Raw genomic sequence first — 72,089 nt, 5'->3', positions numbered from 1 at the left:
TGTTATCAGCACTATACTGTCTGATTCCTATCAATGCAAGTGAAGTGAAGTGAAGTGAATTATATTTATATAGTGCTTTTCTCTAGTGACTCAAAGCGCTTTACATAGTGAAACCCAATATCTAAGTTACATTCAAACCAGTGTGGGTGGCACTGGGAGCAGGTGGGTAAAGTGTCTTGCCCAAGGACACAACGGCAGTGACTAGGATGGTGGAAGCGGGAATCGAACCTGCAATCCTCAAGTTGCTGGCACGGCCACTCTACCAACCGAGCTATACCGCCCATCAGAATCAGGTAATACACCAACTTATATTCTTGTCTTCATTAAAGATAGGAATCTATGTGTTAAACATGCATGTATATTCATTAAAACACCTTTAACATGTCAACAAAAACGGCAAAATAAATAAATATAAATTATATACTGTATATATAAAGGTATGTGTATGTATATATATGTATATATATATGATATGTGTGTATGTATATATGAGGTAGATCACCTCGACTTGGTCATTTATTAAGTAATTGATTAACGTTGAAAAACTTATTGGGGTGTTACCATTTAGTGGTCAATTGTACGGAATATGTACTGTACTGTGCAATCTACTAATAAAAGTTTCAATCAATGAATGCCTACTGAGCCTATGGTGCTGTTAAGTTATTGTGGCTCAATTTGCCTTAATTTTTTATTTATTTTAATGTATTAGTATTTAATATATACTATTGTTTTAGTTGCTTAACAGATATTCCTGACTCTGAATTTGCTCATTGCTATTTTTATGTTTTTGTGCATTAGTTGTTGCTGGAATCATTAAACGAACAGGTTATTCATCAGTTACTCAGTACTTGAGTAGTTTTTTCACAACATACTTTTTACTTTTACTCAAGTTAATATTTGGGTGACTACTCCTTACTTTTACTTGAGTAATAAATCTCTAAAGTAACAGTACTCTTACTTGAGTACAATTTCTGGCTACTCTACCCACCTCTGATTTTATATGAATGGCGCTTGACAGAGTTGTGTTATTCGGCTCCAAAATGGCTCTTTCAACGTTTTGGGTTGCCTACCCTTGCGTTAGTGGAAAAGCGGCGAATGAGTGGAAGCGACAGATATGTCGCCATAGAGACGAGGGTTTTCTTACATGCCTGGCTGCAGTCACACTGCAACACCTCTCCCGTCCAAAGGCGAAACCCAGTAACTTAATTTTGGTCAAAACTGAGCTGATAACAATTTTTGGAGTTCCTAGGTGATATGCTTTACATTAGTATATGCGATATTGTAATTTGGTAAGCTGTTACGTGCATGGCAGGACCTAGCACCTACCACATAACCACGTAGATACAACAGAAAAACCTAGTATCTCAAGTGACCAATCGGAGCTTCTTTTTCAGTCGTCTTATTGCAGGGGTGCCCATTACGTCGATCGCGAGCTACCAGTCGACCGCGGGGGGTGTGTCAGTCGATCTCCAGCCAGGCTTTTAAAAAAAATAGACCTAAAAATTAGTGATCATCAATCTTCACCAAGACGTCACTTAAATGACATTCACGGTACCGGAGGGTCTTGTGAGATGACGCTGGCTGCTGCAAGATCATTATTATTAAAATATGACCGAGAGGAAGGCGAGAAACACTTTTTATTTCAACAGACTCTCGCGCCGTACCTTCCGTCAAAACTCTAAAGGCCGACTGCACATTTCCTATCTTCACAATAAAAGCCCTGCTTCATGCTGCCTGCGCTAACTAAATACAGAGTCTCGGAAAACTGGCGTGCACAAGCGATCCCTCAGAAAGCTGGCGTGCACATCACTTGTGCACGCCAGCTTTCCGAGACTCTTATTTTGTTAGCGCAGGCACCATGAAGCAGGGCTTTTATTGTGAAGATAGGAAATGTGCAGTCGGCCTTTAGAGTTTTGACGGAAGGGACGGCGCGAAAGTCTGTTGAAATAAAAAGTGTTTCTCGCCTTCCTCTCTGTCATTTTTTCATAATAATGAACTGGCAGCAGCCAGCGTCATCTCACAAGACCCTCGGGTGCCGTGAATGTCAATCAAGCAAGCTACGGAATTTGCCGCCAATGTTTTTCTTGTAAAGTGTATGGAAGCTGGATGAATTAGATGCCAAAAACCAACCACTTTTATGTGGTATTGTACAGAAAGGACAACTTTTTTTCTCCTCCATTTGCAAATGTTGGTGTTATCATCATTACTGTCTGATTCCAATCATTGCAAGTCATCAGAATCAGGTAATACACCAACTTATATTCTTGTCTTCGTGAAAGAAAGACATCTATATGTGTTACACATGCTTGTATTATCATTAAACACATTTAACTTGTTTACAAAAATCTCTCTTTCATAAATAGATAAATATAAATGATATATATAAATGAGGTAGATCCCCTCGAGTTAGTCAATTGAAAAGTAGCTCGCCTGCAGAAAAAGTGTGGGCACCCCTGTCTTATTGTCTTTAATGAGACATTTGCACGAATGGGGGCCGACGGTCAACCTGATTATGTGATATTATGGCACGAGACAGATATTTGGAAGATTGGCCCGGGACGTTGCAAGCACCTTCATTAAATGTATTGTTCTTGATTCTTCCCCTTGCATACTCTTTTGGGCAGATAACTGTGGAGGTCCAAATAAAAACCGGACGCTGTACACTGCTCTTGCCCAATATGCAAACGCAGAATGGGGCCCACCCGAGATTGTGATAAAATATCTGGAGAAAGGGCACACGTTCATGAGAGCAGATTCAATCCATGGCTCCATCGGCAAGAAAATGAAAGCTCAAGAAAACATCTATACGTTTGATGACTTTGTAGATCTTTGTAAGACAGCATCAAGATAGATTGGTTTCCGTTGTTTTCTCAAAATCAGCTAGAAGTGAGTTACTAGGTTTTGCCTTCGGACGGGAGACCTGTCCGTCAGTAATAACAGTCCCCGATAACCTGGACCAATTCAAACCGTTATTTGTAGAGATGTCCGATAATGTCAGACTGCCGATATTATGGGCCGATAAATGCTGTAAAATGTAATATCGGAAATTATCGGTTTCAAAAACTAAAAAGTATGACTTTTCAAAACGCCGCTACAAACGTAGAGAGAAGTACAGAGCGCCAATAAACCTTATAGGCCTACTGAAATGAGATTTTCTTATTTAAACGGGGATAGCAGGTCCATTCTATGTATCATACTTGATCATTTCGCGATATTGCCATATTTTTGCTGAAAGGATTTAGTAGAGAACATCGACGATAAAGTTCGCAACTTTTGGTCGCTAATAAAAAAGCCCTGCCTTTACCGGAAGTAGCAGACGATGACGTCACCGGTGGGAGGGCTCTTCACATCCTCACATTGTTTATAATGTGAGCCTCCAGCATAAAGAGCTATTCGGACCGAGAAAGCGACAATTTCCCCTTTAATTTGAGCGAGGATGAAAGATTTGTGGATGAGGATATTGATAGTGAAGGACTAGAAAAAAACAAGGCGGTTGCATTGGGAGTGATTCAGATGTTTTTAGACACATTTACTTGGATAATTCTGGGAAATTCCTTATATTTCTATTGTGTTGCTAGTGTTTTAGTCAGTTAAATAGTACCTGATAGTCGGAGGGGTGGTTCCACGGGTGTGTTGACACCAGTCTCTGAGGGAAGTCACGGCAGCTGCATGGACGGCGATAGCTCCGCTGATCTCCGGTAAGAGGCGACTTATTACCACAATTTTTTCCACCGAAAACCGCCGGTTGACAAGTAGTCAGGAACTATGTTTGCTTGACCGCTCTGATCCATAGTAAAGCTTCACCTCTGGGAATTTTAAACAAGGAAACACTGTGTGTTTGTGTGGCTAAAGGCTAAAGCTTCCCACCTCCATCTTTCTACTTTGACTTCTCCATTATTAATTGAACAAATTGTAAAATATTCAGCGACACAGATGTCAAGAATACTGTGTAATTATGCGATTAATGCAGACTACTTATAGCTTGGATTGGGCTGGAAATGATGTCCGCTACAACCCAAGACGTCAAACGCACGCGTAATCATGCGAGTCATCTTACCGCGATGTTTTCAACTGGATACCTCGCGGTAAATTTAAAATTGCAATTTAGCAAACTAAAAAGGCCATATTGGCATGTGTTCCAATGTTAATATTTCATCATTTATATATAAACTATCAGACTGCATGGTCGGTAGTAGTGGCTTTCAGTAGGCCTTTAAATAAGAGACACCTTTTTTCTTTTAAATATCTCGATATTTTTAGGCCATATCGCAATACACGATATATAGCTCGATATTTTGCCTTGGCCTTGAATGAACACTTGATACATATAATCACAGCAGTATGATGATTCTATGTCTACATTAAAACATTTTTGTTCATACTGCATTAATACATGCTCATTGTATTTCATGCAGAGAAGGAAATCACAACTAAGTCAGTTGACCAAAACTGTTTTTATTTTACAGTTATTAAGCAATGGCATAAACGTTCATGTCATTTCCAAAACAGAAAGTGCAAGATTGTCGGAGACATTTTAAGTGTCAAATAAAAATGAGCTGCATTATAGGAAATCAAATAGTGTTCGTCTTTCGCTATGTGGTATGTTACTACGGACGTTATTAAATTCTGTTGACAATTTTTTTCATACGGTATTGATCTGGAAATGTTTGCCTCAGCATTTTGATGATGTGGTCGTGTGGCACCAAACGGAGATGCTGACATGCGGAGTAAGCACTCTTCATTCTCTAGGTGACTTTTCAAATGATGCTACCTATTAGCAGTAATGCTACTTTTGATAGCAATGCTTCTGGCCCACACTTGACAAATTACGGTTGTCTCTTCGACATATTCCCACTTGAAGCCAAACCACCGCCTGACGATGGACCCCCTGCTATTTTTCTTGGGAATTAATTCTTCCTTCATTCGCACCTTCTTTCTCTCGTATTACCTCTCGCACGGCTCTGCTAGCATCACAGCTAACGTTACCCATGCTGCTACCTCTCTGCTGGGTGAGCTCGTATACGTATGTGACGTATGTGACGTATGTGACGTATTTAAGAAGGTGCGCTTGCTGTCTGTCAGAAAGCGAGACAGGAAAGATTTAGAAGAGCCTGTAGTGTAATGCCAGCAGCTAAAAGCAACTGCGTGAGAACGTATACTCCAATATCACAATATGGTCATTTTCTATATCGCACAGAGACAAATCTGTGATATATCGAGTATATCGATCTATCGCCCAGCCCTATGCTGACCCCTCTGTCCGTTTACATGGCCTACTACTTGGTAGCTGAGTTGCTGTTGTTCCCAAACTCTTCCATTTCCTTATAATAAAGCCGACCGTTGACTTTGGAATATTCAGGAGCGAGGAAATTTTACGACTGTATTTGTTGCTTAGGTGGCATGCTATGACAGTTTTGCGCTGGAAATCACTGAGCCCCTGAGAGCGGCCCATTCTTTCACAAATGTTTGTAGAAACAGTCTTAATGCCTAAGTGCTTGATTTTTAATACACCAAGTGATTATGACCCCTGATTCTGATCATTTGGATAGGTGGCCAAATACTTTTGGCAATATAGTGTATTTTGTTAGTATTTGACTACAGGTAGAATTTAATTTGACCCACATATTTTGGATTAATATGAATACATGGGAAACAGACTATTTTGTACAAAATAGCTAAATTAACAGGAAAACAATTATTGTCCTAAAAACACATTTTTTGCTTAACTTAACATAATTAAAATTAACGTATTTCTTTAACAGAAATATATCCTGCTTACTTTAAAATAGTATACATTCAGTGTGCAGCTTTATGACAGATCACACTTAACACAACAAGAGAGGTGTGATTTGTGTTTGAGTAATATGACTGGCAACATTTCATTCTTTATTTATGAAGGAGATCTCCACTCAAACAGTGTGGTTTTGGTATTATGCTACATTGTGATACTTTTTCAATAAAAAGAAGCATAATGTGAACATTGAACACTTAAAAAAATACCAAGAGTTGAAACAAATATAATTTGACCCTTTGATGTACTGTAGTCCAGCTACTCCTGTAGTGTCACTATCATAAAATGTAGCGTTTTTATCATAAAACTGGACACATTATGATTATGTCCAACAACTTGGATTCACAACTAGTCTTTTGAAAAAAATACATTATTTTCACTAACGAGAGCAAAGTTGTTTTGAATGACACTTAATACTATTATGTTCATGCACATGGTGTATATACCCCCCTCACCATTTTTTTTATAGATCCATCCATTTTCTACCGCTTGTCCCTTTTGTGGGGGTGCTGGAGCATATCTCATCTACAATCAGGCGGAAGGCGGGTTACACCCTGGACAAGTCGCCATCTTATCACAGTTGTTTTTCAAATCACCTGACGTATATATTGTGTATATGTACGTAATTTATCAATTTTTTTAACGTAAGTTTTATATACATGTTACAGGTTTTATATATTTTATTTTTGAATGTATCAAATGTGAGGACTATTAAATGAACCACAATGGAAACAAGCCTTTTGGCTATTTGTGGCATCCGTTTGCTTCTTTAAAGCATGACATGGATTCAATTCTTTAAGATGTCAAACTTTTCAATCAATCAATCAATCAATGTTAGCATGTAGCTCATTGACATGATAGTCACATGTAGCGTCTCCACTGGACAAAAACGATCTCCGATGTTCCCCAATTGTTCTTTTAAAAAAAAAAAAGTAAACAAAATTGGCTTAGTCTGTAGCAGACCGTTGTGAAGCTGTTGTCGTTCGAAAGAATCTTGATATTTTCCAGACCATTTTTTATTTGCACAGCTCAATATGAAACACATTATTTTTTAAATATTGGAAGATTCAGTTTTTCAAAGGACGATTGGCAACCCTAGCTATATCTGATGCAGAAGTGATAGATCTATTGTCTCTGTTGTCTACTTAACTAATTCACTTACAGGTAAGGCGTGTTCGTTTGGTTCATACAAGTGGATCAGGCCAACAGCAGGAGGCCCTGGCAATTGATGCAGAACCTCAACCCTTCTCAGTCTTCAGAACAAATGAGAATGATCCTGTAAGTAAAGATGCTCCTTCGAGTGTGGTGCAAGAGTAAAAACTGGTGTTAAGTTTGACAGCAGTATTCAATTTAGTTTTAGCCGTTAGTCATAGTCTTTTGATGACAATGTATTTTAGTTTTAGGAATATTTTAGTCATCTAATTGGATCTAGATTTAAGGTAAGGCAAGTTTATTTATAGAACACAATATGTACACAAGGCAATTCAAAGTGTTTTACAGATAATTACAAGAAGGCAACAAACTACTTAGAGATAATCATAATTCAAATTAAAATCATAAAATATAATCATAAAACAATTAGAATCAAAATGTCTGGATAAGATCATTTCAGTTGTCATATGTACTATGAAATAAAAGTGTTTTCAGCCTATATGCGGTATAGCTCTGTTGGTAGAGCGGCCATGCCAGCAACTTGAGGGTTGCAGGTTCGATCCCTGCTTCCGCCATCCTAGTCACTGCCGTTGTGTCCTTGGGCAAGACACTTTACCCACCTGCTCCCAGTGCCACCCACACTGGTTTAAATGTAACTTGGATATTGGGTTTCACTATGTAAAGCGCTTTGAGCCACTAGAGAAAAAGCGCTATATAAATATAATTCGCTTCACATTTGAACGTTGCCAAAGTTGATGCCTTCTCACATCTTCTGGAAGACTCTTTATGATTTTAGGAACATAAAACGGAAACATAGCCTCACCATGTTTGGTCCTGACTCTGGGCACCAGCAGGAGACCACACCTTGAGGTTTTCAGGGGCCCATATGGTTCTAAGATGTTAGACATGTATTTTGGCACGAGACCATCAAAATACTTGTACACAAGGAGAGCTGTTTTAAAGTCTATTCTCTTGATAACTTTATTGTTATTATATTAGCTAAAAGTAAGAATTAAAAAAAAAAGTTGAATAATATATGACTAAAATGATCATGTGATGAAACAAACTAGATTAAAAGGGACAAGGGGTAGAAAATGGATGAAATGGATTGTGTATAACCATACTGAGTTTGCACGATTGGCATCTTGGCGACTGTCCCGTTTAACTAGCAACTACTGTTATAAATCTAGAAGGTACATACATCTCACATACTGTATCTGTTTTTTTGTTTGTTAACCTAAAACATGACAAATCTGGTCTTTTAGGGTGTCAAGTTGTGCAACTAGTAGCTGAACACTGCCGAGTAAATCGATTAACGTGCATTGTACAGGCATCTTGGCCTGGGTGGGCAAGCTCGCCCTTGGAGTATAACCAAAGTAGTGGTAGAGTAAGCCCTCTTGCTCCTGATTTACCATCTTTAATAGTAACAATAATTCAGTACAGTATGAGTAATTTTTAAATATTAGCTTCGGCCTACTTACTGTTGCATCGATGTCTAAACATTTAGTCAGCAAGCGCCGTTGGTTGTATTGTTACCAGGTGTACAATGTGTCTTGTTCTCCATCCGTATGTCTTCTCTTCTCTTTATCCCAGGTGTAGAAGACATATTGTATTGAAGTGTGAAACAAAAGTCGTGTCTCCCAGTGAAAAATCAGAATACCGTGCCTTTCAAAGACAGTAGTTCTGATTGGATCCCCTCTCTGATTTACGCCCCCCGTTCCTCTCCCACATGCAACTGATAACTTGTCCCACCCGCCTAAAAACTCAGAATTATTGTCTCGTTTTTATTCGTTAAATAAATTGTTGTTTTAGTCAACAAACATTTGTTTTGATTAGTTATCGTCCAATTTTTGTTGGGGAAAAAAGGTTGTTAATAATAACTTAAACATTTTTCTCAATAATTTTAACACTGGAAACAACACTGGTTGTGTTCAATGAATATCTATGATTTTTGCTCCTCTTTTGTCTTTTAGGCTCGTCATTCCCAGCAACATATTGGCCAGTATTACACGATGTCACCCGAACTTATCCGCACCGCCTTCCCTAATGGCCTTCCCCGCCGATATAAGCTACAGGTTGGTTTGTGCACATTTATTAATTGTATTATATCTAAAAGACCCAGAGAACATTTTGTATGGAAGTTAATTTGTCTCTTTATTCAAAAAATGTTTTGAATTTTTTGCATTTGAATTTAGTGAACATAATTTTTTTTATATGAAATTATGAAGACAATTTCTTAGAAAATGTGTGTAAAAATTCAGTGTAAAAAATATTCAGTGCAGAAAGATTTGGTAAATTAGGACTGAGGCATGTCATTGGCTAGTTCTGAGACATGATCGATTGCTTCAGTCTTAATTTACCAGAAATTAGTCTTGAGTAAAATTTTCTGCACTGAATTTTTTTGAACCACATTTTTTATACACTGATTTCTTTTTTACACTGACTTTTAAAACACTAAATTTTAACAAACTGAGTTTTTAAATACAAAATTTGCTCTCAATTTTTTGTCAGCGTAATTTGATGTTAAAAAAAAAATCAGATCACAAAATTCAAAGGCAAATGAAATCAGTAGATACATTCACTGTCACAAAAGCTATTTTAATAAGCACACAAATTAACCTCCAGTTGTAATGCAATCAGTTATTTCCAAGCATTTTTTAATACTTTTTTTCATTTACTGAGGATACTCCTACTGAAAGTTTGTCTGCTATGTGTAGATGAAGACGTTTAATGAAGCATGTGTGATGGTAAGGCAGCCTGCTCTGGAGGTCATTTCACACCTGAAGGAAACAGACGACAGCAGACCTGTGCAGCGATATATGTTCTGTATCCTTCACGGACGACGACATCACACAGTCATCAAGAAAGACAAATAGTCTCGATCTTTAAAATATACTTAACGAGCTGTTCAGACGGATTAAAGGGTGGCGGTAAGACAATGTCCCTTTGTCACGTGGTGCACTTTTGCTACACACAGGGATGGCTGGTGCTGCACGTACCTGATGGTGAGGAAATTGAAGATTTGTATTTGTACTGCATCTATGTATTTGTAGTGCACTTTGTGGCTGCAACCACCACAGGCGCTTTTGATTCAGTTCGACTGGTTAACTTTCTACCAGATTCGTCCCAGGTGTCACCACCCGCAAGTCATTTTCTTTAACATATTCCACAGATAACATTAAATATCACATTAAAACATTAAATGTCACAAATCCCAAAAACACAACACCTGCAATCTAAAATAACAATACTGCATTGTTACTTAGTTCCGTATTAAAATCACGTTCAGTTCCTTAGTAAGTGTACAAAAGACTATGCCTAATACTGCTGATGATTTATAAAATTAAATAATCCTCAATTTGCTGACTGGTAATTCTTAAATGTTGTAGAACCATTTTATATTTTTGATGAATGACTGAGTTTGGTAAGGAAGTTTTGGAGTATCGTATTTTCCGGACTATAAATCACACTTAAAATCATTTTTTCCCTCAAAACTCGACAGTGCGCCTTATAACCCGGTGCGCCTATTGTACAGAATAATTCTGGTTTTGCTTACCGATCTCAAACAATTTTTTGTTTGGTACATGGTGTAATGACAAGTGTGACCAGTAGATGGGAGTCAAACATACGAGATACGCGTTGACTGCAATATGATGACAATATGACTCAAGTAAACAACACCAACATTTTATATGTTCCATTGAAAATATGGAACATTACACAGCGCTCAAAAATCTATCAAAATGCTTTAGTACGACTTTGGTAAGCTATGAAGCCGCACCGCTTGATGGATTATTGTACTTCAACATACGAGTATTATTATGGTGTGTGTATAAGGTAAGACATATTATCTGGCGTTTTATTTTGTAATATTATGCAAAAGTACTTTTCTTACCAACCTGCTGATCTGTATTTGTGATCTGCAAAAATCCTGAAAAATTGCGCAGTTCCGCCTTTGTAGTCCGTAAAGACGCCGTAGTCGATAAGCTTCTTCTTTTTCTCCATGTTCTAGTTTTTGGACATTCATCCTCCGCTGTTGCCATTTGTAATAAAAAGTAGTGTAAAGTTCTTACTTAATCTGTCAATAAACTCGCCATAAAAGCGCTAAAACATACCTGTGTAGTGAGTTTACATTATTCACCCAAGGAACTTTAGAGCGTTCTGATCGGACAGTTATTCATGGGACACATTTCCGGCGGATGAGGAGATGCTCAGTTATTGATTGAAGTAAATTCTAAATGTCATTAAAACAGTTCGCTCCACTTTTTGACATTTCTTCCACTCCCGTCCTTGCACCCTCCACCACAACAACAAAGATGCCAAATGAAACATCAACCATTTGGTGTTGCTTGCTCATGGGTACTTTCTATTATTTATTAAACGGGCTTAAACCTGCAGTCCACATATATTGCTTATTTTTGACTGCCATCTCCTGGTCACAATTATCAAAGTCACCTCAGTAGGCACAACCAGAATAAATTGATACATTTGGCACACCGAGTTATAAGACAAACTGTCGATTTTAGAAAAACATTTAAGGAAATTGATTGTCAGAAAAATAAGGTAATACAACATCAATCATAAAAGAAACCCATTTGGAGAATAATCCATCCCATCCATTTTCTACCGCTTGTCCCTTTTGGGATCACGGGTGGTGCTGGAGCCTATCTCAGCTGCATTTGGGCGGAAGGCTGTGTAGACCCTGGACAAGTCACAACTAGGGATGTCCCGATACAACTTTTTCACTTCCGATACGATACCGATATTGTAGCCTTGAGTATTTGCCGATACCGATATCAATACGATACGATATAGGCACGAATCATACATATATTTATTCCTTATTTTGTTTTGTAGAATGTTAGAAAAGGCTTGATAAAGTGATGTTACTGTTACTGATGTTGTAGTGTTAAAACAGAAAACAATAGTCAGCAAGAGTAGGTATAGGAAAAACTGACCCATTTATTATTAACCAATTGGTAACATAAATTTTAACCTTCAACATAAGAGTATTACCTCAACAAATCCAATAAAAACAAAATGTTATATTTAAAGTGCAAAATAACCACTAATACCAACATAATTATACAATTGAAAAGAATAAATTAAAAATAAATTAGAAGACCCTGAAAAATAACCTAAATAAATCCAATAATAAAAAAAAAAAAACGTTTTAAAGTGCAAACAATTCAAGTTCACTTCAGTTATTTTTTTTACTGTCAGCATATGTTGGAAACAACTGTGGGCAGGGACAAAAACCACAAAAACAACACAATATTGTCCACTGTCCAACTGCTCTAAATTAAGAGTTCACAGCTCCAGTTTCACTGACTGACTATGCCCAAAACAATGTAGTAATTACTTTTAGTCTTCACTGAAGAATAGTGTAAACACAATAAACATATCACTCTAATAACAAGAGCATAAAACAAATAATAATCAGTCAGTGCTGACTACCCTTACTACTCGCTCCTCCTCCTTCTCCACTTTCTGCTGTCCGAGCATAATGTGGAGATTTTTTTTAAGAAGATAAGCATTTCGGCATGCTGTGAGTTAAAATACTTCCACACAGCCGACATCGCTACACTTTGCTGAGCACACGCGTTGTTGTTGTTGTGATCACGTGGGCTGTGCATGCTGGATCAGAGACGCTCATCTTCCGCGGCCGCCAACTACTGTGTCGGAGTGTGATCACACCACTCACCTATTATAGAAGTGCTGCAGCGGCAAATGGACAGTTTATATCGGAGCGCTTATATCAGAGTTTTTAGATTCAGTCCGATAAAATCCGATATTCACTTTTTTGGCCAATATCGGACCGATTTCCGATATCAATATCGGATCGGGACATCCCTAGTCACAACCTCATCGCAGGGCCAACACAGATAGACAACATTCACACTCACGTTTACACACTAGGGCCAATTTAGTGTACATTTTGACCAAAAAGAAAATACAGTATAAATTGGTGATCAACCAACTTCACAGCAGTTTTTGTCCCAGGCTTCCAGAAGGTGGGTGTCAGGGTGTAAGGAAAAACAGGCAGAGACATCACCCATGTACTTCAGGAATATAGAAGGGATATGACAGTGTCTTATCGTTGACAAAACCCAGACTAATGCAGTTAAGACGTAACAACAAATCTAACACTTAGACTGAAATTGTTGGACAAGAAATGACTTAAATATTTTTTCCGTAACAGGTCAAATTATAATTTTTTTTGTTTGTCGTGACAAATTACACTCATCCGCTACAACCCCCTATCTTCTAGGGTAGGGGTCGGGAACCTTTTTGGCTGAGAGAGCCAAGAAAGCCAAATATTTTCAAATGTATTTCCGTGAGAGCCATATCATACTTTTTAACACCGAATACAACCAAATGCGTGCATTTTTAAGTAAGACCAACATTTTTAGAGTAAAATAAGTCTCTTATTCTTTTCAATAACATTGTTATTCTGAAGCCAACCATCCATCCATCCATTTTCTACCGCTTATTCGCTTTAGGGTCGCTGGTGCCTATCTCAGCTACAATCGCAGGGCCTGAAGCTAACCAATAATTTAAAAAAAAAACTTTTTTACCATTAATGCGACTTCTTGAACGGGTGCGGTAGAAAATGGACGGCTGGATTAAAATGCATGGGAATGTTTTATATTTTGAACATTCATCATCATCATCATCATTTATTTTTATTCCTTTCATGAAAATGCATATTTACAAGCCACGCGCAATTGACACTTTCATTGTTTTGTTTTTGGTTTGTTTCTTATACATTTTCATGATCAGAAAGGAGCAGATGGAAGAATAATATTCTTATATTTATCTGCCCCTTTTTTTTTTAACAGAAATTACAGTAATTTAGATGGCTTTATAACTGTTCCCTCCACCAACACCCAAACTCCAACATACTTTTCCATTTTCCTTTAAGCATTTTCACAATGACACCTCCAATCTAAATCAAAACTCAGTTTGATATAATTCCAGTTTTCTCTTTTTATAAGTCTTTAAATACAAATATATTCTTACAGCTTTTTAAGTCTTTGTTTAGAGAATTCCATGCTTTCACACCAACAACAGACAAGCACATTTGTTTCAAATTTGTTCGCGCTCTTGGATGTTTAAAGTCATATGGCCTTCATTATTTTCAACACTGTGATTACCAGTGAAACTATTAATTTCCGTACTTATTATGTTAAGCAATGTCAGCTAAGATTTATCTGAGAGCCAGATGCAGTCAACAAAAGAGCCATATCTGGCTCTAGAGCCATAGGTTCCCTACCCCTGTTCTAGGGGGTTGTTGCGGATGAGTGTAGTGTTTTTGTGAAGTTATAGTCAAGCTGTCTTCACAAAAGCACTATTTTAATTAATTAAAATGTTAATGAATATTCTAGTGCACCCGCTCCATATCCTAAGTTTTAGTTTATACACCAGGGTAGAATTTACCATCTGACAGATTTACATGTGTTTTCCACAGCCCACATCTGGGTGAAAAACTGCAAGGAGCTGCTGCCTTCATCCTTTAACACGTCTCGCTTCGACACGCCTTTGCAAGGCAACGCGTGGTTGCATAACTTTAAAACCACCAACGAGCCCTTCCTCTCCAAGGTGAGCAAACGCGCTATTCTCGATATGAGTCTTGATCAACGGGAAAGACGGCGTTCGCATTGATAGACCGTTGTTGCGTGTCTGCGCGAAGCAGCTGAGGTCACACGCTGATGATGCACATAAAGCAGCAGGCGCTCCATAACAGCTGCATAACAAGATAGCCTCTATTATTTAATCACCTTTTAATGTGAGGCATTTCCTCTTGGCAGTTTATCGTGTATTTGAGTCAACAGAAATGTAATCACTGAAGTCCTCACCATAAATCTTTCTGGGTTTGATATAAAATGTGCAATTCATTAGGTACTCCTGCACAATTTAATGAGATACATTTGTATCATTTCGTTCCCTCATGCAGTAGTACATTTCTAATACTTCAATTATGGTTTTAACTGGAGGTGAAGCAAAAGTATCCTTTCAAAAGTTGTTTTAAATTCACCAAAACATTTTTTTGCACCTTTCTAAATTTCCTTGACTTCTAATAAACTGCACTGCCAATTTATTATGATAATGTTTAAATATTACAAATAAAATATGATTCATTTTTACAACTTTGCAGAATAAGAAATCTTATGAAAATAAATTTGTTGTAATTTCAATTCAAAGTTCAAAGAATTGTTGTATTACAAAATATATTCTAAAATCTAATATTTTGAGAACGTATGTATATATACAATTTGTGTGTATGTATATCATATTTGTGACATATCTATGATACTTGATCAACTAAATATTGGAAAGTACATTTATAGGGCAGGGCTCTGCAACCCAAAATGTTAAGAGCCATATTGGACCAAAAGGTCTCGCACACAAAGAACTATCAGATATGCAACCAATATTACAAACAGATAATGTGTCACAAGACATGCAAATATATATAAAATACACAGAGGACATAAGTAAATTCAATGAGATCAAATATACCTACAAAGGAGGCATAATGATGCTATCTGTACATACAGCTAGCCTAAATAGCATGTTAACATTGATTAGCTTGCAGTCATGCACTTAAAAATATGCCTGATTAGCACTCCAACAAGTCAATAACATCAACAAAGCTCACCTTTTGTGGCTTCACGCGCAGCATAAAACATTTGGTGGAAAAAATGAGACACAGGAGGAGTGGCATAAAACACGTCTTAGTTACTGTGGCAGCGTTGAGAAAGTTGTACATTTAAACAAACTACAATTAGTTCAAGGACTGCAAAATTAGTAGGACAAAACGGCGCTCGCCAGAGACTGATCAGTGAAGCATTTTTAATATTAACAGCGGGACTTCTAACATTTAGGAAGGTTTGTGTCATGTTTGTTTTCCTACAGAAACTATAATAAAACAAAAAATATATTTTCTCATCTTTTGCCATTTCCATACATTTTCCATACCCTTTTGGGACGGCGTGGCGCAGAGGGAGAGTGGCCGTGCGCAACCCGAGGGTCACTGGTTCAAATCCCACCTAGAACCAACCTCGTCACGTCCGTTGTGTCCTGAGCAAGACACTTCACCCTTGCTCCTGATGGGTGCTGGTTAGCGCCTTGCATGGCAGCTCCCTCCATCAGTGTGTGAATGTGTGTGTGAATGGGTAAATGTGGAAGTAGTGTCAAAGCGCTTTGAGTACCTTGAAGGTAGAAAAGCGCTATACAAGTACAACCCATTTATCATTTAAAAAGCTCCATAGAGCCACTCGGGCGGCGGTACAGAACCATGGTTTGCCGACCCCCGTTAAAAGGGTCAAACACTATTTTGATAACGAGGTAATTTTACAAAAATGTTTTTTTACTCAACTAATAATTTCGTCAAGTGATAAACTCTTACTATTCAAGGAAACATTTTAATTTGCTAACAAAAAGGTAATTATAAAATTGCCACAGAAAGAAATTTCGATTGGCTCGCTATCTATGTGTTAAACCGGTGGTTCTCAAACGGGGGTACGCGTACCCCTGGAGGTACTTGAAGGTATGCCAAAGTGTACGTGAGATTTTTTAAAAATATTCTAAAAATAGCAACAATTTAAAAATCCTTTATAAATATTTTTATTGAAAAAATACTTCAACAAAATATGAATGTAAGTTCATAAACTGTGAAAAGAAATGCAACAATGCAATATTCAGTGTTGACAGCTAGATTTTTTGTGGACATGTTCCATAAATATTGATGTTAAAGATTTCTTTTTTGTGAAGAAATGTTTAGAATTAAGTTGATGAATCCAGATGGATCTCTATTACAATCCCCAAAGAGGGCACTTTAAGTTGATGATTACTTCTATGTGTAGAAATCTTTATTTATAATTGAATCACTTGTTTATTTTTCAACAAGTTTTAATTATTTTTATATCTTTTTTTACAAATAGTTCAAGTAAGACCCCTACAAAAGAGCAATATTTTGCACTGTTATACAATTTAATAAATCAGAAACTGATGACATAGTGTTGTATTTTACTTCTTTATCTCTTTTTTCAACCAAAAATGCTTTGCACTGATTAGGGGGTACTTGAATTAAAAAAATGTTCACAGTGGGTACATCACTGAAAAAAGGTTAAAAACCACTGCTTTAAACCTCTGGAAGCTAAAAGCTAAAACGCTAGCAAAAAATGTCAGCATATTAACGTTAGTTTGTTATAATGGGAACAGTTACTATACGTCCAAATGGCAACAAGTCTTAAAGTCCATAATTTTTTTTTATTTGATTGATCAAAATATGTTAAAATGCTAGCATAAACATTAGCATGTTAATGTTAGCATGAAAACATAGAAACAGTCAGCATACTTCTTAAATGGTGCCAAACATAAAAAGCCTTGCTTTTTAGGTATGAACCAATAAAATTGACAAACATACCAGCGTAAAAATATTAGCATGCTATTGCTAACATGACAACATCGGAGAAGTTAGCATACTTAAGATGCGGACAAGTTCCAAAATCCATGATTTTTTGTTTCAAATCATTAACAGTAGGTAAAATACTAACATTAAACGTTAGCATACTTGTCAAATGGCGGCAGATGTTAAAGACATGAGTTTTAAGTTCAAGCAAATAACATTTGCAAAAGTAAATTTTAACATAACAAAGGAAAAGTTAGTATGCTTCCAGAATAGCTGTAAATATTTAAAGCCATGATTTTTAAGTTCAAACAAATACAATTATCTAAAATTCTCGTATAAAACCTTAGCGTGATAACATAGGAAAGGTTTGCCTACTTCTAAGATGGTGACAAGCATCAAAAGCTTTGATTTTTAGTTTTAAACAAAGTTATATAAATTCTTGTATAAAAGTTTAGCATGATAACAAGAAAAGTTAGCCTGCTTCTAAGATGGTGGCAAGTATCTAAAGCCGTGATTTTTAGTTTTAATCAAATAAAATTGGCTAAAAAGCTAACATGCTAATATAGGACGAGTTAGCATACTTCTAAGGGTAAGGATAATTTTGGACATGAAAGAACCCATTTGACAAATGTAAGAAAAAAAAAAGTACTGTTCTGAATGTTGCTTGTTTACTGTAATTATGCACAAAAGATTTTTTGTTTTATGAGCCTATTTTTTTTTTTTTTTGACGTGGTCTTGTACAGGAATTCACATTCAAACACAATTGAACCTTTTCCCTTCCTCTCAGATAAAGACAACGCAGCGCTACGTGTGGTCCAAGAGAGAATTCACAGAGGAGGGAAGACCTCTTGGAGAGCTGGTGGATCAGGTTAATTTTCACCATCATAAACATTTATTTCCCAACATTAGCATTCATAAGTCATGTACAGTAAAACCCTGATTAAAGGCCTACTGAAATTAGATTGTCTTATTTCAACGGGGATAGCAGGTCCATTCTTTGTGTCATACTTGATCATTTTGCGATATTGCCATATTTTTTCTGAAAGGATTTAGTAGAGAACATCGACAATAAAGTTTGCAACTTTTGGTCGCTAATAAAGAAAAGCCTTGCCTTTACCGGAAGTAGCAGACGATGACGTCACCGGTGTGAGGGCTCCTCACATCCTCACATTGTTTATAATGGGAGCCTCCAGCAGCAAGAGCTATTCGGACCGAGAAAGCGACAAATTCCCCATTAATTTGAGCAAGGGTGAAAGATTCATGGATGAAGAAATTGAGAGGGCCTAGAAAAAAAAAGAAAAAAAAGCAAAGGCAATTGAGAGCGATTCAGATGTTTTTAGACACATTTACTAGGATAATTCTGGGAAACCCTTATCTGCCTATTGTGTTGCTAGTGTTTTAGTGAGTTAAAGAGTACTTTAAAGTCGTAGGGTTGTGGCCACATGTGTTTTGATGCCAGAGTCTCTGAGAGAAGTCATGGCAGCAGGAAAACGCTGGCTCCGCTGATCTCCGTTAAGAGGCGACTTATTTCCACAATTTTCTCACCGAAAACTCCCGGTTGACATGTACTGTAGTCGTGGTCGTTGCTCGCTTAACCGCTCTGATCCATAGTAAAGCGTCACCTCTGGGAATTTTAAACAAGGAAACACTGTGTGTTTGTGTGGCTAAAGGCTAAAAGTTTCCCACCTACATCGTTCTACTTTGACTCCTGCATTATTAATTGAACAAATTGCAAAAGATTCAGCAACACAGATGTCCAAAATACTGTGTAATTGCGCGATGAAAAGAGACGACTTTTAGCCCTAAGTGGTGCTGAGCTAATATGTCACCTCCAACCAATAACGTCACAAACACGCATCATCATTCCGCAACGTTTTCAACAGGAAACTACGCGGGAAATTTAAAACTGTAATTTAGTAAACTAAACCGGCCGTATTGGCATGTGTTGCAATGTTAATATTTCATCATTGATATATAAACTATCAGACTGTGTGGTCGCTAGTAGTGGCTTTCAGTAGGCCTTTAAATCACACTGCTCTAGGACTAGCATAAAAGTAGCATCACTTATTAATTGTGGCTGCAGGGCATCTTACGCGTGAAGAGCAGCTGCGACGTAGTTGGGGCGGTGATGAAGGAGCTGAGGCTGCAAAGCGGACAGCCGGACAGCGTCTTCCGACTGGCCGTAGCTGTGGACGGCGTCAACGCCCTGTGGGGACAGTCCACCAACAAGAAAGCAAACAAGAAACCCGTAAGGACAAAATTTACTTGTGACGTCCTCAGCTTCACATGACGTGCTCTCATGCTCCTCACCAGGTGAATACCGACGATCTGACTTTGATTCATAACCTGAGGAAGCTGATGAGGAATGACTGGGTGAGAAGAACACATGATCTTTTAATGTTGCTTCGGTCCTTTTCTAACATGCACTTTGTTGTTGTAGACGGGAGGCGCCATCATCACCACTCTGTCTTATACTGGGGCTATTTACCCTCCCAAAAATGCCTACCTGCCTCAAGAGCTGCTGGGAGAGGTCAGTGTTGTGTTGTTGTAGTTCCGAATGGGTACTGACTCCTGTACTTTTTTGGCACCGACCAAATCCCGCCGTTGCTACCAGGCACCGATCCTTGTAAATCAAGATGGCATGTTATGATACCTGGGTTGCGCGTGACGCATACTTGCCAACCTTGAGACCTCCGATTTCGGGACGTGGGGGGCGTGGTTAAGAGGGGAGGAGTATATTTACAGCTGTTGTGTGCGCAGTTGTGCACTGCACTTTCTAAAGTAGATGTTATTGTCACATAAGCATGATTGATTAATTGATAGAAAACTTTTATTAGTAGATTGCACAGTACAGTACATATTCCGTACAACTGACCACTAAATGGTAACACTGCAATAAGTTTTTCAACTTGTTTAAGTCGGGGTCCACGTTATGGTACAAATATATACTATCAGCATAATACAGTCATCACACAAGTTAATCATCATGGTATAGACATTGAATTATTTACATTATTTACAATCCGGGGTGTGGGATGAGGAGCTTTGGTTGATATCAGTACTTCAATCATCAACAATTGCATCAACAGAGAAATGGACATTGAAACAGTGTAGGTCTGACTTAGTAGGATATGTACAGCCAGCAGAGAACATAGTGAGTTCAGATAGCATAAGAACAAGTATATGCATTAGAAATACATTAGATTATTTACATTAGGTTATTTACAATCAGGGGTGATGGGATGTGAATGTAGGAGGATTAGTAAAGGGTTGAAGTTGACTGGATGTGTTATGATGCATGTACAGTAGATGGCAGTATTGTCCTGTTTAAGAGTGTCACATGCTGTTTACGTCAGACAAACTGCCTTACGGTGGTAGACATAAACGTGACTGCTGTTGTTGTGTGTTGTTACCGCACTGAGAAGACGTTAATGAAACTGCCTAACAATCAACCTATATAAGAAACCAAGAACTCACCCTCGATCATTCTACAGTTATAACGTCATTGGACAGACACGCTCTCAGACACGTCCCTCAGGTCCTCATAGGGCTGGAGGGGGCGTGGCCTTCAGCTCCGCCTCAATTTTCGGAGATTTTCGGGAGAGGCGCTGAATTTCGGGAGTCTCCCGGAAAATCCGGGAGTGTTTGCAAGTATGGCGTGACGTCATGCCTGTTTGCCGACTCTTTGCTCTTCAGCACTTGGTGGTCACTCCAGCAGTTCTGAGAGCGGACTGAGTCAAACTGCCTCTAGGTGGTGTTGCAATTTTCAATGCCATCAAAGAAATTGATTTCAAAAATGCTCCAACGTAAGTAAAGCAAGGCTCGACTTTTCAAAAAATGCGCTTGATTGATGCTCATATACATTGGCTCTTCTATTAACATGCTACTGATTAGCATTAGAAATTTTACATGGCAATTTCACCATTTCCTAATTTTGTTACTAAAAAATACAACTTAGAGCAGTGTTTTTCAACCACTGTGCTGCGGCCCACTAGTGTACCGTGAGATATTGTCTGGTGTGCCGTGGGAGATTACGTAATTTCACCTAATTGGGTTAAAAACATTTTTTGCAAACCAGTAATTATAATCCACAAATGTGTTGTTCTTGAGTGTCCACTGTCTAGAGCTCGGCATATCAGTAGGTGGCAGCAGGTAGCTAATTGCTTTGTAGATGTCGGGAACATGGTTTGTCGTGATCACAATATGCTGGTAAAAAGGTATCCAATGCTTAAACCAAAAAAAAAACAAAGGGCATGTGCTACTAAGAAAAGGCATTGACGCTTAAAAAAATGGCTATGCTTAACAAAGCTAAAACTGAACTGGCTGCAAAGTAAATAAAAACAAAATGCTGGACGACGGCAAAGACTTACGTGTGGAGCAGACTGCGTCCACAAAGTACATCCGTACATGACAATCAACAGCAAAATAGGAGCGCAAGAGAAGAACTAAAACGCGACACACAGGAAAACACCCAAAAAATCTAAATAAGTCACAACGTGATGTGACTAGGGTTGGGTATCGATTGGAGCCGGGACTAACTTTCCGATTCTCCCAGAATCGTTCAAAAGTTAAAATTTCGATTCCTAGTTTCGATACCCAGTCCGCCGACCTGGAAGAAGAAGCCACTGAACACCACCGCCGGAAGTGTTAGCATAGCCGAGCCTATGTAGCCGAGCGAGTCAGTCAAGCATGGACAGTGGGCGTCGACAGTCGAAAGTGTGGCTTTATTTTACTAAAAAAAATGAAATATCGGCGAAATGTAACACGTGCAACAGGACTGTTTCGTGCTTAGGAGGGTGCACGTCGAACATGATGAAGCACCTCCGAGTTCATGGAGTACAAATAAATGCGTGTCCCGTCTTGGACAGGAGACACTATCTGTCCAGAACGCTCACGCATCCTGCCTGAGAAGGCGGATATGGTCATTTTCCTAAACAAGAACTGTCTCTGATTTTATACTCTACCTGCTGCTAATCTGGACTGGGTTTTTTGAAAGGTGTTTCTTATTGTTTATTTGCTTTTCTGCACCAGGTTAGGCCATCAGTGGGAGCACGGTAACATGTTTAGGTACCTAAAGCATCATACACTTATGTGTGTAAATGTGTTTTCATGAGGTTTCCTGCAGCATCATACACTTGTGTGTGTAAATGTGTTTTCATGAGGTTTCCTGCAGCATCGTACACTTGTGTGTGTAAATGTGTTTTCATGAGGTTTCCTGCAGCATCGTACACTTGTGTGTGTAAATGTGTTTTCATGAGGTTTCCTGCAGCATCAGACACGTGTGTGTAAATGTGTTTTCATGAGGTTTCCTGCAGCATCAGACACGTGTGTGTAAATGTGTTTTCATGAGGTTTCCTGCAGCATCAGACACGTGTGTGTAAATGTGTTTTCATGAGGTTTCCTGCAGCATCAGACACTTATGTGTAAATGTGTTTTCATGAGGTTTCCTGCAGCATCAGACACTTGTGTGTGTAAATGTGTTTTCATGAGGTTTCCTGCAGCATCAGACACTTGTGTGTGTAAATGTGTTTTCATGAGGTTTCCTGCAGCATCAGACACGTGTGTGTAAATGTGTTTTCATGAGGTTTCCTGCAGCATCAGACACATATGTGTAAATGTGTTTTCATAAATAAAGCTCTCTTGATGAAAGTGTACCTCTGTTAAAATGTATTCATAATTTATAATATTTATATTCAAGTTCATAGATTTTATATTTATATTCTAGTTGAAAACAGCCCTGTGAGGAATTTATAGTAAAGTTCATAAAAAGTTAATAGAATTAAAATTGATGGAGAATGTCAGACTATTTCATTCAGAAAGACTGTAGGTCAGCTAGCTCATTGAAAATATCCTATACTTTTTTTTGACCCTGCCTTTTTTTTTTTTAAAGAAAGAATCACAATCGAAAATTGTCAGGAATCGGAATCGCAACAAGGAATCGGAATCGTTTGAATTCAAACGATACCCAACCCTAGATGCGACAGGTGGTGACAGTACACCTACTTTGAGACAAGAGCTATAGTGATGCGTGCTTGGTTATGCTTTAAAGTCATATCCAACAATGACTTCTAATTGTCAATATCAGCTGCTGAGTTACATTTTTTAATGTTTTCTGCTGGTGGTGTGGCTCCGCCTTTTTTCAAAGGAAAAGTATTTGCCTTGGATCAGAAAAGGTTGAAAAATGCTGACTTAGAGGTAGCTTGGATGAGTCTGCTTTCAGTGCTGCTGGAGTGCTGGGCAACTGAGTTGGCAACTGGGCCACTGTTAGATTTCATAACATTATGAAGACAATTTCTTGGAAAAAAGTAATTTTACAAAAATCAAGTCCTGATGAAAATAAAGAGTATAAAGTTGTAGTATTACGGTCTAATCCAATTTTATCGCCGAAAAATCGTTGCATTCCTAATTAGAATATGTGATGAGGATGCGCATACTGTAGTTTCTTTTGACCTGTGCTTAAGTTATGGTATTGAATGTTAGTTGATGGTAATAATCCCTTTTCAGAGGGGATTTGACAACATGGATCCGTTCATCCCGGTGTCGGTGCCCTATTACAACGAGAAGGAGTTTGAGAGCTGCTATCTGTACTACTTGGACCGCAATTGGCTGCAACATCCTAATAGTAAGAATCACTCCTAAACACTGCCATGCATGGAGTGTGCTTTCATCACGTACTAATATTACTATTATTACTATCTTTTATTTCTGTTTTCAGGCCGGACAGAGGATGGCAAGAAAGAAATTCTCTTTTTGACCGACAGGTGTCCATCGCTAATGGACAGAATCTGTGCTTTCTTATGAAGACTCTGATTTTATATACAAATGTCATACTAAAACATCCACCCTATTGAAATGCAGAAAGTCAATATTCACATCAACCTGCAGTCATGTGTCCGTAAGTTATTCATTTAACATGTTTGCTAATAAAATGTTGAAAAGTTGTTTTAATTATGCTGTTTTAATGTAAGTTCAGCTGTATGTAATGTTATACAGTGGAACCCAACCAAATCAGTTTTTTTAGATTGCCACCATACAAAGATCTACACAAAGCTTTTGTTGTAATTGCCGTCAAGACTTTCAATTCACTTTTATTATTTTATAAGAATAGAAAAATCTTTATTAAAAAAACATGCGATTGAAGTTAAACGCTTAAATCTCTTATCTTGCAAAAAACAAAATTTGCAACATTTTCTCTAAGATATTTGTGGTGACATAATTAGAGCCATTAATAGGTCAATGATTCATAACATTCATTTTAATTCATTATTTTTTTGAGCAATGACAGTTTAAAAAATCTCACTAAAAGGGCCCAACTCATTTTTTATAGTTTTAATGCTTAAATCTCCAGAACAACTTAAGAACTACTTGTTGATTATAAAAAAAATGTTTTAATGTATTTTTTTTTGTTTTGTATATGCCCTTTTTGTCAATGGAACTTTGCTTTTTATGGCAAACATAAAATTCACTATTTCAATCAATCAATCAATGTTTATTTATATAGCCCTAAATCACAAGTGTCTCAAAGGGCTGCACAAACCACAACGCCATCCTCGGTAGAGCCCACATAAGGGCAAGGAAAACTAACCCGAGTGGGACGTCAGTGACAATGCTGACTATGAGAAACCTTGGAGAGGACCGCACATGTGGGCAACCCCCCACCCTTAGGGGACCGAAAGCAATGGATGTCAAGGGGATCTAACATGATACTGTGAAAGTTCAATCCATAGTGGATCAAACACAACCGTGATAGTCCAGTCCAAAGTGGATCAACACCCGTCAAAAAAATGTCAAAGTGGAATATTTAATGTCAAGTAATTGTAGCCTTGAATATTTCAATAATTCATAACGATTTCAATTCACATTTTGAGCAATGACAGCTTTAAAGAAAACAGTCTGTACGACAGCTTCGTGTTAACTTGTTCACATTACATTATTTAACGTTTTATATATGTATATATTTTTTTATATTATTTTTTTACAATGTGCCACGATGGTTGGCTATGAACTATAGCAAATGGCCTTGCCTGTGGGCGGGACTTCCGGGACAAAGAAGGGAAGAAACGTATGTGGTTGGCAACAGGTTGTTCGAGAGTAGCCAGAAAGTGAGCGAGCGAGGAAATATAGCTCGTTGTGCTAAAACGTTGCATTTTTTTTTTTTACAAAAAATGAAGACTAACTGGGCCTCCATTCCTTGTTATGTTACAATATTTATCAATTTAATGTGCTTCCTGTTAAAGACCTACTGAAATGAGATTTTCTTATTTAAACGGGGATAACAGGTCCATTCTATGTGTCATACTTGATCATTTTGCGATATTGCCATATTTTGGATGAAAGGATTTAGTAGAGAACTGATGATAAAGTTCGCAACTTTTGGTCGCTAATAAAAAAGCCTTGCCTGTACCGGAAGTAGCAGACGATGTGCGCGTGATGTCACGGGTTGTAGGGCTCCTCACATTGTTTATAATCATGGCCAGCAGCAGCTAAAGCTATTTGGACCGAGAAAGCGACAATTTCCCCATTAATTTGAGCGAGGATGAAAGATTCGTGGATGAGGAAATTTGGAGTGAAGGACTAGAAAAAGAAAAAAAAAGACGATTGCAGTGGGAGCGATTCAGATGTTATTAGACACATTTACTAGGATCATTCTGGAAAATCCCTTATCTGCCTATTGTGTTGCTAGTGTTTTAGTGAGATTGAATAGTACCTGAAAGTCGGAGGGATTTGGCCACAGGTGTGTTGACGCCAGAGTCTCTGAGGAAAGTCACGGCAGCTACAGCAGGACGTAGGTTCCGCTGATGTCTCCAGTAAGAGGCGACTTATTACCACAATTTTCTCACCGAAAACTGCCGGTTGACATGTAGTCAGGATCCATGTTCGCTTGACCGCTCTGATCCATAGTAAAGCGTCATCTTCGGGAATTTTTAAACAAGGAAACACTGGCTGTGATTTTGTGGCTAAAGGCCATGCTCCCCACCTCCATCTTTCTACTTTGACTTCTCCATTATTAGTTGAACAAACTGCAAAAGATTCAGCAACACAGATGTCCAGAATACTGTGTAATTATGCGATTAAAGCAGACTACTTATAGCTTGGATCGGGCTGGAAAATAATGTCCGCTACAACCGCGTCATCATATCGCGATGTTTTCAACACGACACTTCGCGGGAAATTTAAAATTGCAATTTAGTAAACTAAAAAGGCTGTATTGGCATGTGTTGCAATGTTAATATTTCATCATGGATGTAACCGGCAAGAAATCTGCGTTCAAAGGACTCCGGCTTATTAGTGATTCCTAGAGCCCAAAAAAAGTCTGCGGGCTATAGAGCGTTTTCCGTTCGGGCTCCAGTACTCTGGAATGCCCTCCCGGTAACAGTTCGAGATGTCACATCAGTAGAAGCATTTAAGTCTCACCTTAAAACTCATTTGTATACTCTAGCCTTTAAATAGACTCCCTTTTTAGACCAGTTGATCTGCCGTTTCTTTTCTTTTTCTCCTATGTCCCACTCTCCCTTGTGGAGGGGGTCCGGTCCGATCCGGTGGCCATGTACTGCTCGCCTGTGTATCGGCTGGGGACATCTCTGCGCTGCTGATCCGCCTCCGCTTGGGATGGTTTCCTGCTGGCTCCGCTGTGAACGGGACTCTCGCTGCTGTGTTGGATCCGCTTTGGACTGGACTCTCGCGACTGTGTTGGATCCATTATGGATTGAACTTTCACAGTATCATGTTAGACCCGCTCGACATCCATTGCTTTCCTCCTCTCCAAGGTTCTCATAGTCATCATTGTCACCGACGTCCCACTGGGTGTGAGTTTTCCTTGCCCTTATGTGGGCCTACCGAGGATGTCGTAGTGGTTTGTGCAGCCCTTTGAGACACTAGTGATTTAGGGCTATATTCCTCCCACTTCCAAAGACATGCACCTGGGCATAGGTTGATTGGCAGCACTAAATTGGCCCTAGTGTGTGAATGTGAGTGTGAATGTTGTCTGTCTATCTGTGTTGGCCCTGTGATAAGGTGGCGACTTGTCCAGGGTGTACACCGCCTTCCGCCCGATTGTAGCTGAGATAGGCGCCAGCGCCCCCCGCGACCCCAAAAGGGAATAAGCGGTAGAAAATGGATGGATGGATAAGTAAACATTGATTGATTGATTGATTGATTGATAAACTATCAGACTGCGTGGTCGCTAGTAGTGGCTTTCAGTAGGCCTTTAAGTCAGGAGAGAAACAGCACCACTAAGTGGCTTGTTCGGGTATTACAGGTCACATGACTTTGCTGACCAAAACACTGCAAGCTCGCTGTAACAAACTGCTGGGAAAGACAGGTCGGGTTAATTCGGAGATTTAAATCGATTTAAATGACCAAATAATGTTGTGTGTTTGGCTTTTTTATAAGTTAAAAGTCATTTCTGGACTCACACAATAGTACGGGGGTGACCAAAGCTCGCCTGATCAAAAATGTGTCTGCCATTACTTAGTGCGGTGTTGCTCGCAGCTGCGTCTTATATCACAACAACGTCCTCCTCTTCAGGTAAAATACATTTTTTTCCTCAAATTGTTAAAAAAATAACACGTTAATCTTTCTCTTCTCCCCTCGGAAGGCAACACGTGTGTTTCCAGAAGCTTCGGCCATGACTCGGTGGTGTGTGAGTGTAATTCCACGTTCTGTGACAGCGTGGGCGCCGTGGTGCTGCCAGCGGGGGGTCACTACGCCGCCTACCTGAGCAGCAGGCAGGGCAGCCGGCTACAGGCCAGCCAAGCTCCCGTCAGACTCAACAGCACCGGGGGTGAGTCGTCCACAACTTTTAAAGGCCTACTAAAACCCACTACTACCCACCACGCAGTCTGATAGTTTATATATCAATGATGAAATATTAAAATTGCAACACATTTAGTTTACTAAAAAGGAACTTTTTTCTTGAGTGTACGCAAGACGTCACAGGTTTTTAGGAAGTAGGAGCGCTGCGCACACACACAGCTAAAAGTCGTCTGCTTTAACGGCATAATTACACAGTATTTCGGACATCTGTGTTGCTGAATCTTTTGCAATTTGTTCAATTAATAATGGAGAAGTCACAGTAGAAAGATGGAGTTGGGAAGCTTTAGCCTTTAGCCACACAAACACACGGTGATTCCTTGTTTAAAATTCCTGGAAGGTGAAAATTTTCCTATGGATCCCTACCGAATGTCAACCAGCAGGTTTTGGTGAAAAAATTGTGGTTAAAAAGTCGCCACTTACCGGATATCAGCTGAGCTTGTGAAGTGAATTATATTTATATAGCGCTTTTTCTCTAGTGACTCAAAGCGCTTTACATAGTGAAACCCTATATCCAATTTTTACATTTTAAACCAGTGTGGGTGTCACTGGGAGCAGGTGGGTAAAGTGTCTTGCCCAAGGACACAACGGCAGGGACTAGGATGGCGGAAGCGGGGATCGAACCTGCAAACCTTAAGTCGCTGGCACGGCCGCTCTACCAACTGAGCTATCAATCAATCAAGCAATCAATCAATCAATGTTTATTTATATAGCCCCAAATCACAAATGTCTCAAAGGACTGCACAAATCATTACGACTACAACATCCTCGGAAGAACCCACAACCTATACCGTCCATAAAGCTGCCGTCGACTCCCCTGAGACACCTCCGACTATCAGGTACTATTAAAACTCACTAAAACACTAGCAACACAGTAGAAAGATAAGGGATTTCCCAGAATTATCCCAGTAAATGTCTCTAAAAACATCGTAATCCGCCCCAATGCAATCGCATTTTTTTTTCTTTTTTTCCTAGTCCGTCGCTATCAATATCCTCAAACGCATATCTTTCATCCTCGCTCAAATTAATGGGGAAATTGTCGTTTTCCCGGTCCGAATAGCACTTTTTGTTGGATGCTCCCATTAAATACAATGTGAATATGTGACTGTCACGCCTGTAAGTTATGTTTTGGTTTTGGTCATGCTATGTTTAGTTTTTGGACATTCAGTCACGTTTTTCACTTCCTGGTTTTGCTTGTTTCCATGCCAACGCATTAGTTATAAATAAATGGGTTGTACTTGTATAGCGCTTTTCTACCTTCAAGGTACTCAAAGCGCTTTGACACTACTTCCACATTTACCCATTCACACACACATTCACACACTGATGGAGGGAGCTGCCATGCAAGGCGCCAACCAGCACCCATCAGGAGCAAGGGTGAAGTGTCTTGCTCAGGACACAACGGACGTGACGAGGTTGGTACTAGGTGGGGGATTTGAACTAGGGACCCTCGGGTTGCGCACGGCCACTCTTCCACTGCGCCACGCCATGTTTTTTATTTATACTCAAAATACAATAAATAAGGCAAAACAAAAAGCGCGCTCGATGGCGGATAATAATTTATACTGAAACTTAGAACAAAAACAGCATAATGGCATGAAAATATACAAACAAAACAAAACTAGCACTGTGGCATAAATACACAAACTTACACGGCACGGAACTGTAGACGAGGGCCTGAAGGTTGGAACAGCATGGGTAGGGTGCGTGCGAGTGGACTAGAAAAAAAAATGCGATTGCATTGGGACGGATTCCGATCTTTTTAGAGACATTTACTAGGATAATTCTGGGAAATATAGTTCCCACCTTGTCACGCCCCTGCCCTCAGTCCCACACCTGTTCCTGATTATCACAGCCAGTATTTAAGTAATTTTCTTTCTGTTCATCATTCTGGGATATTCACACTCACACGCACCCTACCCATGCTTTTCCAACCTTCACGCCCTCGTCCACAGTTCCATGCCGTTGATGTCTCCTCACATCCTCACATTGTTTTTAATGGGAGCCTCCAACAATTTGAGCTATTCGGACCGAGAAAACGACAATTTCCCCATTAATTTGATCGAGGATGAAAGATTCGTCTTTGAGGTTATTAATGGCAGCAGACTAGAAAAAAATAAATAAAAAAATCTAGTTAAAAAACAAAAAACATGATTGCATTGGGACAGATTCAGATGTTTTTAGACACATTTACTAGGATAATTCTGGGAAATCCCTTATCTTTCTATTGTGTTGCTAGTGTTTTAGTGAGTTTAATAGTACCTGATAGTCGGAAGGGTGTGTCCACGGGTGTTGTTGACGCCAGTGTCTGATGGAAGTCGACGGCAGCTGTATGGATGGCACAAGCTCAGCTGATCTCCGGTAAGTGGCGACTTTTTACCACAATTTTCTAACCGAAAACTGCTGGTTGACATGTGGTCGGGATCCATGTTCACTTGACCGCTCTGATCCATAGGAAAGCTTCACCGCCGGGAATTCTAAACAACGAATCACCGTGTGTTTGTGTGGCTAAAGGCTAAAAGCTTCCCAACTCCATCTTTCTACTTGGACTTCTCCATTATTAATTGAACAAATTGCAAAAGATTCAGCAACACAGATGTCCAGAATACTGTGTAATTATGCTGTTAAAGCAGACGACTTTTAGCTGTGTGTGTGCGCAGCGCTAATATTTCCTTACAGTCCGTGACGTCACGCGTAGTTTCTTGTTGAAAACGTCGCGGAATGTTGACACGTATGACGCGTGCGCGTGACGTCTCGGGTTGGAGGGGACATATTAGCCAGCACCACATGGCTAAAAGTCGTCTCTTTTCATCGCGCAATTACACAGTATTCTGGACATCTGTGTTGCTGAATCTTTTTATAATTTGTTCAATTAATATTGGAGAAGTCAAAGTAGAAAGATGGAGGTGGGAAGCTTTAGCCTTTAGCCACACAAACACACGGTGTTTCCTTGTTTCAAATTCCCGGAGGTGAAGCTTTACTATGGATCAGAGCGGTCAAGCGAACATGGATCCCGACCACTTGTCAACCGGCAGGCTTCGGTGAGAAAATTGTGGTAAAAAGTCGCCTCTTACCGGAGATCTGCGGAGCTTGCACCGTCCATGCAGCTGCCGTGACTTCCCTCAGACACTGGCGTCAACACACCCGTGGACACACCCCTCCGACTATCAGGTATTATTTAACTCACTAAAACACTAGCGACACAATAGAAAGATAAGGGATTTCCCAGAAATATCCTAGTAAATGTGTCTAAAAACATCTGAATCGCTCCCAATGCAATCGCCTTTTTTTAATTTATTTTATTTTATTTATTTATTTTGTAGTCCTTCGCTATCAATATCCTCAGCCACGAATCTTAATTAATGGGGAAATTGTCGTTTTCTCGGTCCGAATAGCTCTTGCTGCTGGAGGCTCCCATTATAAACAATGTGAATATGTGAGGAGCCCTCACACAGGTGACGTCATCGTCTGCTACTTCCGGTACAGGCAAGGCTTTTCTCTTAGCACCGAAAGTTTCGAACTTTATCGTCGATGTTCTCTACTAAATCCTTTCAGCAAAAATATGGCAATATCGCGAATTGATCAAGTATGACACATAGAATGGACCTGCTATCCCCGTTTAAATAAGAAAATCTCATTTCAGTAGGCATTTAATTATTGACCTAAAGAAGGCTCGACTTATTTCACATCAAAATGTCCACTTTAAAAGATATTTTTGGGGAAAATATTATGTATTTTGTGTGTATAGCTCGGTTGGTAGAGTGGCCGTGCCAGCAACTTGAGGGTTGCAGGTTCGATTCCCGCTTCCGCCATCATAGTCACTGCCGTTGTGTCCTTGGGCAAGACACTTTACCCACCTGCTCCCAGTGCCACCCACACTGCTTTAAATGTAACTTAGATATTGGGTTTCACTATGTAAAGCACTTTGAGTCACTAGAGAAAAGCGCTATATAAATATAAAAAAAAGAAAGGGAAAAAAATCATGCAAGCTGTTTTTTTTCTTTAAAACGTATTGCTCAAAGAATAATAATGAATCAAAATCAAAGCTGTTATGAATTATTGACCTAAAGAAGGCTTGACTTATTTCACATCAAAATTTCCACTTTAAAATTCATTTTTTAGGGAAAATATTACGTATTTTCTGTGTTTGCCACATAAAAATCATGCAAGCTGTTTTTTTTTCTCTAAAACGTATTGCTCAAAGAATAATAATGAATCAAAATCAATGCTGTTATGAATTATTGATCAAAATTGGTAGCGGGAACACAGAAGGTTCTCAGTCATAAAAAAAAATAAGAGTTAGACATACATACATTTTTGTATTAAACACTTAAATCTGGAGATCAACTTCAGGTCTACTTGTCAATATAAAATTATTGATTTTTTTAATGTTATTAGCTTTTTGCCCTGCTGGACAATGAAGCTAGGGAGAGGGAAGTCTGGGTTTTTGTGCTTAGGCTGCTGCCCCCGCGACCCGGAAGACGATGGATGGAGGGGCTTTTTGTCAAAACCCTGTTTTTTATGACAAAACCAAAAAATATGGTACATTTCTCCCCAAAACTGTTAAAAATGGACGATTTGATGTGAAGTAATTGGAGCCTGATACAGGTCAATAATTCATAACATTTCATTATTTTATTTGAGCAATGACAGTTTAAAAAAAAACAAAACACACAAATTATTGGGGATCTATAACGGCCGCACTAATATAAGTGTTAGAAATAAGTGACATATTTTTAGTTGTTGTTTTTTTTCAACTTTCAACACAAGTTTCCTGAGCAGGTTGTCCAAAGTGGAGCCTCCGGGGCCATTTGCGGCCCAAACCTCATTTTTTAATGGCCTGTGGCACATTTAAAAAATATTGGAAAAAAAAAAGCTTAAAAAAGTGGAATAAAAGAGAAAAACTAGTGAAAATGTAACAAGAAAAAGTTGCCATATTGACACTTATAACACAAAGCTTCAAAACCACAAAATATGCTACATTTTCCCCAAAAATGTTCAGAGTGGAAGATTCGATGTGATGTAATTGGAGCCTGAAACAGGTCAATAATTCATAATAACATTGATTTTGATTCATTATTTTTCTTGAGCAATGACAGTTTAAAAAAAAAAAAAAAAACACAAAAATGATTGGCGATCCACTCTTCAGTCACAAATTTATTTTTTTTAATTTATTTTTACTTTCAACACAAGTCTCTTGCGTAGGATGTCCTAAGTGTGGCTCCAGGGCTTTTTGCGGCTCACACCTAATTTTTTAACGGCCTGTGACACATTTAAAAAATATCATTTAAAAAAAAAAAAAAACTTTAAATAGTGTAATAAAAGAGATAACGGGTGAAATGTAATGAAAAAAAGTTGCAATATTTACATTAATAACGCAAAGCTGCAAAACATTGGCAAAACCACAAAATATGCTACATTTTCTCCCAAAAGTGTTCAAAGTGGAAGATTTAATTTGAAGTATTTTAAAAATATCAATGAAATAATAAAAATTAAAAGTGGAATAAAAGAGAAAACGGGTGAAATGTAATGAAAAAAAGTTGCAATATTTACATTAACGCAAAGCTGCAAAACATTGGCAAAACCACAAAATATGCTACATTTTCCCCCAAAAGTGTTTAAAGTGGAAGATTTAATGTGGAGTATTTTAAAAAATATCAATGAAAATAAAAACTAAAAATAAAAAGTGGAATAATAGAGAAAACGGGTGAAATGTAATGAGAAAAAGTTGCAATATTTACATTTATATGGCAAAGCTGCAAAACCACAAAATATGCTACATTTTCCCCCAAAAGTGTTCAAAGTGGAAGATTTAATGTGAAGTAATTGGAGCCTGAAACATGTCAATAATTCATAACATTTATTATTTTACTTGAGCAATGACAGTTTAAAAAAAAAATAATAATAATAATAATTGGGGATACAAAACAGCCCCTCTCTTAAGTCATCCATTTGTATTTTCTTTTAACTTTCAACACAAGTTTCCTGAGCAGTTTGTCCAAAGTGGGGCCTCCAGGGCCATTTGCGGCCCAAACCTCATTTTTTAATGGCCTGTGGCACATTTAAAAAAAAAAAAAGCATAAAAAAGTGTAATAAAAGAGAAAACTAGTGAAAATGTAACAAGAAAAAGTTGCCGTATTGACACTAATAACGCAAAGCTTCAAAACCACAAAATATGCTACATTTTCCCCAAAAGTGTTCAAAGTGGAAGATTCGATGTGAAGTAATTGGAGTCTGATGCAGGTCAATATTGCATAACATTGATTTTTATTCATTATTTTTCTGGAGCAATGACAGTTTAAAAAAAAACCCCAACACAAATTATTGGGGATCCAAAACGGCCCCACTCTTCTGTCATAAATTTTTTGTTGTTTTTTTTTTTTTTACTTTCAACACAAGTCTCTTGAGTAGGATGTCCTAAGTGTGGGTCCAGGGCCATTTGCGGCTCACCTAATTTTTTAACGGCCTGTGACACATTTTAAAAATATTGAAAAAAAAAAAAAAAAAAAAAAAACTTAAAGAAGTGGAATAAGAGAGATAACGGGTGAAATGTAATGAGAAAAAGTTGCAATATTTACATTAATAACGCAAAGCTGCAAAACAAAATATGCTACATTTTCTCCCAAAAGTGTTCAAAGTGGAAGATTTAATTTGAAGTATTTTAAAAGTATCAATAATAAAAAAAAAGTGGAATAAAAGAGAAAACGGGTGAAATGTAATGAGAAAAAGTTGCAATATTTACATTAATAATGCAAAGCTGCAAAACATTGGAAAAAAACACATTTGCTACATTTTCCCCCAAAAGTGTTTAAAGTGGAAGATTTAATGTGGAGTATTTTAAAAATCCATCCATCCATCCATTTCCTACCGCTTATTCCCTTTCGGGGTCGCGGGGGCGCTGGCGCCTATCTCAGCTACAATCGGGCGGAAGGCGGGGTACACCCTGGACAAGTTGCCACCTCATCGCAGGGCCAACACAGATAGACACACAACATTCACACTCACATTCACACACTAGGGCCAATTTAGTGTTGCCAATCAACCTATCCCCAGGTGCATGTCTTTGGAAGTGGGAGGAAGCCGGAGTACCCGGAGGGAACCCACGCATTCACGGGGAGAACATGCAAACTCCACACAGAAAGATCCCGAGCCTGGATTTGAACCCAGGACTGCAGGACCTTCGTATTGTGAGGCAGACGCACTAACCCCTCTGCCACCGTGAAGCCCTATTTTAAAAATATCAATGAAAATAAAAACTAAAAATAAAAAGTGGAATAATAGAGAAAACGTGTGAAATGTAATGAGAAAAAGTTGCAATATTTACATTTATATCACAAAGCTGCAAAACCACAAAATATGCTACATTTTCCCCCAAAAGTGTTCAAAGTGGAAGATTTAATGTGAAGTAATTGGAGCCTGAAACATGTCAATAATTCATAACATTTATTGTTTTACTTGAGCAATGACAGTAAAAAAAAAATAAATAAATAAATAATTATTGGGGATACAAAACAGCCCCACTCTTAAGTCATCCATTTGTATTTTCTTTTAACTTTCAACACAAGTTTCCTGAGCAGGTTGTCCAAAGTGGAGCCTCCGGGGCCATTTGCGGCCCAAACCTCATTTTTTAATGGCCTGTGGCACATTTAAAAAATATTGGGAAAAAAAAAAGCATAAAAAAGTGGAATAAAAGAGAAAACTAGTGAAAATGTAACAAGAAAAAGTTGCCATATTGACACTAATAACGCAAAGCTTCAAAACCACAAAATATGCTCCATTTTCCCCAAAAGTGTTCAAAGTGGAAGATTTAATTTGAAGTATTTTAAAAACATCAATAATAAAAAAAAAAAGTGGAATAAAAGAGAAAACGGGTGAAATGTAATGAGAAAAAGTTGCAATATTTACATTAATAATGCAAAGCTGCAAAACATTGGAAAAAAACACAAACTATGCTACATTTTCCCCCAAAAGTGTTTAAAGTGGAAGATTTAATGTGGAGTATTTTAAAAATATCAATGAAAATAAAAACTAAAAATAAAAAGTGGAATAATAGAGAAAACGGGTGAAATGTAATGAGAAAAAGTTGCAATATTTACATTTATATCGCAAAGCTGCAAAACATTGGCAAAACCACAAAATATGCTCCATTTTCCCCAAAAGTGTTCAAAGTGGAAGATTTAATGTGAAGTAATTGGAGTCTGATGCAGGTCAATATTGCATAACATTGATTTTTATTCATTATTTTTCTGGAGCAATGACAGTTTAAAAAAAACCAACACAAATTATTGGGGATCCAAAACGGCCCCACTCTTCTGTCATAAATTTTTTTTTTTTTTTTTTTTTACTTTCAACACAAGTCTCTTGTCTAGGATGTCGATAATGTGGCTCCAGGGCCATTTGCGGCTCACCTAATTTTTTAACGGCCTGTGACACATTTCAAAAATATCATTGAAAAAATAAAAAATAACTGAAAGTGGAATAAAAGAGAAAACGGGTGAAATGTAATGAGAAAAAGTTGCAATATTTACATTAATAACGCAAAGCTGCAAAACTACAAAATATGCTACATTTTCCCCCAAAAGTGTTCAAAGTGGAAGATTTAATGTGAAGTATTTTAAAAATATCAATGAAATAATAAAAATTAAAAGTGGAATAAAAGAGAAAACGGGTGAAATGTAATGAAAAAAAAGTTGCAATATTTACATTAACGCAAAGCTGTAAAACATTGGCAAAACCACAAAATATGCTACATTTTCTCCCAAAAGCGTTTAAAGTGGAAGATTTAATGTGAAGTATTTTAAAAATATCAATGAAATAATTAAAATTAAAAGTGAAATAAAAGAGAAAACGGGTGAAATGTAATGAAAAAAAGTTGCAATATTTACATTAACGCAAAGCTGCAAAACATTGGCAAAACCACAAAATATGCTACATTTTCTCCCAAAAGTGTTTAAAGTGGAAGATTTAATTTGAAGTATTTTAAAAATATCAATAGCAAAAAAAAAGTGGAATAAAAGAGAAAACGGGTGAAATGTAATGAGAAAAAGTTGCAATATTTACATTAATAACGCAAAGCTGCAAAACTACAAAATATGCTACATTTTCCCCCAAAAGTGTTCAAAGTGGAAGATTTAATGTGAAGTATTTTAAAAATATCAATGAAATAATAAAAATTAAAAGTGGAATAAAAGAGAAAACGGGTGAAATGTAATGAAAAAAAAGTTGCAATATTTACATTAACGCAAAGCTGCAAAACATTGGCAAAACCACAAAATATGCTACATTTTCTCCCAAAAGTGTTTAAAGTGGAAGATTTAATTTGAAGTATTTTAAAAATATCAATAGCAAAAAAAAAAGTGGAATAAAAGAGAAAACGGGTGAAATGTAATGAGAAAAAGTTGCAATATTTACATTTATATCGCAAAGCTGCAAAACATTGGCAAAACCACAAAATATGCTACATTTTCCCCCAAAAGTGTTTAAAGTGGAAGATTTAATGTGAAGTATTTTAAAAATATCAATGGAAAAAAATAAGAAGAAGAAAATAAAAAGTGGAATAAAAAAGAAAACGTGTGAAATGTAATGAGAAAAAGTTGCAATATTTACATTTATATCGCAAAGCTGCAAAACATTGGCAAAACCACAAAATATGCTACATTTTCTCCCAAAAGTGTTTAAAGTGGAAGATTTAATTTGAAGTATTTTAAAAATATCAATAATAAAAAAAAAGTGGAATAAAAGAGAAAACGGGTGAAATGTAATGAGAAAAAGTTGCAATATTTACATTAATAATGCAAAGCTGCAAAACATTGGAAAAAAACACAAAATATGCTACATTTTCCCTCAAAAGTGTTTCAAGTGGAAGATTTAATGTGGAGTATTTTAAAAATATCAATGGAAATAAAAACGAAAAATAAAAAGTGGAATAATAGAGAAAACGGGTGAAATGTAATGAGAAAAAGTTGCAATATTTACATTTATATCGCAAAGCTGCAAAACATTGGCAAAACCACAAAATATGCTACATTTTCCCCCAAAAGTGTTCAAAGTGGAAGATTTAATGTGAAGTATTTTAAAAATATCAATGGAAAAAAATAATAATAAGAAAATAAAAAGTGGAATAAAAAAGAAAACGTGTGAAATGTAATGAGAAAAGGTTGCAATATTTACATTTATATAGCAAAGCTGCAAAACATTGGCAAAACCACAAAATATGCTACATTTTCCCCCAAAAGTGTTCAAAGTGGAAGATTTAATGTGGAGTATTTTAAAAATATCAATGAAAATAAAAAATAAAAAGTGGAATAAAAGAGAAAACGGGTGAAATGTAATGAGAAAAAGTTGCAATATTTACATTAATAATGCAAAGCTGCAAAACATTGGCAAAACCACAAAATATGCTACATTTTCCCCCAAAAGTGTTTAAAGTGGAAGATTTAATGTGAAGTATTTTAAAAATATCAATGGAAAAAAATTATAAGAAGAAAATAAAAAGTGGAATAAAAAAGAAAACGTGTGAAATGTAATGAGAAAAAGTTGCAATATTTACATTAATAACGCAAAGCTGCAAAACGTTGGCAAAACCACAAAATATGCTACATTTTCCCCCAAAAGTGTTCAAAGTGGAAGATTTAATTTGAAGTATTTTAAAAATATCAATAAAAAAAAAAAGTGGAATAAAAGAGAAAACAGGTGAAATGTAATGAGAAAAAGTTGCAATATTTACATCAATAACGCAAAGCTGCAAAACCACAAAATATGCTACATTTTCCCCCAAAAGTGTTCAAAGTGGAAGATTTAATGTGAAGTAATTGGAGCCTGAAACATGTCAATAATTCATAACATTTATTATTTTACTTGAGCAATGACAGTTTAAAAAAAAAAAATAATAATAATTATTGGGGATACAAAACAGCCCCACTCTTAAGTCATCCATTTGTATTTTCTTTTAACTTTCAACACAAGTTTCCTGAGCAGGTTGTCCAAAGTGGAGCCTCCGGGGCCATTTGCGGCCCAAACCTCATTTTTTAATGGCCTGTGGCACATTTTAAAAATATCATTGAAAAAAATAATAATAACTTAAAAAAGTGGAATAAGAGAGATAACGGGTGAAATGTAATGAGACAAAGTTGCAATATTTACATCAATAACGCAAAGCTGCAAAACATTGGCAAAACCACAAAATATGCTACATTTTCCCCCAAAAGTGTTCAAAGTGGAAGATTTAATTTGAAGTATTTTAAAAATATCAGTAGTAAAAAAAAAGAGTAAACGGGTGAAATGTAATGAGAAAAAGTTGCAATATTTACATTAATAATGCAAAGCTGCAAAACATTGGAAAAAAACACAAAATATGCTACATTTTCCCCCAAAAGCGTTTAAAGTGGAAGATTTAATGTGGAGTATTTTAAAAATATCAATGAAAATAAAAACTAAAAATAAAAAGTGGAATAATAGAGAAAACGGGTGAAATGTAATGAGAAAAAGTTGCAATATTTACATCAATAACGCAAAGCTGCAAAACTACAAAATATGCTACATTTTCTCCCAAAAGTGTTCAAAGTGGAAGATTTAATGTGAAGTAATTGGAGCCTGAAACATGTCAATAATTCATAACATTTATTATTTTACTTGAGCAATGACAGTTTAAAAAAAAAAAAAAAAAAAAATTATTGGGGATACAAAACAGCCCCACTCTTAAGTCATCCATTTGTATTTTCTTTTAACTTTCAACACAAGTTTCCTGAGCAGGTTGTCCAAAGTGGAGCCTCCGGGGCCATTTGCGGCCCAAACCTCATTTTTTAATGGCCTGTGGCACATTCAAAAAAAAAAAAAAAGCATAAAAAAGTGTAATAAAAGAGAAAACTAGTGAAAATGTAACAAGAAAAAGTTGCCATATTGACACTAATAACGCGAAGCTTCAAAACCACAAAATATGCTCCATTTTCCCCAAAAGTGTTCAAAGTGAAAGATTCGATGTGAAGTAATTGGAGTCTGATGCAGGTCAATATTGCATAACATTGATTTTAATTCATTATTTTTCTTGAGCAATGACAGTTTAAAAAAAAAAACAACACAAAAATGATTGGGGATCCACTCTTCAGTCATAATTTTTTTTTTTTTTTTTTAAACTTTCAACACAAGTCTCTTGAGTAGGATGTCCTAAGTGTGGCTCCAGGGCTTTTTGCGGCTCACACCTAATTTTTTAACGGCCTGTGACACAGTTTAAAAATATCATTAAAAAAAAACAAAAAACTTTTGTGTAATAAGAGAGATAACGGGTGAAATGTAATGAGAAAAAGTTGCAATATTTACATTAATAACGCAAAGCTGCAAAACATTGGCAAAACTACAAAATATGCTACATTTTCCCCCAAAAGTGTTCAAAGTGGAAGATTTAATGTGAAGTATTTTAAAAATATCAATGAAATAATAAAAATTAAAAGTGGAATAAAAGAGAAAACGGGTGAAATGTAATGAAAAAAAGTTGCAATATTTACATCAATAACGCAAAGCTGCAAAACCACAAAATATGCTACATTTTCCCCCAAAAGTGTTCAAAGTGGAATATTTAATGTGAAGTATTTTAAAATATCAATGAAATAATGAAAATTAAAAGTGGAATAAAAGAGAAAACGGGTGAAATGTAATGAGAAAAAGTTGCAATATTTACATTAATAATGCAAAGCTGCAAAACATTGGAAAAAAACACAAAATATGCTACATTTTCCCCCAAAAGTGTTTAAAGTGGAAGATTTAATGTGGAGTATTTTAAAAATATCAATGAAAATAAAAACTAAAAATAAAAAGTGGAATAATAGAGAAAACGGGTGAAATGTAAGGAGAAAAAGTTGCAATATTTACATTTATATGGCAAAGCTGCAAAACCACAAAATATGCTACATTTTCCCCCAAAAGTGTTCAAAGTGGAAGATTTAATGTGAAGTAATTGGAGCCTGAAACATGTCAATAATTCATAACATTTATTATTTTACTTGAGCAATGACAGTTTAAAAAAAAATAAAAAATAAATATTGGGGATACAAAACAGCCCCTCTCTTAAGTCATCCATTTGTATTTTCTTTTAACTTTCAACACAAGTTTCCTGAGCAGGTTGTCCAAAGTGGGGCCTCCAGGGCCATTTGCGGCCCAAACCTCATTTTTTAATGGCCTGTGGCACATTCAAAAAAAAAAAAAAAGCATAAAAAAGTGTAATAAAAGAGAAAACTAGTGAAAATGTAACAAGAAAAAGTTGCCATATTGACACTAATAACGCAAAGCTTCAAAACCACAAAATATGCTCCATTTTCCCCAAAAGTGTTCAAAGTGGAAGATTTGATGTGAAGTAATTGGAGTCTGATGCAGGTCAATATTGCATAACATTGATTTTGATTCATTATTTTTCTGGAGCAATGACAGTTTAAAAAAAAACCAACACAAAAATGATTGGGGATCCACTCTTCAGTCATAATTTTTTTTTTTTTTTAAACTTTCAACACAAGTATCTTGAGTAAGATGTCCTAAGTGTGGGTCCAGGGCTTTTTGCGGCTCACACCTAATTTTTTAACGGCCTGTGACATATTTCAAAAATATCATTTAAAAAAACAAAAAAAACTTTAGTGTAATAAAAGAGATAACGGGTGAAATGTAATGAGAAAAAGTTGCAATATTTACATTAATAACGCAAAGCTGCAAAACATTGGCAAAACCACAAAATATGCTACATTTTCTCCCAAAAGTGTTCAAAGTGGAAGATTTAATTTTAAGTATTTTAAAAATATCAATGAAATAATAAAAATTAAAAGTGGAATAAAAGAGAAAACGGGTGAAATGTAATGAAAAAAAGTTGCAATATTTACATTAACGCAAAGCTGCAAAACCAAAAAATATGCTACATTTTCCCCCAAAAGTGTTTAAAGTGGAAGATTTAATGTGAAGTATTTTAAAAATATCAATGGAAATAAATAAGAAGAAGAAAATAAAAAGTGGAATAAAAAAGAAAATGTGTGAAATGTAATGAGAAAAAGTTGCAATATTTACATTAATAACGCAAAGCTGCAAAACATTGGCAAAACTACAAAATATGCTACATTTTCCCCCAAAAGTGTTCAAAGTGGAAGATTTAATGTGAAGTATTTCAAAAATATCAATGAAATAATAAAAATTAAAAGTGAAATAAAAGAGAAAACGGGTGAAATGTAATGAAAAAAAGTTGCAATATTTACATTAACGCAAAGCTGCAAAACATTGGAAAAAAAACACAAAATATGCTACATTTTCTCCCAAAAGTGTTCAAAGTGGAAGATTTAATGTGGAGTATTTTAAAAATATCAATAATAAAAAAAAAAAGTGGAATAAAAGAGAAAACGAGTGAAATGTAATGAGAAAAAGTTGCAATATTTACATTAATAATGCAAAGCTGCAAAACATTGGAAAAAAACACAAAATATGCTACATTTTCTCCCAAAAGTGTTTAAAGTGGAAGATTTAATGTGGAGTATTTTAAAAATATCAATGAAAATAAAAACTAAAAATAAAAAGTGGAATAATAGAGAAAACGGGTGAAATGTAATGAAAAAAAGTTGCAATATTTACATTTATATCGCAAAGCTGCAAAACATTGGCAAAACCACAAAATATGCTACATTTTCCCCCAAAAGTGTTTAAAGTGGAAGATTTAATGTGAAGTATTTTAAAAATGTCCATGGAAAAAAATAAGAAGAAAATAAAAAGTGGAATAAAAAAGAAAACGTGTGAAATGTAATGAGAAAAAGTTGCAATATTTACATTAATAACGCAAAGCTGCAAAACATTGGCAAAACCACAAAATATGCTACATCTTCTCCCAAAAGTGTTCAAAGTGGAAGATTTAATTTGAAGTATTTTAAAAACATCAATAATAAAAAAAAAGTGGAATAAAAGAGAAAACGGGTGAAATGTAATGAGAAAAAGTTGCAATATTTACATTAATAATGCAAAGCTGCAAAACATTGGAAAAAAAACACAAAATATGCTACATTTTCCCCCAAAAGTGTTTAAAGTGGAAGATTTAATGTGGAGTATTTTAAAAATATCAATGAAAATAAAAACTAAAAATAAAAAGTGGAATAATAGAGAAAACGGGTGAAATGTAATGAGAAAAAGTTGCAATATTTACATTTATATGGCAAAGCTGCAAAACCACAAAATATGCTACATTTCCCCCCAAAAGTGTTCAAAGTGGAAGATTTAATGTGAAGTAATTGGAGCCTGAAACATGTCAATAATTCATAACATTTATTATTTTACTTGAGCAATGACAGTTTAAAAAAAATTAAATAAAAAAAAAAATTGGGGATACAAAACAGCCCCTCTCTTAAGTCATCCATTTGTATTTTCTTTTAACTTTCAACACAAGTTTCCTGAGCAGGTTGTCCAAAGTGGAGCCTCCGGGGCCATTTGCGGCCCAAACCTCATTTTTTAATGGCCTGTGGCACATTTAAAAAAAAAAGCATAAAAAATTGTAATAAAAGAGAAAACTAGTGAAAATGTAACAAGAAAAAGTTGCCATATTGACACTAATAACGCGAAGCTTCAAAACCACAAAATATGCTCCATTTTCCCCAAAAGTGTTCAAAGTGGAAGATTTAATGTGAAGTAATTGGAGTCTGATGCAGGTCAATATTGCATAACATTGATTTTTTTTCATTATTTTTCTGGAGCAATGACAGTTTAAAAAAAAAACCCAACACAAATTATTGGGGATCCAAAACGGCCCCACTCTTCTGTCATAAATTTTTTGTTGTTTTTTTTTTTTTTTACTTTCAACACAAGTCTCTTGAGTAGGATGTCCTAAGTGTGGGTCCAGGGCCATTTGCGGCTCACCTAATTTTTTAACGGCCTGTGACACATTTTAAAAATATCATTGAAAAAAAAAAAAAAAAACTTAAAAAAGTGGAATAAGAGAGATAACGGGTGAAATGTAATTAGAAAAAGTTGCAATGTTTACATCAATAACGCAAAGCTGCAAAAACACAAAATATGCTACATTTTCTCCCAAAAGTGTTCAAAGTGGAAGATTTAATTTGAAGTATTTTAAAAATATCAATAATAAAAAAAAGTGGAATAAAAGAGAAAACGGGTGAAATGTAATGAGAAAAAGTTGCAATATTTACATTAATAATGCAAAGCTGCAAAACATTGGAAAAAAACACAAAATATGCTACATTTTCCCCCAAAAGTGTTTAAAGTGGAAGATTTAATGTGGAGTATTTTAAAAATATCAATGAAAATAAAAACTAAAAATAAAAAGTGGAATAATAGAGAAAACGGGTGAAATGTAACGAGAAAAAGTTCCAATATTGACAACAATAACACAATGCTGCCATGCAGGCTATTATTTTCTATAAAGCTGTCATAGTTAAAAAATAATAATGGATCAATATCAATTTGATGAATTATAGACAAATTACAGGGTTCTATTACTTCACATGAAATATTCGGATTTGAACGTTTTTTTGGGGGGGGAAATATTGCTTTTTTTGTGTGTTTGTAATATAAAAAACCAAATGGGCACAAAACAGACAGACAGACAACCAAACACACCCACATTCACACAATCATGAATGAATATGAATTATTGACTTAATCAAGGCTCCAATTACTTCACATCAAATATTCCACTCAGAATTTTTTGGGGGGGGGAAATATTGCATATGTTTTTGCCTTAAAAAACAGGGTTTGGACAAATAGGATACAAAGGATAACAATTAAAAACATTTTTTTTATATTGACAGACTTGAAGTTGATCCCGAGATTTAAGACCGTGACTGGTCACCTGTCAATCACATCTAGACTAATATTGTCTCTCATGCATGAATATTGTGTGTCTCCTCAGGCCTGAGACTGACTCTCCTTCCAGACAAGAAGTATCAGAAAATAAGAGGATTTGGTGGAGCTCTGACGGATGCAGCGGCCATAAACATCCTCTCACTTTCTGCTGGAGCACAGGACCAGCTGCTGAGACAGTACTTTTCCACTGAAGGTCTGCAATACTGTTTTGAAAATGTGTTTATTACTTCTAGATAGACTCCAGCACCCCTCACGACCCCGAAAGGGACAAGCGGTAGAAATGGATGGAATCTCATATAAAAGTAGGATAATAAACTAACTACAACTAAATTTTTTTTTACTTTGATTTGTAAAAATGGGGATGATATATGAGAATAAAGCTACTTTCTTAAAAATAAAAATGGTGGAATATCTTAAGTATAAAGTCCCAATAATGTGAGGAAAAATGTGAGACGTTTGAAAAAAAATTTAAGTAAAAAAAAAAAAATAATAGCAAGATATGAGTTGGTGAGAAAAAGAAGACAATTCTAATTGGACAATTCTAAGAATTATTAGAATAAAGTTTTACATTTGCGAGGGATGTAAAGGAATAATATTATGAAGGTACTATGTATTTTATTATAATTTTCTTCACTTATGAAAAGGAAATGTAAAAAAAAAAAAACATTTGTGTTACATTGCAAGACTGTCACAGACTAAAATAAATAGTCATAATCTTTCAAGAAAAAATATATTGACCTAATACAAGGAAAGCATCCCCCCCCCCCAAAAAAAATAATTATTCATATGAAGATAGTCATAACAAGAAAAAAATCCAATAATTCATATTTCAAAGTTGTAAAATTGTCCAATGTTTTTGATAATTGATAATGTTGTGATGTTCAAACTAATGGCAATATTACAAAAACAGAGTTTTAATTTGCAATTAAAATGGTGTGATATATTCCTACTAATCCAATAAATAAACCTTAAAATATGTCAAGAATTGTTGAATTTGAGTCAAACAATTGAGGAAAAATGTGGTTGTACTATGAGAATAAAGTTGAAATTTTCTGAAAAAAAAAAAAGAATATGAGAGTAACATTTTCTAACAGATATTGTGAGGATAAATGTGTGTGTGTGTGTGTGTGTGTGTATATATATATATATATATATATATATATATATAATCTATCTCCATCCATTTTCTACCACTTATTCCCTTTGGGGTCGCTGGTGCCTATCTCAGTAACAATCATGCGGAAGGCGGTGTACACCCTAGACAAGTCGCCAACTAGTCACAGATAGACAGACAACATTCACACACTAGGGCCAATTTAGTGTTGCCAATCAACCTATCCCCAGGTGCATGTCTTTGGAAGTGGGAGGGGCCTATCCCCAGGTGCATGTCTTTGGAGGTGGGAGGAAGCCGGAGTACCCGGAGGGAACCCACGCAGTCACGGGGAGAACATGCAAACTCTTCACAGAAAGATCCCGAGCCCGGGATTGAACCCAAACACGACAAGTTAGGTCAATACCAAAAAGTTCTATTTTGGTTTCATCTGACCACATGACATTCTCCCAATCCTCTGCTGTATCATCCATGTATCCATTTTGGTACAAACTCAACTCGTCGTGTTTGGAGGAAGAAGAATACTGAGTTGCATCCCAGGAACACCATACCTACTGTGAAGCATGGGGGTGGAAACATCATGCTTTGGGGCTGTTTTTCTGCTAAGGGGACAGGACGATTGATCCGTGTTAAGGAAAGAATGAATGGGGCCATGTATCGTGATATTTTGAGCCAAAACCTCCTTCCATCAGTGAGAGCTTTGAATGGTTGACCAAATACTTATTTTCCACCATAATTTACAAATAATTTCTTTAAAATTGTGAATTCCTGGACTTTTTTTTTCACATTCTGTCTCTCACAGTTGAAGTGTACCTATGATGAAAATTACAGACCTCTATCATCATTTAAAGTGGGAGAACTTGCAAAATCGCTGGCTGACTAAATACTTTTTTTTGCCACACTGTATATAATTGTGCTTCACTGTTGGTTCAAGTCTACCTAATATTGTGTCTGCCAAGTAAGTGTGAAGTTGTTCTGTGTTTGTCAGGTATCGGCTACAGCGTTGTACGTGTTCCAATGGCCAGCTGTGACTTTTCCACTCGTCTGTACACCTACGCTGATACAGTTGGGGACTACAACCTGGATAATTTCACACTAACCCCTGAGGATGTAAACATGAAGGTAAACACACACACACACACACACACACACACACACACAACACAACACACTATTTCCATCCCTCTTACATCTGGTGTTTGGCTTCAGATCCCTCTCCTACGTCGCGCCCAAGCCATGTCTCCAGGTCCCTTGTCTCTGCTGGCCAGTGCCTGGAGCGCCCCCGCCTGGATGAAAACAAATGGTGCACTGATTGGAAAAGGTTCTTTGAAGGGACGACCAGGCGGGAAGGAGCATAAAACCTGGGCTCAGTACTATATCAGGTAATCAGACTATTTTACAATTAGAGATCAATTATCGCCTGGGTTTTTTTATGGGCGCCAATTTTTGGCATTTTGACGTAAGGGGTGTCTTGTCCAGGGTGTACACGGCTTCCGCCCAAATGTGAAGTACATTTATAAAGCGCCTTTCTCGAGTGACTCAAAGCGCTTTGCATAGTGAAACCCAATATCTAAGTCAATCAATCAATCAATGTTTACTTATATAGCCCTAAATCACTAGTGTCTCAAAGGGCTGCACAAACCACTACCACATCCTCGGTAGGCCCACATAAGGGCAAGGAAAACTCACACCCAGTGGGACGTCGGTGACAATGATGACTATGAGAACCTTGGAGAGGAGGAAAGCAATGGATGTCGAGCGGGTCTAACATGATACTGTGAAAGTTCAATCCATAATGGATCCAACACAGTCGCGAGAGTCCAGTCCAAAGCGGATCCAACACAGCAGCGAGAGTCCCGTTCACAGCGGAGTCAGCAGGAAACCATCCCAATGTTAGTTGTATTATTAAATAGAGGTCGGTGTCTAGCGGGACCGATAATCAGCATTTCCGTTTTTTGGCGTTGAGTTGCAAAAAGTTAGCTGACATCCATTGTTTAATTTCATTAAGACACGCCTCCAGCTGACTACAATCCGGCGTGTTGGTCAGCTTTAGGGGCATGTAGAGTTGGGTGTCATCAGCATAACAGTGAAAGCTAACACCGTATTTGCGTATGATGTCACTTAGCGGCAGCATGTAGATGCTGAAGAGTGCAGGGCCAAGGACCGAACCCTGGGGAACTCCACACGTTACCTTAACGTACTCCGAGGTCACATTGTTATGGGAGACACACTGCATCCTATCAGTAAGATAAGAGTTAAACCAAGACAGGGCTAAGTCTGACATACCAATTTGTGTTTTGATATGTTCTAATAAAATATTATGATCGACAGTATCGAAAGCAGCACTAAGATCGAGGAGTGACATTTAAAGCAGTGTGGGTGGCACTGGGAGCAGGTGGGTAAAGTGTCTTGCCCAAGGACACAACGGCAGGGACTAGGATGGCGGAAGCGGGAATCAAACCTACAACCCTCAAGTTGCTGGCACGGCCACTGTACCAACCGAGCTATGCCGCTAAGATAGGCCCCAGCACCCCACGCCACCCCGAACAGGACAAGCGGTAGAAAATGGATGGATGGATGGATGGTATTGGCGTTTTTCTTTTGTCTATAACAGTGTTTTTCAACCTTTTTTGAGCCAGGACACATTTTTGGCGTTGAAAAACTGCGTAGGCACACCACCAGCAGAAATTATTAAAAAACAAAACTCAGTTGATGAAGTGAAGTGAAGGAATCATATTTATATAGCGCTTTTCTCAAGTGACTCAAAGCGCTTTACATAGTGAAACCCAATATCTAAGTGACATTTAAACCAGTGTGGGTGGCACTGGGAGCAGGTGGGTAAAGTGTCTTGCCCAAGGACACAACGGCAGGGACTAGGATGGCGGAAGCGGGAATCAAACCTACAACCCTCAAGTTGCTGGCACGGCCACTGTACCAACCGAGCTATGCCGCTAAGATAGGCCCCAGCACCCCACGCGACCCCGAACAGGACAAGCGGTAGAAAATGGATGGATGGTATTGGCGTTTTTCTTTTGTCTACAACAGTGTTTTTCAACCTTTTTTGAGCCAGGACACATTTTTGGCGTTGAAAAACTGCGTAGGCACACCACCAGCAGAAATGATTAAAAAACAAAACTCAGTTGATGAAGTGAAGTGAAGTGAATCATATTTATATAGCGCTTTTCTCAAGTGACTCAGAGCGCTTTACATAGTGAAACCCAATATCTAAGTTACATTTAAACCAGTGTGGGTGGCACTGGGAGCAGGTGGGTAAAAGTGTCTTGCCCAAGGACACAACGGCAGTGACTAGGATGGTGGAAGCGGGAATCGAACCTAGAACCCTCAAGTTGCTGGCACGGCCACTGTACCAACCGAGCTATGCCGCTAAGATAGGCCCCAGCACCCCACGCGACCCCGAACAGGACAAGCGGTAGAAAATGGATGGATGGTATTGGCGTTTTTCTTTTGTCTACAACAGTGTTTTTCAACCTTTTTTGAGCCAGGACACATTTTTGGCGTTGAAAAACTGCGTAGTCACACCATCAGCAGAAATTATTAAAAAACAAAACTCAGTTGATGAAGTGAATTGAATCATATTTATATAGCGCTTTTCTCAAGTGACCCAAAGCGCTTTACATAGTGAAACCCAATATCTGAGTGACATTTAAAGCAGTGTGGGTGGCACTGGGAGCAGGTGGGTAAAGTGTCTTGCCCAAGGACACAACGGCAGTGACTAGGATGGCGGAAGCGGGAATCGAACCTAGAACCCTCAAGTTGCTGGCACTGCCACTCTACCAACCGAACTATGCCGCCCCAGTTGATAGTAAAAAGTCTCAATTGTTGGATGTGACTTTAAACCATAACCAAACATGCATCACTATAGCTCTTGTCTCAAAGTAGGTGTACTGTCACGTCACACCTGACTTATTTGGACTTTTTTGCTCTTTTTTTGTGTGTAGTCTTCTAGTTCTTGTCTTTCGCTCCTATTTTGGTGGCTTTTTCTCTGTTTTCCTGTAGCAGTTTCATGTACTGCTTTGAGCGATATTTCCCGCATCTACTTTGTTTTTATCCTTCATCGTGGGGTCATTGTCATGTCATGTTCGGATGTACATTGTGGACGCCATCTTTGTTCCACCGTAAGTTTTTGCTGTCGTCCAGCATTCAGTTTTTGTTTACTTCGTAGCCAGTTCAGTTTTAGTTTTGTTCTGCATAGTCTTCCCTAAGCTTCAATGCCTTTTCTTAGGGGCACTTACCTTTTGTTTATTTCTTGTTTATGCATTAAATACCTTTTTACCTGCAGACTGCCTCCCGTTGTATCGACGCCTACAAAGCAATTAGCTACCTGCTGCCACCTATTGATATGGAAGAGTATTACACGGTTACTCTGCCGAGCTCGAGACAGCACCGACACTCAACAACAACACATCATTTGCAGACTGTAATTACTGGTTTGCTAAAAAATATTTTTAACCCAAATAGGTGAAATTAAATAATCCCACACTGCACTAGTGTGCCGCGGCACAGTGGTTGAAAAACACTACTATAACAGAACTACGTCAGCATACACAATATATGCACATATGACGCCAGTATTAAAAACATACATAATTAGAGAAGTAGATAACTAATAAGCACTAAATTAATTTCAGAATAAAAAAATACTGTCAGTGTCAATCAAAGTTTTACCAAATATGTTTTGATATCTGACAGGACATTTTTTCGAGTTCTTGTGAGAATTCTCCTCCGGTTTGCTCAGCTGCTTTCACGGCTTTTTCTTGTCTTCTGATTTGTTCATTTGGAGCCTCCATGAGCACTTAGAAATACATTTGGTGTATTATTATCAAATATATTAGAAATGATGTCAGTCATCTTAAAAAATAACTATAAGATATGTGAAGGAGGCCAGAATTGTTTTTATTAAAATGTTGGCAACATTCCCACGTGGAAACCTTCAATCAATCAATCAATGTTTATTTATATAGCCCTAAATCACAAATGTCTCAAAGGACTGTACAAACCATTACGACTACGACATCCTCGGAAGAACCCACAAACCTTAGAATGTTTCGCAGGGCAACCTGCCTCTTCAGGGGATTTAAATCCCCCGAAGAGCAGGGAAACCTGCGATGTGTTTTTATGGATGTAAACGTAGAGTTTACGCAGGTTTCGCAGGGGATTTAAATCTGCTGCGAAACAGGCTCGTAGGGATGAAATAGCCTCTGTGTTTTTTCCTGACCAAATGTATATTCCGCTCTACCCCGGTATTGAGTTCTTTAAAACAGATAAACCACAGAAACCCAGACTAATATATATATATATATAAATATATATATATATATATATATATATATATATATATTTATTTATTGTCTGTGTTTCTGTGGTTTATCTGTTACACAAGGCTCAATACCGGGGTAGAGCGGAATATACATTTGGTCAGGAAAAAACACAGAGGCTATTTCATCCCTACGAGCCTGTTTCGCAGCAGATTTAAATCCCCTGCGAAACCTGCGTAAACTGTACGTTTACATCCATACATATTAATCACAGGTTTCCCTGCTCTTCAGGGGATTTAAATTTGGGGTAGAGAGGACTATATTTTCGGTCAGGAAAAATACAGAGGCTATTTCATCCCTCCAAGCTTGTTTTGCAGGGGATTTAAATCCCCTGAAAAGCTCTTCAGGGGATTTAAATCCCCTGCGTAAACTGTACGTTTACATCCATACATATTAATCGCAGGTTTCCCTGCTCTTCAGGGGATTTAAATTTGGGGTAGAGAAGACTATATTTTCGGTCAGGAAAAATACAGAGGCTATTTCATCCCTCCAAGTTTGTTTCGCAGGGGATTTAAATCCCCTGAAGAGCTCTTCAGGGGATTTAAATCCCCTGCGAAACCTGCGTAAACTATACGTTTACATCTATACGTATATATCGCAGGTTTCCCTCCCCTGAAGAGGCAGGTTGCCCTGCGAAACAGGCTTGTAGGGATGAAATAGCCTCTGTTTTTTTCCTGACCTATATATATATATGTATATGTATAGCTGCAAAACAGGCTCGTAGGGATGAAATAGCCTCTGTTTTTTCCTGACATATGTATATGTATAGCTGCGAAACAGGCTTGTAGGGATGAAATAGCCTCTGTTTTTTCCTGACCTATATATATATGTATATGTATAGCTGCGAAACAGGCTTGTAGGGATGAAATAGCCTCTGTTTTTTCCTGACATATATGTATAGCTGAGAAACAGGCTTGTAGGGATGAAATAGCCTCTGTTTTTTCCTGACCTATGTATATGTATAGCTGCGAAACAGGTTTGTAGGGATGAAATAGCCTCAGTTTTTTCCTGACCTATATATATGTGTATATGTATAGCTGCGAAACAGGCTTGTAGGGATGAAATAGCCTCTGTTTTTTCCTGACCTATATATATATGTATATGTATAGCTGCGAAACAGGCTTGTAGGGATGAAATAGCCTCTGTTTTTTCCTGACCTATATATATATATATATATATATATAAGTATATGTATAGCTGCGAAACAGGCTTTTAGGGATGAAATAGCCTCTGTTTTTTCCTGACCTATATATATGTATATGTATAGCTGCGAAACAGGCTTGTAGGGATGAAATAGCCTCTGTTTTTTCCTGACCTATATATATATATATATATGTATATGTATAGCTGCGAAACAGGCTTGTAGGGATGAAATAGCCTCTGTTTTTTCCTGACCTATATATATATATATATATATGTATAGCTTCGAAACAGGCTTGTAGGGATGAAATAGCCTCTGTTTTTTCCTGACCTATATATATATGTATATGTATAGCTGCGAAACAGGCTTGTAGGGATGAAATAGCCTCTGTTTTTTCCTGACATATATATATATGTATATGTATAGCTGCGAAACAGGCTTGTAGGGATGAAATAGCCTCTGTTTTTTCCTGACCTATATATATATATACATGTGTATATGTATAGCTGCGAAACAGGCTCGTAGGGATGAAATAGCCTCTGTTTTTTCCTGACATATATATATATTTATATATATGTATATGTATAGCTGCGAAACAGGCTTGTAGGGATGAAATAGCCTCTGTTTTTTCCTGACCTATATATATATATATATGTATATGTATAGCTGTGAAACAGGCTTGTAGGGATGAAATAGCCTCTGTTTTTTCCTGACATATATATATATATATATATATATATATATATATATATATATATATATATATATATATATATGTATAGCTGCGAAACAGGCTTGTAGGGATGAAATAGCCTCTGTTTTTTCCTGACCTATATATATATATATGTATAGCTGAGAAACAGGCTCGTAGGGATGAAATAGCCTCCGTGTTTTTTCCTGACTAAACGTATATTCCGTTCTACCCCGGCATTGAGCCTTGTATAACAGATAAACCACAGAAACACCGACTATAAATATCTATCTATCTATCTATCTATCTATCTATCCATGCATCCATCCATCCATCTATATATCTATATCTCGACCTCGACTAATAATAATCAGTATTGGTCTATATCGAGTTATAACACAACTCAGACATTGAATTCTTCACTGATTTTTGCTAATTATGTCCATCTCAGGTTCCTTGAGGAATATTCCAAGTATAACTTGACCTTCTGGGCCGTGACCACTGGGAACGAACCCACAGCAGGCCTGATGACAAACTACAGGTCTCCTCTCACGCAAAGTGGTGCCAGGCCGACTGACACCTACAGTCCGTGTCTCCCCTCCCCCACTGTAGTTTCCAGGCCCTGGGTTTCACTCCTGAGGAGCAGAGGGACTGGGTGGCCTTGGACCTGGGCCCCGCCATTCACGCGTCTTCATTCCCGCACACGCATGTCCTCTTGATGGACGACAACCGCCAGCTGTTGCCTTACTGGGCCAAAGTGGTGAGTCGAGAAGTCAACTTTGAACCTGCTTCAGGCCGCGTTGAGGTTGGAGTAGTACAGGGATGGATAAATACCAGAACATGGGATACTCATCCTCAACAAAATGTTGTAAAAGAAATCCAGTTTCTTCCAAGTAGCGCTATCACTGGAGGACTAGAGCAAAATGAATTGTCAAGCATGCTACAGTACACACCAAGTTTACATCCTTGTCAAATGATATGGAAGCATGTGGTAATCACAAAGATTGTTTATTTAATACAAAAACTTTAGACTTTGGTCAGGCTGATTAGAAAAATATGTACTAACCAAATTTAGTGAAGGGACAGAAAAATAACTGATAAAAAAATAATGTAATAAATATGTTGCTTCTTAAATAAACTCATAACACATTTAAAGTGCAAATGAATACAGCTTCACCACTTTAGTCATAATTTTTGCGCTTCATTTTATTTCTATGACTTAAGCTCCAGACTTCTTCTGTTTGTTTGAGATTGCCATTACTGCCACAAGTGGTGGAAAAGGGTAGTAAAAACTGAGTATCGCTGCAGATATTTGTTGGCGGCCCAGCCAAGGGTTAAGAAACAATGGTCTAGAGCAGTGGTCCCCAACCACCGGGCCGCAGAAGAAACTATTTAAAAAAAAAAAATTTAAAAAAATGTTTTTTAATTTATTTTTTATTTTCTATTAAACACAATATTCACTTACAAATAGTGCACCAACCACAAAAAACTCAAATTTTCATGACAAAAACGTCCCTTTTTCATGACAAAGAAGAAAAAAATAAGAAAAAGGAAAAAAAAAGGACACCCCCCCGGGCCGCGGGACAAATTATTACGCATTGGCCGGTCCGCGGATACAAAAAGGTTGGGGACCACTGGTCTAGAGCAGTGGTTCTCAACCTTTTTTCAGTGATGTAACCCCTGTGAACATATTTTTAATTCAAGTACACCCGAATCAAAGCAAAGCATTTTTGGTTGAAAAAAAGAGATAAAGAAGTAAAATACAGCACTATGTCATCAGTTTCTGATTTATTAAATTGTATAACAGTGCAAAATATTGCTCATTTGTAGTGGTCTTTCTTGAACTATTTGGAAAAAAGATATAAAAATCACTAAAAACTTGTTGAGAAATAAACAAGTGATTCAATTATGAATAAAGATTTCTACACATAGAAGTAATCATCAACTTAAAGTGCCCTCTTTGGGGATTGTAATAGAGATCCATCTGGACTCATCAACTTCATTCTAAACATTTATTCACAAAAAAAGAAATCTTTAACATCAATATTTATGGAACATGTCCACAAAAAATCTAGCTGTCAACACTGAATATTGCATTGTTGTATTTATTTTCACAGTTTATGAACTTAAATTCATATTTTATTGAAGTATTATTCAATCAATATATTTATAAAGGATTTTTTAATTGTTGCTATTTTTAAAATATTTTTTAAAAATCTCACGTACCCCTTGGCATACCTTCAAGTACCCCCAGGGGTACGCGTACCCCCATTTGAGAACCACTGGTCTAGAACAGAGGTGTCAAACGTAAGGCCTGAGTGCCGGATCACGCCCGCGATCAGGTTTTATCCGGCCCACGGGATGAGTTTTCTAAGTATAAAAATGACCCTGAAATTTATGAATGGAAAAAAAACAGCTGTTCTAAATGTGTCCACTAGATGTCGCAATAGCAATTCTTTGTATCTTTGTAGACGATGCTACATATGTACAAAATAAACCACATGTTAGTACATCAGTCGAGGAAAATGATCAAACTACATGAATAACATCCTGTAATTAAATTTTCAAATATTTTTTTTATCTTGATAGATTGAAAATTTACATCAACACTGATGAACATTATCACATAATTTATTCAGAAAATACAAATAACGACAAATAAAGTTTATATACTATTAATCACAACAGGTAATTGTCAAAAAAGACCAACATGATTTGTACGATTTCAGAATGTGTTCTATTTTTAAACGAAGAAAGCAATTTAAAGTCGTCTTTATTTTTAAGTTATCGTGCCGTGATTTTACCAGTCCAGCCCACTTTGAGATAGATTGTTCTCCATGTGGCCCCACATCTAAAATAAGTTTGACACCCCTGGTCTAGAACAAATGTAGGTAAAACCCCTAAATATTTTAAGAAAGTACAGTTTTTTTTTTTTTTGTTTGTACAAAAAAAGCCAACAAATTAGTTGCCAGTATATGAATTTAAATATTGATATAACCTATCAATAATCATTAAAGTCAAATTTTCCTTTACTTCAGAATGTAGAGATGAGTTAATAGGATTATCATCCATCCATCCATCTATCTTCTTCCGTTTATCCGAGGTCAGGTTGCGGGGACAGCAGCATAAGCAGGGAAGCCCTGACTTTTTTGTTTGTTTTGTTTTTACAAAAAAAGCCAACAAATGTAATTAAGTTGCCAGTATATGAATTTAAATATTGATATAACCTATCAATAATCAGTCAAATTTTCCTTTACTTCAGAATGTAGAGATTAGTTAATAGGATTATCATCCATCCATCTTCTTCCGCTTATCCGAGGTCAGGTCGCGGGGGCAGCAGCCTAAGCAGGGAAGCCCAGACTTCCCTCTCCCCAGCCACTTCGTCCAGCTCCTCCCGCGTATACCAAGGCATTCCCAGGCCAGCCGGGAGACATAGTCTTCCCAACGTGTCCTGGGTCTTCCCCCTGGCCTCCTACCGGTCGGACGTGCCCTAAACATTTCTCTATGGTGGCGTTCGGGAGGATTATCATCACTATCATTGGCCAAGTATGTTTGATAATAATAATAATAATTTATTATTACAATTAAAATTATCTAGTGAGGATTATCATCACTATCATAACGATTTATTATACATATATATGTATGTATATATGTATCAAATTATCTAGTGAGGATTATCATCACTATATCATAATAATGATTTATTATATATATATATACATATATATATGTATATATGTATATGTATCAAATTATCTAGTGAGGATTATTATGACTACATAATTTGAATCATAATAATACATTATTATTTTTATTATTATGAAACATACTTGGCCAATAAAGCTGATTCTGATTCTAATATTATTAGTTCATCTCCAGGGAGTTAAGCCTCCCCTGTCTTTCAAAACTAATGACGCCTCAGTTTGTAACTTTAATCAAGTGTCCTTGAACGCACCACATTTATGTACAATTACATGCAAAAGTGAAACTTCTACATAACTTTGTCCTATGATGATGATAGATGTATTATATGTGCCTTAATGTATTTAATGCAGGCAAAATAATTGCTGCTGTAACGTAAAATACGGGTGATTGATCCAAATATCGATATTATTGATAGCTAGTATATAAGCAATATTCAAGTGTTAACATTGATATTTTTCTTTTTCTGTTCTCATAATTGCAAAATATTTTTGTCATTTTTGTTCAAAGTCAGTGTCTAAGTCTCTGGTACAGGAAGGTTCAGAGGGCAAACCTAAATGATTTAAAGGCCAACTGAAAGCCACTACTAGCGACCACGCAGTCTGATAGTTTATATATCAATGATGAAATATTAACATTGCAACACATGCCAATACGGCCTTTTTAGTTTACTAAATTGCAATTTTAAATTTCCCGCGGAGTTTCCTGTTGAAAACGTCGCGGAATGATGACGCTTGTTTGTGACGTTTCAGGTTGGAGGGGATATATTAGCCTAGCACCACTTACGGCTAAAAGTCGTCTCTTTTCATCGCATAATTGCACAGTATTTTGGACATTTGTGTTGCTGAACCTTTTGCAATTTGTTCAATTAATAATGGAGACGTCAAAGAAGAATGCTGTTGGTGGAAAGCGGTGGATTGCAGCTGCCTTTAGCACCGAAACACAGCCGGTGTTTCTTTGTTTGTTGTGAAGCTTTAACACAGAGCGGTCAAGCGGACATGTTTCTCTACGTCAACCAGCATGTTTTTGGATGGGAAAATTGTGATATTTATATGTCTTACCGGAGACATCAGTGGATTATTCGTCGTCCTGCAGTAGCTGACAAAAAAGGCAGCTGTGAGCTTGGCTCCTCTCTGAGACACTGGCGTGTTCACCGCAGCCTTCCGACCTCGAGGTATGTCTTTACAATCTCACTAAAACACTATTAAAACAATAAGCAGATAAGGGATCTTCCAGAATTATCCTAGTAAATGTGTCTAATTACATCTGAAACGCTACCACTTCCGCCGCCCGGAGCCGTCGCTTTTTATCTTATTTAAAAAAAAAAAAATTTCCTAGTCCTTCACTATCAATATCCTCATCCACGAATATTTCATCCTCGCTCAAATTAATGGGGAAATTGTCGCTTTCTCGGTCCGAATTGCTCTTACTGCTGGTGGCTCACATTATAAACAATGTTCAGATGTGAGGAGCCCTACAACCCGTGACGTCACGCGCACATCGTCTGCTACTTCCGGCAAAGGCAAGGCTTTTTTATTAGCAACCAAAAGTTGCCAACATGTTTCTCTACGTCAACCAGCATGTTTTTGGATGGGAAAATTGTAATATCTTACTGGAGACATCAGTGGATTATGCGTCGTCCTGCAGTAGGTGACAAAAAAGGCAGCTGTGAGCTTGGCTCCTCGGCTTCTCTCTGAGACTCTGGTGTGTTCACCGCAGCCATCCGACTTTGAGGTATATAAATAAATAAATGGGTTGTACTTGTATAGCGCTTTTCTACCTTCAAGGTACTCAAAGCGCTTTGACACTACTTCCACATTTACCCATTCACACACTGATGGAGGGAGCTGCCATGCAAGGCGCCAACCAGCACCCATCAGGAGCAAGGGTGAAGTGTCTTGCTCAGGACACAACGGACGTGACGAGGTTGGTACTAGGTGGGATTTGAACCAGGGACCATTGGGTTGCGCACGGCCACTCTTCCACTGCGCCACGCCGTCCCTCTTTATCTTTACAATCTCACTAAAACACTATTAAAACAGAATTATTCTAGTAAATGTGTCTAATTACATCTGAAACGCTCATACTGCCGCCGCCAGGAGCCGTCGCTTTTTATTTTATTTTCTTTTTTTTCTTTTTCTAGTCCTTCACTTTAAATTTCCTCATCCATGAATCTTTCATGCTCGCTTAAATTAATGGGGAAATTGTCGCTTTCTCGGTCCAAATAGCTCTCGCTGCTGCTGGTTATGATTATAAACAATGTGAGGATGTGAGGAGCCCTACAACCCGTGACGTCACGCGCACATCGTCTGCTACTTCCGGTACAGGCAAGGCTTTTTTATTAGCGACCAAAAGTTGCGAACTTTATCATCTATGTTCTCTACTAAATCCCTTCAGCAAAAATATGGCAATATCGCGGAATGATCAAGTATGACACATAGAATGGACCTGCTATCCCCGTTTCAGTAGGCCTTTAAATTGGAGCCAATAGTTGCTTTTGTTTACTTATTGTGCACTAGCCACTTTTTTCCACTTGGGAAGTCAGCCATTATCTGAAGTGCCTCCTTATTTAATGTCCCAGCTGCTTGTCATGTGACTCCCTCAGGTCCTGGGTGATATCCATGCAGGACGTTACATCCACGGCGTGGCGGTCCACTGGTACATGGACAGCTTCTTCCCTGCCGCGCCCACCCTGGGTGCGACCCACGCCTTGTACCCGGAGTATTACCTGTTCGGCACCGAGGCCTGCGCGGGCTGGACGGCGCTGGACCGAGGCGTGATGCTGGGCAGCTGGCGTAGGGCGGAACAATACGCCCACGACATCTTGGACGTAGGACGGAGGACTTTTCATTCTCTGCACGTCAGCGTTAGGATGTAACACCATTTCTTTTTCTTCTCGCCCAGGACTTAAACCATCACGTGACAGGCTGGACTGACTGGAACCTGGCACTGGACCAGACAGGCGGCCCAAACTGGGTGAAGAATTTTGTCGACAGTCCCATCATCGTGGACGCCCAGCGAGACGTCTTCTTCAAGCAGCCCACCTTTTACAGCATGGCACACTTCAGGTAGGCCATCTTACTAATATTACCAAGTTCTGTACGGGAGTGGAACCAGTTGAAGTTGACAACCCATCCATGCCAAGTTCTGATCCACGCTCCTCTTAGTTTCCCGCAAAAGTGTCTGCTTAAGTCTACGTCTTGGGGCGGCATGGCGTAGTGCGAGAAACCTGAGGGTTGCAGGTTCGCCCCCCACCTATTGACATCCAAATTGCTGCCGTTGTGTCCTTGGGCAGGACACTTCACCCTTTGCCCCCGGTGCCGCTCACACTGGTGAATTAATTTATTATGGGTCTACTGAAAATGTGAGCAAATATGCTGGGTCAAAAGTATACATACAGCAATGTTAATATTTGCTTACATGTCCCTTGGCAAGTTTCACTGCAATAAGGCGCTTTTGGTAGCCATCCACAAACTTCTGGTTACATATACATATATGTGTATATATGTATATGTATTTATTTGTGTATATATATATATATATATATATATTATGGGTGTGGGAAAAAATAGATTCGAATTTGAATCGCGATTCCCAGGTTGCGTGATTCAGAATCGATAGTCATTTTTTAAAAAAATTAATTTTTTATATTATTTAATTTTTTTTAATCAATCCAACAAACCACTACACAGCAATACCATAACAATGCAATCCAATTCCAAAACCAAACCTGACCCAGCAACACTCAGAACTGCAATAAACAGAGCAATTGAGACTCAAACACGACACTCTATATATATATATATATATATATATATATATCATGTGTATATGTCGCGGGCTTCACGGTGGAAGAGGGGTTAGTGCGTCTGCCTCACAATACGAAGGTCCTGCAGCCCTGGGTTCAAATCCAGGCTCGGGAACTTTCTGTGTGTAGTTTGCATGTTCTCCCCGTGAATGCGTGGGTTCCCTCCGGGTACTCCGGCTTCCTCCCACTTCCAAAGACATGCACCTGGGGATAGGTTGATTGGCAACACTAAATTGGCCCTAGTGTGTTAATGTTGTCTGTCTATCTGTGTTGGCCCTGCGATGAGGTGCAGACTTGTCCAGGGTGTACCCCGCCTTCCGCCCGATTGTAGCTGAGATGGGCGCCAGCGCCCCCCGCGACCCCTAAAGGGAACAAGCGGTAGAAAATGGATGGATGGATGGATGTATATGTCGCTGAGATAGGCACCAGCGACCCCAAAGGGAATAAGCGGTAGGAAATGGATGGATATATGTATATATATATTAGGGGTGTAACGGTACACAAATATTTCGGTTCGGTACGTAGCTTGGTTTAAAGGTCATGGTTCGGTTCATTTTTGGTACATTAAGAAAACTACAAAATATACATTTTTTGGGTTATTTATTTACCAAATTTGTAAACAATGGCATAACATACATATACACACAGGGTCCATCGCCAGTGTTAATGTGGTCAACATGTATAAAATAAAAACTAAATAAGATAAGGCTCAGAATGTTTTCTTAACAAAACATTTCTACATATAAAGTGCTTTTTTTGATTGATTGATTGAGACTTTTATTAGCCCGGCTAACTTGGCAGTAAGAGAATATATTGGCTCATTGTTCTTCCACCATAGAAGTGCATCAAAATCTAGCTTTTAATGCAATATGGACTTAAATCTGCTGCAAAAAAACATTTGTCATTGCTCTAGCCCTGCCTGACTCGCCGAGGAGAGCCTGCTTTAATGCGGTGGTGACGCTTCAAATGGGTTAGCATGTGTTATGAGAGTAGCGTATGTGTGCGTGTGGCCCTTTAATAAGTGACATTATGTGACGTCAGTGAGTGTGTAGGCTGTGTGCAAAACCTCAATAAAGCTACAATTTGCAACTACCGTATTTCCTTGAATTGCCGCCGGGGCGCTAATTAATTCAAAACATCTTCTCACTCCGGCACTTACCAAAGTTATGCAGTAAAAATTTGAGTGTGATGTAAGCTTGGACCTTAAATCCTACTGAATAGCTCTTAATCTTCTTCCCTTTATGCGATTTTAAATTGTTGGTATTGAAATCAGCCTCCTCCATTTTGAAAATGATGACAGGGGAAGTGTCACTCGTGATGTCACGAGTTTGACCAGGCGGTAATACTAAGCAAGCGCTAATTTTGCGAAGCGAGTTTGACCCGGCAGTAATTCAAGGCAGGCGCATACTATATGCCCGGCGGCAATTCAAGGAAGTAGGATAATCGCCGTACTCTTCATTTACCCTGGAGTCCGGAGCTGTGGAGACCTACTGCCGGGTAGAGTGAAGGGTTTTGCCCCCGAGAATCCATCAGCCCTGGAGGAGTGTCTCCCCTGCGCTGCTCGACTACGGTCTGGGAGCCGGAAGCAGAGAAGGTGCAACACATGTTTGACGTGTTGTCAGAAGCAGCTGCTGAACAATATCGGCAAACCCCCGTCCTCCATTGTTGTATCGCACAGCCAAAGTGTTCCCAAACGGGAGATCTTAACGAGGCAGGAGGGTCTTCCAGCTCTGGCTTTTACATGTTGTCCTAGCCCGGTCGCTGCTAGCATGTGTACTCGTTCGGTACACCTCCGAACCGAACCGAAACCCCCGTATATATATATATATCTACTGTATATGTATGTATGTATATATATACATATATATATATATATATATATATATATATATATACTGTATATGTATGTATGTACTGTATATATATACATATATATATATATATCTACTGTATATGTATGTATGTATATATATACATATATATATATCTACTGTATATGTATGTATGTACGTATATGCGTATATACATGCGTATGTGTGTATATATATGCATATATGTATATGTATGATTACATATATGTTTATATGTATGTGTATATATATATATATATATATATGTATGTATGTATATGTGTATATGTATGCGTGTGTATATACATATGCGTAAATATGTGTGTGTATGTATATATATATATATATATATATATATATATTAGTAAATATATCTACTGTATATGTATGTATGTACTGTATGTATATATATGTGCGTATGTATATGCGTATATATGTATAGATATGATTACATATGTTTATATGTGTGTATATATATGTATGTATATATATATATGTACGTATATGCGTATATACATGGGTATGTGTGTATATATACGCGTATATATGATTACATATATGTTTATATGTATGTGTATATATGTGTATGTTTGTGTATATGTATGTATATGTGTATATATATGCGTATGTGTGTATATATATATGCGTATATATGTATATAAATATTAGTACATATGTGTGTGTGTATATATATATATGTGTATGTTTGTATATATGTATGTATATGTGTATATATGCGTATATATCTATATATGCATATATATATATATATATATATATATATATATATATATATGCGTATATATTAATCAATCAATCCATCAATGTTTTTTTGTATAGCCCTAAATCACAAGTGTCTCAAAGGGCTGCACAAACCACAACGACATCCTCGGTAGAGCCCACATAAGAGCAAGGAAAAACTCACACCCAATGGGACGTCGGTGACAGTGACAATGACTATGAGAAACCTTGGACAGGACCGCATATGTGGGCAACATTGTCACGACATTTAATGAAAGTAATATGAAAGGAATGTAAACAAATATATGTAGAAACTGAGAACAAACTGCAGCAGTTTGAAAAATCCTTTATTAAAACATGTTTCTTTTTCAGAGTAAATGTTTATTGTACAATTCATTTTGTTTACGTCAACAACTGCTTGTGTTGACTGCACTTTCACTTTTTGCCACAGTAAGTTCCTGCATGAGGGCTCTCAGAGAGTGGGCGTGTCCCCCAGCGGGGAGACGGGGCTGGAATTCTCCGCCTTCATTCGACCCGACGGCGCAGTCGTGTTCATCGTACTCAACAGGTTTGTGTTCCGCTGCACCACCGCGCTTGTAAGGTCAGTAACCAAGCGCCTGTGTTGTTCAGGTCGTCTGCAGACGTCCCGTTTGAAGTGTGGGACCAGACTGTGGGCTACGTGCCGTCCACGGCGCCACCGCACTCCTTACTCACGCTAGCCTGGTACACTCAGGGATTCAACCTGTAAGGTTGCTTTTCACCAAAAGGTAAGCACAAACCCACCATTTCCTCACCTTTCACAAAATACATTTCAAAGTTAAGGTAATTTAGTGATTTTTTTTTTTTTTGTTACTTTTTTTCCAGAGTCATCCTAATATTTATTGGAATATTGTCAGAAGATTGTGTAGTTGTTTGAGGTGAAATGTGTGCAATTATGAGACTACTTTAATAACATTCCAACAAAAAAAGTCAACATGAAATTGTGAAAATAACGTCATATTTTGTCAGGGGGAAACCCCAAAGTGTATAAAAGATTGAATATTTTATAGAAAAACAGTTGAAATATTGTAAGAATAGGGGTGTCAAACTCATTTTAGATGGGGGGCCACCTGGAGAAAAATCTACTCCCAAGTGGGCTGGACTGGTAAACTTACGGCACGATAACTTAAAAGTAAAGACAACTTCAGATTGATTTCTTTCTTTAAAGGGGAACATTATCACAATTTCAAAAGGGTTAAAAACAATGAAAATCAGTTCCCAGTGGCTTGTTGTATTTTTTGAATTTTTTTTCAAAATTTTACCGGTCCCGGAATATCCCTAAATAAAGTGCCTTATTTTCGCTATCTTCGAAACCACTATCCATTTACCTGTGACGTCATACAGTGCTGCCAATACAAACAACATGGCGGTTACCACAGCAAAATATAGCGACATTAGCTCGGATTCAGACTCGGATTTCAGCGGCTTAAGCGATTCAACAGATTACGCATGTATTGAAACAGATGGTCGGAGTATGGAGGCAGATAGCGAAAACTAAATTGAAGAAGAAATTGAAGCTATTGACGCTATTTGGCCATAGCGTGGGTGTACCTAATGAAGTGGCCCATAGCATGGCTGCCTTATTAGCATCGCCGGTAAAATGTGCGGACCAAACGATCAGGACTTTCGCATCTTGTGACACTGGAGCAACTTAAATCCGCCGATTGGTAAGTGTTTGTTTCGCATTAAATGTGGGTATCAAGTTTCAAATGTACATACAGCTAGCGTAAATAGCATGTTAGCATCGATTAGCTGGCAGTCATGCCGCGACCAAATATGTCTGATTAGCACATAAGTTAACAACATCAATAAAACTCACCTTTGTGATTTCGTAGACTTAATGGTTGCAAATGCATCTGCAGGTTATCCATACATCTCTGTGCCATGTCTGTCTTAGCATCGCCGGTCAAATGTGAAAACACTCTGGTACATTCAATGGGGGTCTGGCGGCAGATTTCTTGCCAGTGGTGCAACTTGAATCCCACCCTGTTAGTGTTGTTACACCCTCCGACAACACACCCACGAGGCATGATGTCTCCAAGGTTCCAAATAATATTCGATAAAACAGAAAATAACAGAGCTGAGACCCGGTGTTTGTAATGTGAAAATGAAAATGGCGGGCGTGTTACCTCGGTGACGTCACGTTCTGACGTCATCGCTAAAAGACCGATAAACAGAAAGGCGTTTAATTCGCCAAAATTCACCCATTTAGAGTTCGGAAATCGGTTAAAAAAATACATGGTCTTTTTTCCGCACCATCAAGGTATATATTGACGCTTGCATAGGTTTGGTGATAATGTTCCCCTTTAAAAATAAAACAAGCACATTCTGAAAATGTAAAAATCATAATGTCAGCTTTTTCTCTATTTACATTATGTGGTTAATAGTATTCTACCTTTATTTGTCCTTATTTATACAATCTGAATAAATGATGTGATAATGTTCATCAGTCAACTCATTGGTGTTCATTTGCATTTTATTAAGATAAAAAAATATCAAAATCAAATTACAGGATGTTATTTATGTAATTTGCTCATTTTCCTCCACTGGTGCACTAACGTGGTTTATTTTTTTTAACAACTGTAGCATCATCTGCAAAGATACACATACCGTATTTCCTTGAATTGCCGCCCGGGTGCTAATTAATTTAAAACATCTTCTCACTCCTGCGCTTACCAAAGGCATGCGGTAAAGGTAAGCATGCGCTAAATTATTTTAAAACAATTTATAAATACACGTCAGTAAGCTAAATGAACCCTTTCAACATATTTTAAAACCTCTTGCCACTCCGGCACTTACCAAAGGCATGCAGTAAAAATTTGAGTGTGATGTAAGGATACCATCATGAAAAGCACATTTAATAAAAAAAAAAAAAATTATTATGGTCTTACCTTTACTTATAAATGAAGTCCATGCCAGCTCCTTCTGATCAAAAGCATCGATAACTTGTTTATAGAAGTCTTCCTTATCTTTCTTCAATTTTAAAAGTCTCTCTGTCGCGATGGAGATCTTCCTTTATTACCTCCTGCTTCGATTGAAAGTCCAGTTTAGAAAACTGCTATCAGTTAGCTGGGCTCCTCATGGGTAGTGCGGGCGACGACAGAATTATCCTCGGACAACTCCCCCTCCCGTTCTGCTCCGTGGGTGATCTCTTTATCCCACCTCTGCCACCATGAAGTGTTATTGTATAAATAATACACTGGGTATTTAGGACTGGAACATGCTTCCTTTCAGCCTGGTTGTTTACATAGCCAGCATAAGAGTAGTGGTGTTACATCCTAAAAGGTCCGTCATGCATCCCCCGCGTCATATCCGTTCCCAGCACATATCACTGCACTCGTTGTCACTTCTTCTGCAGCCATGTAGTCGCAAGAAGGATCACTAGCGCCCTCTACCACCAGGAGGCGGGAGTCATTTAAAGACTCATACTTGACACACGCAGCTACGGTATGTTAATAAAACATAGCTGCTTACTGTTCTTTTTAGCATATTCAATAGCTTGCGCTAATTATTTTAAAACCTCTTCTCACTCCTGCGCTTACCAAAGGCATGCGGTAAAAGTAAGCATGCGCTAATTAATTTAAAACCTCTTCTCACTCCGGCACTTACCAAAGGCATGCGGTAAAAGTAAGCATGCGCTAATTATTTTAAAACCTCTTCTCACTCCTGCACTTACCAAAGGCATGCGGTAAAAGTAAGCATGCGCTAATTATTTTAAAACCTCTTCCCACTCCTGCGCTTACCAAAGGCATGCGGTAAAAGTAAGCATGCGCTAATTATTTTAAAACCTCTTCCCACTCCTGCGCTTACCAAAGGCATGCGGTAAAAGTAAGCATGCGCTAATTATTTTAAAACCTCTTCTCACTCCTGCACTTACCAAAGGCATGCGGTAAAAGTAAGCATGCGCTAATTAATTTAAAACCTCTTCTCACTCCGGCACTTACCAAAGGCATGCGGTAAAAGTAAGCATGCGCTAATTATTTTAAAACCTCTTCTCACTCCTGCACTTACCAAAGGCATGCGGTAAAAGTAAGCATGCGCTAATTATTTTAAAACCTCTTCCCACTCCTGCGCTTACCAAAGGCATGCGGTAAAAGTAAGCATGCGCTAATTATTTTAAAACCTCTTCTCACTCCTGCACTTACCAAAGGCATGCAGTAAAAGTAAGCATGCGCTAATTATTTTAAAACCTCTTCTCACTCCGGCACTTACCAAAGGCATGCGGTAAAAGTAAGCATGCGCTAATTAATTTAAAACCTCTTCCCACTCCTGCGCTTACCAAAGGCATGCGGTAAAAGTAAGCATGCGCTAATTATTTTAAAACCCCTTCCCACTCCGGCACTTACGTAAGGAATGCAGTAAAAGTAAACATGTGCAAATTATTTTAAAACCTCTTCTCACTCCTGCGCTTACCAAAGGCATGCAGTAAAAGTAAGCATGCGCTAATTATTTTAAAACCTCTTCCCACTCCTGCGCTTACCAAAGGCATGCGGTAAAAGTAAGCATGCGCTAATTATTTTAACACCTCTTCTCACTCCTGCGCTTACCAAAGGCATGCAGTAAAAGTAAGCATGCACTAATTATTTTAAAACCTCTTCTCACTCCTGCGCTTACCAAAGGCATGCGGTAAAAGTCAGCATGCGCTAATTATTTTAACACCTCTTCTCACTCCTGCGCTTACCAAAGGCATGCAGTAAAAGTAAGCATGCGCTAATTAATTTAAAACCTCTTCTCACTCCTGCGCTTACCAAAGGCATGCGGTAAAAGTAAGCATGTGCTAATTATTTTAAAACCTATTCTCACTCCTGCGCTTACCAAAGGCATGCGGTAAAAGTAAGCATGCGCTAATTAATTTAAAACCTCTTCTCACTCCTGCGCTTACCAAAGGCATGCGGTAAAGGTAAGCATGCGCTAATTAATTTAAAACCTCTTCTCACTCCGGCACTTACCAAAGGTATGCAGTAAAAATTTGAGTGTGATGTAAGCTTGGACCTTAAATTCTACTGAATAGCTCTTAATCTTCTTCCCTTTCAAATTACCGCTATTGAAATCAGCCTCCTCCATTTTGAAAATGATGACAGGGGAAGTGTCAGTCGTGACGTCACGAGTTTGACCAGGCGGTAATTCAAGGCAGGCACATACTATATGTCCTGCGGCAATTCAAGGAAATACAGTATGTAAGGAACGCTTAATAAAATGTAACTAAAGTGTAATCATAGAGAAACCTGAGAAAAACTGTTTTCTGTTAGAGCTGTGCTCTAAAGGGTGAGCGCGGATAAGAGGGTGTGGTATTAGCCGTCTTGCATCATTTATTGTCTAAATACTGTCCGTTTTTAAAAAACAAAAACAAAAATTGCCATACTGTCATGGGGACTTTTCCTCTTGATCGCAATTTATTCATTTTTACTTTCTTTTTTCACTCCATGCAAAGAATCAACCACTTTTTATAATTCAACAAGTTCAAATTTCAATCAAGTATTGTGTTTTATAGCTTAATTATGAGTACTACTATTCTGTCAATGTGATGTTCTTTTTAACTTATTAATTTAAAGGCTTACTGAAATGAGATTTTCTTATTATAGGGGGGCGGCATAGCTCGGTTGGTAGAGTGGCCGTGCCAGCAACTTGAGGGTTGCAGGTTCGATTCCCGCTTCCGCCATCCTAGTCACTGCCGTTGTGTCCTTGGGCAAGACACTTTACCCACCTGCTCCCAGTGACACCCACACTGGTTTAAATGTAACTTAGATATTGGGTTTCACTATGTAAAGCGCTTTGTGTCACTAGAGAAAAAAAGCTATATAAATATAATAATATGTAATTCAAACGGGGATAGCAGGTCCATTCTATGTGTCATATTTCATCATTTCGCGATATTGCGATATTTTTGCTGAAAGGACGATAAAGTTTGCAACTTTTGGTCGCTAATAAAAAAGCCCTGCCTGTTCCGGAAGTAGCAGACATCTGTCAAAATTGGGAGGGCTCCTCACATTGTTTATAACGGGAGCCTCCAACAAAAACAGCTATTCAGACCGAGAAAACGACAATTTCCCCATTAATTTGAGCGAGAATGAAAGATTCGTGGCTGAGAATATTGATAGCGAAGGACTAGAAAAAAAAAAAATTTTTAAAATAAAGGCGATTGCATTGTGAGCGATTCAGATGTTTTCAGACACATTTGCAAGGATAATTCTGGGAAATCCCTTATCTTTCTATTGTGTTGCTAGTGTTTTAGTGAGTTGAATAGTACCTGATAGTTGGAGGGGTGTGTTGACGCCAGTATCTGAGAGAAGTCACGGCAGCTGCATGGACATTTTACCACAATTTTCTAACCGAAAACTGCCGGTTGACATGTAGTCGGGATCCATGTTTGTTTGACCGCTCTGATCCATAGTAAAGCTTCATCTCTGGGAATTTTAAACAAGGAAACACCGTGTGTTTGTGTGGCTAAAGGCTAAAAGCTTCCCACCTCCATCTTTCTACTTTGACGTCTCCATTATTAATTGAACAAATTGCAAAAGATTCAGCAACACAGATGTCCAGAATACTGTGTAATTATGCGATGAAAAGATACTACTTTTAGCCGCAAGTGGTGCTGGGCTAATATGTCGCCTCCAACCAATAACGTCACAAACACGCGTCATCTTTCCGCGACGTTTTCAACAGGACACTTAGCGGGAAATTTAAAATTGCAATTTAGTAAACTAAAGCGGCCGTATTGGCATGTGTTGCAATGTTAATATTTCATCATTGATATATAAACTATCAGACTGCGTGGTCGCTAGTAGTGAAGTGAATTATATTTATATAGCGCTTTTCTCTAGTGACTCAAAGCGCTTTACATAGTGAAACCCAATATCTAAGTTACATTTAAACCAGTGTGGGTGGCACTGGGAGCAGGTGGGTAAAGTCTCCTGCCCAAGGACACAACGGCAGTAACTAGGATGGCACAAGCGGGAATCGAACCTGCAACCCTCAAGTTGCAGGCACGGCCACTCTACCAACCGAGCTATGCCATAGTGGCTTTCAGTAGGCCTTTAAATCATTCTGATGAAAAAAAAAAAAACCCGAGAATGAAACCATGTTTTTTGGTCACTTTATTAATACATCATAGACATATTTATTTTCATTTATATAATATACAACTTGTTAAACACATTTCACATTTGCGCCTCCAATGATGTTTTTTTCTTTGCAACCCTTTTTTTTTTTTTTTGGACTACAATTATTTACAATTACAAAAAAAAAAAAATGATGATAAAAATATGAACGTCATAAACAGATGGATTAAATGACAGAATTAGAATATATACACCAGGGGGGAGGCTTCGAAGACTTGAATTTGAGCAATGTGATGGTTTCCCTTTAGGAAAAGTTAGAATGGCAACAGTAATGACGTGTGTGTGTGTGTGTGTGTGTGTGTGTGTGTGTGTGTGTGTGTAACTCCATACTCATTAACGGCGATGAGGTCTAAAGGGACGATCCTTGTTCATTCATTGATTGATCAAAAAGGACAGCAGCTGACCTCAAAAGTGAGGGTTTAAGAAGCGCGTGTATGGAAAGGAGACCTTAAAACAGAAAATAAAGAGCAATGGGATCAAACATGATGCCGAGGTAGGCGAGAAGCGTCTCAGAAGGACCATCTCTCCTGTGTGCGGGGGTCCATGGAGAGGGAGGGGGGCTGTGACGGGGGCTGGCTGCTGCTGTCTTCTCCGTTTAAACTCTTCCTACACACGGGACACGTGTCGTGCTAACCACGACGACAACATGGCGTCAGCCCACGGTCACAGAGCCAAGGTGTGTAGTGGGCACTCACCATCTCCAGCCACGGTACTATACAGTCTGAGTGGAAGAAGTGGTTGCAGGGCAGCTGGCGCACCGCTTCACCCGCCTCAAAGTCCTCTTTGCACACAGGACATTCCATACAACAGTCTGTGGGGGGACAGCACATGTCAGTCATTGCTGCAAAGGCGCTTTACAGAAGATTTATGTTATGTAGAGTAGGGTTGTCCCGATACCAACATTTATGTCGATACTTTTCTAAATGAAGGGTACCACAAAAATGTCATTATTGGCTGTATTTTAACCAAAAATCTTGGGGTACATTAAACATATGTTTCTTATTGCAAGTTTGTCCTTAAATAAAATAGTGAACATACAAGACAATTTGTCTTTTATTAGTAAGTAAACAAACAAAGGCTCCTAATTTAGCTGCTGACATATGCAGTAACATATTGTGTCATTTATCTGTCTATTATTTTGTCAACATTATTAAGAACAAGTGGCAGAAAATTAATTATTAATCCACTTGTTCATTTATTGCTATTAACTGCTTACTTTCTCTTTTAACATGTTCTATCTACACTTCTGTTGAAACAAGAATGTCCAAAGTGCGACCCGCAGGTCATTTTTTTAACGGCCCCACGGCACATTTGAAAAAGATTGAAAACATAAAAAGTGATATAAAAGAGCAAACGGGTGCAATGTAACAACTCTACCAACCGGCATAGCTCGGTTGGTAGAGTGGCCGTGCCAGTAACTTGAGGGTTGCAGGTTCGATTCCCGCTTCTGCCATCCTAGTCACTGCCGTTGTGTCCTTGGGCAAGACACTTTACCCACCTGCTCCCAGTGCCACCCACACTGGTTTAAATGTAACTTAGATATTGGG

The 72,089-nt window shown here is 37.8% G+C and overlaps 3 protein-coding genes across 5 annotated transcripts in view; 2 read left to right on the top strand and 1 right to left on the bottom strand.

Annotated features, from left to right (window-relative positions):
- Positions 1-24,308, top strand: part of dap3 (death associated protein 3) — a 25,609-nt gene extending 1,301 nt beyond the window's left edge. For both annotated transcript variants that reach the window (XM_061881668.1, XM_061881669.1), the window contains exons 3-13: positions 6,956-7,069; positions 8,917-9,018; positions 9,661-9,769; positions 9,856-9,948; positions 14,415-14,545; positions 18,148-18,228; positions 19,444-19,608; positions 19,674-19,733; positions 19,801-19,890; positions 23,865-23,982; positions 24,076-24,308. In XM_061881668.1, coding sequence (XP_061737652.1) covers positions 6,956-7,069; positions 8,917-9,018; positions 9,661-9,769; positions 9,856-9,948; positions 14,415-14,545; positions 18,148-18,228; positions 19,444-19,608; positions 19,674-19,733; positions 19,801-19,890; positions 23,865-23,982; positions 24,076-24,161 — 1,149 coding nt within the window. In that variant the 3' untranslated portion in view covers positions 24,162-24,308. The remainder of the gene's footprint in view (positions 1-6,955; positions 7,070-8,916; positions 9,019-9,660; positions 9,770-9,855; positions 9,949-14,414; positions 14,546-18,147; positions 18,229-19,443; positions 19,609-19,673; positions 19,734-19,800; positions 19,891-23,864; positions 23,983-24,075) is intronic.
- A 3,304-nt stretch (positions 24,309-27,612) lies between these two features.
- Positions 27,613-65,870, top strand: gba1 (glucosylceramidase beta 1). Its single transcript, XM_061881667.1, has 12 exons — positions 27,613-27,887; positions 27,958-28,143; positions 45,049-45,195; positions 47,102-47,235; positions 47,323-47,495; positions 53,733-53,822; positions 53,894-54,041; positions 59,592-59,816; positions 59,891-60,054; positions 63,837-63,953; positions 64,016-64,152; positions 64,250-65,870. Exons 1-11 carry the CDS (start codon positions 27,815-27,817, stop codon positions 64,131-64,133), a joined length of 1,575 nt encoding a protein of 524 aa, XP_061737651.1. The 5' UTR covers positions 27,613-27,814; the 3' UTR covers positions 64,134-64,152; positions 64,250-65,870.
- Positions 65,871-70,501: 4,631 nt separating this feature from the next.
- rnf115a (ring finger protein 115a) overlaps positions 70,502-72,089 on the bottom strand; it is a 28,247-nt gene continuing 26,659 nt past the window's right edge. For both annotated transcript variants that reach the window (XM_061881670.1, XM_061881671.1), the window contains exons 8-9: positions 71,238-71,353; positions 70,502-71,171 (exon numbers count right to left, since the gene is read on the bottom strand). In XM_061881670.1, the coding sequence (XP_061737654.1) occupies positions 71,052-71,171; positions 71,238-71,353 (236 nt within the window). In that variant the 3' untranslated portion in view covers positions 70,502-71,051. The remainder of the gene's footprint in view (positions 71,172-71,237; positions 71,354-72,089) is intronic.

The sequence above is a fragment of the Nerophis ophidion genome, linkage group LG21 (genome assembly GCF_033978795.1).
Source record: "Nerophis ophidion isolate RoL-2023_Sa linkage group LG21, RoL_Noph_v1.0, whole genome shotgun sequence".
Classification (NCBI taxonomy): domain Eukaryota; kingdom Metazoa; phylum Chordata; class Actinopteri; order Syngnathiformes; family Syngnathidae; genus Nerophis; species Nerophis ophidion.
This window is presented reverse-complemented; position numbering and strand designations above follow the sequence as displayed.

Bases quoted from the DNA above. Each gene is read 5' to 3' on its own strand.
- gba1 (XM_061881667.1), top strand. From the start codon at position 27,815: ATGTGTCTGCCATTACTTAGTGCGGTGTTGCTCGCAGCTGCGTCTTAT. The intron at 27,888-27,957 runs GTAAAATACATT...TCCCCTCGGAAG, and splicing joins AACAACGTCCTCCTCTTCAG to GCAACACGTGTGTTTCCAGA. The intron at 47,496-53,732 runs GTAATCAGACTA...TGTCCATCTCAG, and splicing joins TGGGCTCAGTACTATATCAG to GTTCCTTGAGGAATATTCCA.